The sequence below is a fragment of the Ricinus communis genome, chromosome 4, assembly GCF_019578655.1.
Source record: "Ricinus communis isolate WT05 ecotype wild-type chromosome 4, ASM1957865v1, whole genome shotgun sequence".
NCBI lineage: Eukaryota > Viridiplantae > Streptophyta > Magnoliopsida > Malpighiales > Euphorbiaceae > Ricinus > Ricinus communis.
This window is the reverse complement of record NC_063259.1, coordinates 14,085,489-14,156,864: the sequence shown is the minus strand read 5'-3', so window position 1 is coordinate 14,156,864 and position 71,376 is coordinate 14,085,489. Positions and strand designations below refer to the sequence as shown.

Sequence of the window (71,376 nt, the reverse complement as noted above, 5' to 3'; positions counted from 1 at the left end):
GTTGGCAAGGAAGGGTTTAAGAGGTAGGCCGATCCGATAAAAGACTTTATATTCGTACATTTTGGACTAATAAAATTTATAATTTAATAAAGATTTAATATTAATTTTTTAATTTAATTTTGTCAACAATCAGAAATAAACTATGTTAATATTTTATTATATTATACAAATAAGATTAAAGATATATTAATAATATAGTAAAACAAAACATAATATAATATATATTTTTAAAAAGTATATATACAAATATAACTATATAGAGAAATATTTTATTAAGATGAGATTTTAAAAAATTAATAATTATTATAATATATAGCTTATTCATATTTATAATTTACCTAAATTTGATTTTATTTTTTTTTATAATTATATAAAATTATTTTTATATAAAATATTGCTATAGAAGGTTTATTGTATTGATAACATAAAAACTTCGCCCACAAACAAAAAGTACAAATAACAGAAACCAAAGACGAGGATCCAACCAAGACGAACCAGAATCTGAAGTAGAAGAGCCATTGCTGCCTTTGGTGAGGAGTATGGTGGAGGTTAGGAAAGCTTGAATTTGCCCTTGACAGTAAGGGTGATCACGATTCGGTTAATCAAACCGTTAGCCATTTTTAAAAATCTAATCATATATATCGATTTTTAAATTTATTAATCCTAAACTTAAATAGTTAGTATTGGTTAACTGACATTTACAATATGATTCATCGAATTTTTTAATTTTTAACCATAATAAATTTTATAATTTTTTTTAATATATATATATATATTTTTCTTTTCAATTAGTGAATAAATTAATAGTAATAATGATAATATAATTAATATATATTTTTTAAATTAGACTTATTTCTCAATAATAATTTTTTAATTAATTAATATATTAAATATGTTTATATAAATTAATACTAAAGTAATTTATTAATTAATATATTAATTATATTTATATAAGTCAATACTAAATATATAATAAATGTAAACATTATATGTATATAACAATTATAGGAAATATAATAATTATATATATATATATATATTATATATATATTAAAATATTATAATATATGTATTCGAACGTTTAATTGAACCGTCAAGTTTTTTATATAGAAAACTGATATCAAAAATTGAAAATTTAAAAAAAAAATCAAAATTAAAACTATTGATTCGATTAATCTATTTTATCGGTTTGGTTTTTCATTTACAGTCCGATTTTTTAGTTTGATCGGTTTTTTTATCACACCTCCTTGATAGGAACTATAAACTAAGTGATTCATCACCTATTTACTCTTTCAAATTCTTATAATTTTTCTTGAATTCTCTCCCAGCTGCCATAGTTCAACCATGCCATCTATTTAGGTATTTCAATCATTCATATTAAGAGACTATCATGTGCATGTAAGGGTCCTCAAATATTTATTATCTTTTTTCTTTCACCTGTCAACTCTTTATATTTTGATTTATTTCTCAAAGTATTAAACCAACTAACAAACTAATTCTTACTCTACTCCCACTAAATATTACCTAATGTAACCCTTTACATATCTATATTTAGCAACTCTACTAACAAATGAATAATGGCAAAAAACAAAAAATCACTTAGCAACCTCAGACCTCACATCTTAAATTGGTGACTCTCTGAATATCCTAACCATCCCATATGCTTCCCCTATATGAGACCTCAAAAGGGTTAAATCCCTCTGCCATCTGTGCCATCCTTATTGCCAATAATGAGGCTCATGCTGAGATATAAAAAGACTCTTACAACCACTACAAAAATAATAATAATAAAAAGAAACAAAAATTGTTTTAACTTGCCATTGGACTAATGAGGAGGTTAGAAAATTTTAATATTTTATATAATTAATTTTTACTTCTATACAGTAGCATTTTAATCATACAAATTAGATTTTTAATTATATAACGATTTCTGAATTCTAAGAGAGAATATATATTAATCATATATCCTTATTATTAATTTCATATATATATATATATATAATTAAAAATTTAATCAATATAAATATGAAAAAAAATTAAAAACGACATTTATATCATTATTATTTTCTAAACATGACAAACTTTCTTTAAAATATTAGAAATTCTATTAAAGTTTTTTTATTAACTTATGTTGTTATATTATTATTTATAATCATAGTAATAATATACAATATATTGGTAGACAGTGATACAATTTAATAATTGAACTCTTTGTTACTTATATAGTAAAAGTGATACGAATATGAAATGTTTATCCAAAAACATAAAAAGAATAAAAAGATTATTAAATTACTATTGATTGATACAAATTATATATATATATCTAATAAAATGGATTAACCCTTATAGCATAGAATCAAATTCCTTTTCTAGTAGATAGCTTCTTAAGGGGCTTTTACTTAAAAAAAAATTAGGTGAGTTTTCTAAAAGAATTTTTTAAATAAAAATTGAAAATAGATTTTGTGTTTATTTATTTATTTATTGAATGAAAATAGAATATAACTTTTTTATATTTTCTAAATTATAACTAAATTTTGGAAAATAGTCTTTAACATATTCTTTTATGATTTTTTATATATAAAATATCACTTGTTTTTAAATAAAAACAAATTACATTCATTTTTTTATTTAAATTTAGCTTTTAGACTTAAAGTATCACCCAAATTAAAAATAAAAAGTTTTTTTATACAATAAAAAGTAAATATTGATTTATAAATTAGAAAATAAAAACAGAAGAAATTTTCTACAAATCTAAATCTTTCAGCCGCACATTTACTTAACTATTTGCACTGCAAATTTCTCTGTGTTCATATGTCTTTACCACTTTTGACAGTTCAATCTAGTATTTAAATTAACATTTTCCATTCATTTTATAAATAGTAAAAATTATAAATTATCTTAATATATTTCATATTAAACTTATACAGTGTCCGGGTTGAAATCTGTTAAAAAATTAATTTTATTTAAAAATAAATTAAAAATAATAAAATTGAAACAACTATTTCAATACTATAAAATATATTTAAAATTTTTATTTATTTTATATAATTTAATTTAAGTTATAATTTTATACAAATTTTATTATTATAGAATTATAAATTAATTTTTATTACAGTTAAAGCATATATAAAGTGATTTTGATATTTTTATTGGCATGAAGAAAATATAAGGTTAACTTATGGAGAAAAGAATTAAATCACACAATCTGCTATGAGCATTTAGATTGGGCTAATAGCCCACTACAGAGCTCAATACACAAAGAGAAGATGGGCCCGCCCACTGTTTTGGCGGGAAACTGTTGCTCGAGTTCCCGCCAAAAAGACTAAAGCCCGCATGGACCATCGTAGCCAATACCCAGACACCAAATTTTGGCGCGAAACTTTCTGCAGTTAGCAGCCTGTATTCGATCAGACCAGAGTTTTCAATTCCCCGCGAAACCAAACTGATTTTGAAAAGTACAGAAACGAAGAATCGGAAATGGATGCGTTTGGCGGATATTTCACGGACGTGAAAGCAGAGAGAGTAGAGAACATCTTCCTCGAGTTCCTCAAGAGGTTTTCTTTTTTTTTTTTTTCTAAAAAAAAAAAAATCTCTTAATTCCTTACAATTTGATGTTTTTTGGACTTGTAGAAATGAAATTAACTTTTTTTCGATTTATTTATTTTTTTGATGCGGAAACAGCTATAGATTTGATGTGAAAAATAGTATGGGAGAAGATTCATACGAGGCACAAATTGAGACAATGAAAGTGAATGAATCGACTACTATGTTCATCGATTTCTCTCACGTTATGCGTTTTAATGATCTTCTCCAGAAAGCAATTGCCGATGAGTATTTGAGGTATTGACTAATTTAATTTCCTCAATCATTTTTCAAAATTACTCTTAACCCTAATCTTAATTTAATAAAATGTCAGGTTTGAGCCGTACTTGAAGAACGCGTGCAAGAGGTTTGTGATGGAGATGAATCCTACATTCATATCTGATGATAACCCTAATAAGGACATAAATGTGGCTTTCTATAATATCCCTTTCTCTAAGAGGTATTACTCTACTGAAATCAAGGATATAAATTTGCTAATTTTCTGTGGGTATTGATTTCCATTTTTATGTTCTAAGTAATGACCTACAAGTCCAATTGGTAACATTGGTTGTCTGCAGGTTGAGAGAGCTGACTACAGCAGAAATTGGGAAACTAGTATCTGTAACAGGAGTTGTGACTCGCACCAGTGAAGTAAGGCCAGAGCTTCTACAAGGAACTTTCAGGTGCTTGGATTGTGGTGGTGTCATCAAGAATGTTGAACAGCAATTCAAATATACTGAGGTTGCTTTCTACTTAAACTTCACTCTGCATATGTTTCCTTTTTGGTGCTGAATTTTTATATGAGCATATGTAATGTGAGTTTTGCAGCCAACGATTTGTGTGAATGCCACGTGCAATAACAGAATGAAGTGGGCATTGCTTAGACAGGAGAGCAAATTTGCGGATTGGCAGAGGGTCAGGATGCAGGAAACTTCCAAAGAAATCCCTGCTGGCTCTCTTCCTAGATCTTTGGATGTTATACTTCGTCATGATATTGTGGAACAAGCTAGAGCTGGTGATACGTAAGACAATTACCTAATTTTTCTGTGATGTACAATAATTAGGCATATCATTTTGCTTTTCAGTTATGGTTTTCTTATATTTTGACTGGTCATTAGGTTTCACGTATGTTGTAGCTTAATTTGTTGTTGTGTACCTCCAGGGTCATTTTCACAGGTACTGTGGTTGTAATACCAGACATAATGGCTTTGGCATCACCAGGAGAGAGAGCAGAATGTCGTCGAGAGGCTCCTCAGCGCAATAATTCAACTGTTGGACAAGAAGGTGTGAGGGGTTTGCGAGCTTTGGGAGTGAGAGACCTCTCCTACCGCCTTGCATTTATTGCCAATTCAGTGCAGGTTGGTCTATGCCTACCTATTATATGAAATGTTGACACTACAGCCATGATGGTTTGCATCTTCCACAATTATTGTATTTCATAAACACTTTTTCTTTTACAAGATTTGTGATGGTAGAAGGGATGCGGACATCAGGAATAGAAAGAAGGATGTTGATGAAGATGACAATCAGCAGTTCACAGTAAGATCATTATGCCCTCAAATATTATTTTTCAGTAATTTTTGCTTCGTGCATCAGAAATGACTTGTATAGTAATTTACATCGTGCTAGTTTCACTTTGGAATATATATTCATTCCTGACTTCATAGACAAAGTTTTATTTAGTTGTGCTTTGAGCAATGTGTTTGAGTAGTTGGTCATCTGTTTAAATGTGGGGAAAATTCCAAAATCCCAATAGAAATGCTCACTTCGTTTAACTGGGCAGAAAGAGGAGGAAGATGAAATTCAAAGAATGAGAAACACTCCTGATTTCTTTAACAAGCTGGTTGATAGCATATCTCCAGCTGTTTTTGGTCATCAAGACATCAAGCGAGCAATCCTTCTTATGCTCTTGGGTGGTGTCCACAAGTTCACTCATGAGGGCATTAACCTTAGAGGTGACATCAATGTTTGTATAGTTGGAGATCCAAGCTGTGCAAAGTCTCAGTTTCTCAAGTATGTATCTCATTTATTTCTCTTAGTTTTTTTCTTTTTTCCATTTTTCTTTTTTTTTTTTTTTCTTAATGCACAAAGAATCACCATCCACAGGTACACTTCAGGCATAGTCCCCAGATCTGTCTATACATCTGGCAAGTCCTCATCTGCTGCTGGGTTAACTGCAACAGTTGCCAAAGAACCGGAAACTGGGGAATTTTGTATTGAGGTATCATTTAGTTCATGCCTCACTTTTGTTGTCTTAGAACCATTGAACTTTATCTATCACTTGTGAATCTCCATTAGAGTATCTTCTTGAAACATCATATCATTGGCGTCTTGTCTTTGAAGAAACATGTTTGTTGCCTATTGCATCCTGGACCCAATGACTAACTAAAACAGCTTGAGCAGATATGCAGAAATGTAAAACTATATCATCCTGAAGTAGTTTGATCGGCAATGGGGAGCCTCGCATAGGTTTCTAAGTATGCTGTCTGCAATAGATGACACGGCCATATTATTGACCTCGTATTTAATCTCAAACATGAAGTAAATAAGTTTTGAGCTTTATTATATCATAAAACATCAAAGTTAGTTCGGATCTGGTGTTCTTGAGGATTACTTTGGTGAACATGAAGCATACACCATCACAACCGCAAAATGAATTAGCCATTTAATGTATTAAATTTCCAATATCAAATTTGAAGTCAAAGAGATATTAATTTAGGCCTCTGCATAAAGTGCTTGTCATGAATATAAGGAATCTTGTAAACAAAGGACCAAGTCTGCCTTCCCATATATCTCTTTGGCTCCTTATTCATTATCCAACCTCATTTACATCATTACGTGCTTTCACTTTGTCTAGATTAATTAGTGCCTCTCAACTCTTTTTAGGCTGGTGCTCTGATGCTCGCTGACAATGGCGTTTGTTGCATCGATGAATTTGATAAGATGGACATCAAAGACCAGGTAATGTTCTCGTGTCATGGCGTCACTCTTTGGTATGTAGCATGGCTATTTCTGATATAAAATATTGATGGATGTAAAGGTTGCAATTCATGAAGCCATGGAACAGCAGACAATAAGCATCACAAAAGCAGGGATACAAGCAACACTAAATGCTCGAACATCAATATTAGCTGCAGCTAACCCTGCTGGAGGACGCTATGATAAGTCTAAACCACTTAAGGTGAGACTGCTATTGCACCTGATATTAAAGCCTTTTAACTGTATTCTGGGAACTGCTCTTGGTTGTCAATATGGCGGTTCTTATTTGATTGAGAACTTGGATTCTTTTCTTGTTTATTTTCTCCCCATTTTTTCCTTGGACTAACATCTTTGTTGCTTTTTCCTAGTACAATGTTGCTCTTCCTCCTGCAATTCTTTCAAGGTTTGATCTAGTATATGTGATGATTGATGACCCGGATGATCAAGTTGATTACCACATTGCTCATCACATTGTAAGAGTTCATCAGAAGCGTGAAGAAGCACTTGCTCCTGCATTCACAACTGCTCAACTCAAGCGTTATATTGCCTATGCAAAAACTTTGAAACCAAAGGTCTGATTTGTTTTCTCATGATCTAACTTTAACACTGTTGGAAGAAATTGTCTTTTACTGTATCTTGCTTCATTTTAACTGGAGCTATAATGCAGCTTAATTCTGAAGCGAGAAAACTGTTAGTGGACTCCTATGTGGCTCTACGGAAAGGTGATACAACTCCAGGTAGTAGAGTTGCTTATCGCATGACAGTTAGACAGCTAGAGGCATTGATCAGACTTTCTGAAGCCATTGCCAGAAGTCATTTGGAAAATCAGGTTTTTGATCTGTAAACTCTTTGTGCATGCATCCAAAGGTTGTCACACATTCAGCTAAGACTTGAGAAAACTTCTTCTACAGGTACAACCACGCCATGTTCGATTAGCTGTGAGATTACTGAAAACATCTATAATCAGGTAAGAGAATGATCCATTTATATACACACACATATACACTATAAATTTACAAGTTTATTTGTTACTTGGCTGAATTGTTTTAACTTGTTATAATATGATTTTGTTTCACCATGCAGTGTCGAGTCTAGTGAAATTGATCTATCGGAATTTCAAGATGGAAACCGTGATGATATTGATGGTAGTGATGGTGGTAATGATGGAAATGATGGTGCTGGTCAAGGTGATGCTCAACAAAACAACGCTGAATCTGGACCAACTTCTGGAAATACAGGTGGGATTCTTATGATCTATTTTATTTGTTCACTGCTTCTTGGAGCATTTCACTTCAACTGTGTGATTTTACACATTTTGCAGAAGGTGGAGTGGGTTCTGCAAGCCAACAGGGGAAGAAACTTGTGATAAGTGAGGAATACTTTCAGAGAGTTACACAAGCACTGGTCATGCGCCTTAGACAGCATGAAGAATCCGTAACGCGAGACGGTAAACAACAATCTTCTGTTACTTAGTAGTATTATAGATTACACTTATGGCTTTACTTTTATGGGCTCATGCTATTTCTAGTGATGCTCTATTCAACTTAATTATTTTGCAGTGACATTGTTACTATAATGATGATAACGCATATAGATGCTAGACCTTAGCTGCAGATTGTAAAGTTCCTTACAACATCAGACCACTTGGCCATTATAAGCTTGTCATATGTAACTTACAATTTATCCCACTAATTTTGTTATTTATAAATTTATCGTTCTCAGGGACTGGGTTGGCCGGAATGAAACAAGGAGAGTTGATCAGATGGTATATAGAACAGCAGAACCAGAAAAATAGCTACAGTTCTGTAGAGGAAGCAAAGAATGAAGCTACTAAGGTTAAAGCTATTATAGAGGTAAATTCTATAGTAATCTCAATTCATATCAAGAGTTTATAATACTATTTGTCAAGAAGTATGTCAGCCGGAACCACTGGACATAAAAGAAAAATGCTTGTAAATGCAGAGTTTGATTAGAAGGGAAGGCTACTTGATAGTGGTAGACGATGGCAGGCAGCCAGATGCAGAAGGGGAAGGTGCAAGGCAGTCAGTATCTAGAGATAACAGGATATTAGCAGTGGCTCCAAACTATGTTGTGGAATGATCTGATCTTGGAAATCACAGATCTTTTCTGAGCTTTGCACTGAACTGTATTTAATTTCTCCATGGTATCTGCTGCTGGTATGTTTGCAGGTAATGTTATCGGAGGAGTTGAAGGCTTGACATCATAGCAGTCTAATGTACACTATTAAATTTTCAATTGTAGAATCCAGAAAAGGTTTTCAGGATAGGTCATTACGGTAAAGAGTTAAAAAATTTCTCTCGATTGTAGTTTTCTTTTTTACTTTCCATTTTTCCCTTTTTGGATGTTCAAAATCTTTCAAAGGGCGAAAGCCCTCAAATATAGGCCTCAGCATTCTATATTCTACAGGAAGTAGTACTTAAAAATCTGGACCCCAAGTCCATAGCTGAAAGCTTTAGATGCCAGCCTGTTGCTTGTATGGTTCTGAACAGACACCTGGATCTTCAATTCTGTTAATAATCTTAATTAATCAAGCTTATAAACTTATAGCAGTACTAACATGTTTAAGAAAAAGATTAGAGCTGGTTACTAAGTTAGTGATAGCTAATGCTGTTTTTAGCAATCCCCACCAAGTTCACTGATTGATGCGCAAAGAAAATCAGATTCCCAAGTCATTTCCAGATCAGGAAAAAAGCCTGGAGGGTGTCTTGCATTTAAGAAAATCAAGCTACCTACCCCCAGAGTTTGGTGTATTGATCTGATCTGGCATTGCTTTCAAGTTTATCAATGGCATTTTGTATGTGGGGCTATTGTAATAAAAATCAGAAAAAGAAAATTCACAGGGATTTTTCAGCTGTATAGACAGAGAGGCCCACCAACCACAGGGAGTCGGTTGGAAGCAGCTAGGCTGTCAATGTACTTTGAAACACAAGTTCATCTGTTGTATGGTTGCAAAAATTTAATCCCATTCTGCTTCTGCTTCTGCTTCGAAAAGCATTTTTCATTTATGCATATTGCCTGGCAGGCCCGTCAAAAAAAAAAAAAGGATACACTTTTAATATTTAAATTTATAATAATATAAATTAAAATAAATAAACTTTCAGTGTTTTTTTAGTATTTCTTTTTAAAAAAATTCTAAAAGAATAAAAAGATATAAAATAAAAACTGAATTCACATACAAATTAAAAATAATATTCTTTTAATATTTTATAGATATTTTTTTCTTTCGGCACCTTTTAAGTATGTTTTTAGTATTTTTTTTTTTATGAAATTCTAAAAAAATAAAAATAAAGTCACAATAATATAAATCTTAAAAAAATATTTTTCGGATATCTTGTAGATATATTTTTTCAGAAAAAATTATGTTAAATATAGGTAGGGTATAAATACTATACTACCATGGCCATACTCTATCCATTCTGATCCTATTGGCATTACGTAATTACCATCCTAAGATTTCATATTTTGCTTAAGAGTCGAATTGGGTTGTTGTTTTTGTGAATATGAATTGAATGGAGGTCAGCTGCTTGTTCGATTCCATCCCATGTCATATTGGTGTCTGCTCATACTTTTGGTGGCGGCTGCCTGCCATGCCAATGCCATCCACTGGACACTGGACATTGCTCAGAGTGGCTCATGCTTTGCCAAAGTTTGGCCTTTCTCAACGTAGCTGGTGAACGAGAAATAATTTATAAAACAAAAATCAAACTAATGGAATTGTATGAATGCAAAATTAAGCAGGCAATCAGACAAATTTGGGTGACCAATTCCAACAATTTGAGAATAAGGAGCGTGAAATTGAGAATGTTATATGTAACTCGATAACTGACTTTATTTTATTATTGTATAAAACTTATATTGTTTTTAAATTTGTTATCTTATAATATCAACATTATTTTTTTGTCAAGAGAATAATTTTTTTTTAAAAAGAAATTATCATATTACAAATTGTCTCCGATCAAACAACTAAATCCATGTCATATTCGTTATATTTTATTTATTACTTATTTGATAAATACTTAAACCAATAATAATCACGCTTACTAATTATTTGATAAATACTTAAACTAATAATAATCACGCTTACTAATTATTTGATAAATACTTAAATCAACAATTATGCTTACCAGAAAAAGAAATTATCCAAATAATCTTTCTAATAAAATCTAGAAATCTATATATGGTGGGGTTGTTTACTCAAAACAATTCATTAAATGCTTCATTTAAAATTCATATTTTTTATAAGAGTCCTTTTAAAATTAAATTAAAAACTTTTAATTAAATTTATATATGTGTGAATACAAGAAAATATTATTAGTAAATAATTTTTAGTTTCTAAAGTTTTATCAAATTTTTTATATCTTTTAAGATGAAAAATATAGTAAAGAAAAATGAAAACGATAATACAGAAGAATTTAAAAAGAAAAAAAATTAATTTTCAAAAGAAAATCTATTGAAATCTTGAAGAAAAGTGAAAAAGAAATCTTGAGAATATTTTTAATAACAATGCATAAAAAGTCACAAAAAGTATATAAAAGTCTGTCTATATAAATCAATGACTTTCTGAATACTAGCTTACTTATAAAAACTGTAACTTGTAATTGAATACCCCTAATTTTTATAAATCTTTTAAAGTCTTTTAAAAGTCTATATTGAATACCCCGTATGACTTATATAAAATTTTTTAAAATTATTATTGAACACACCCGAACTTTTAAATTTCATCAAAATCTTTAAAGTTTTAATTGAATATACCCTTCTAAATAAAAAAAATAATAATAATAAAAAAATCACAATATTAATAAAATTAAATACAATTTTTAACCTTATGGTTTAATATTTTGATATAAAAGGATTCGTGTTTTTTTTATAGTTAACCATTAATAATTTACATCCAAATTTAATAATATCATTATTTTAATAGTTGTAGTTCATTCTTTCAGTGTCAATTACTTGTGATTCTATCGTCATTTTGTTCCTTATCAACTTAGTTTTCATTTAACACCACCTATAATAATTTTTATTCAAATCTAAATAAATCAAAAGGAGAAGTCTCACAATCCTTTTCTTTTAAATTTTAGGCAACTTTGATAAGTTTTGCATGATATCATAATATTTTGCAATCTGTAGAACATACCAATTTTAAAACCATTATACTTATTTGAAGTTTAACATACAAAATTATTAACGATGTTTAATTACAAATTATTAATAGTGTAATTTTTAAAATATTAAACTGTCATTAAAAAAAATTATAAGACCTCTTACATAAAAAAAAAAAAAAATTGCAATCCAAATTTTATACTGTTCCCATATTATTATTATTGGTCGCATAAAATCTTTTTTATTATAATATTTGTTACTGTGAAAACAGAGAATACTAGATTATTAATTATAGATTAATGCTAATAAACTTTGGATTAGTGATATATGAGTTGTTTCAGAGGCTATAAAAGTGTAATTTATTACAAGATTTTTAAAAAATTGTAGATTGATGATAGAAAGAAGGCTAGATATATATTTATGTTCTCAACTTTGGTTATTGAATCTATTTAACTAAATATTTGAATTTATTTTTTTATAATATTTTTAATATTATTTTATCCGTGTTTTCATTTAATACGCTCACATATATTGCACGAACGAATTTACATACTATTAAAAAGTAAAGATATTTGAATAAGAAAAATATTTAAAATTTAAGTATTTGTTGAATATAAAATTAAACCCGAAAATAATTAAAACATCTTATTTTTAACAACTACGTTCATTATTGGGTTAACTAACTCCACATCTTTTGGAGACTTGACTAGTGATTCATATTATGACCCACTCCCAAGTGTGTGTAATTAAAAAGAAAGAAAGAAAGACACATAATTAGTGTTAATGAATAAGCCTATCTAAAGGAAATATTTAAGCTTGGGATAAGATTAAAAATTTGACAAATTCATTGTAGAAAGATCATATATATATATATATATATATATATATATATATATATATATATATATATATATATATATAAAGGCCCAATTAATATGACTTTCATTTTCTAAATGACAAGCAATCCCACTAAACAAGTCCCTGTCAGAGGAGTTCCACACTCAAACGCCAAGTCATGTCATCCCTTCCTTCCCAAATGATGCCCAAAGCCAATTGAAAATCACTACTATTTTTCCATAATATCTCATTTCTATTGAGGTCTAATGGTTTTATTAGATGTATAAAAAAAAATTACATCTTAAATTATATAATTTAGCTAAAATCAATAAAAATCGAGACTGAATTCAATTAAGTAACAAGGTTAAACCAAATTAAATGGAAGAAAAAAGAAAAGGAAAAAGGTTTCTTAATTAACTCAGTGTTAATTAATTAAAGGATTGAAGACTTAGGAATCAAATATGAAAAATCTTATTTACTTAGAGCTCTGTTCTTTATTAATTGAGCACTTAAGGACAACCTTTTTCAGTCTCCGGTGAAGATCCTATGGCATCATTCCACAAAAGAGATAATCTTCTTTCGGATAAACAGTCAATTTGCCTTTTGAATTTATGTTTAAGGATTAAATTGACTCAATTTAAATTTTTTTAATAAATAGCCTCTGAACTTATGTCTAAAGGTCAAATAAATCTAATTTAAATTGTTTTCTCCAAATAGCCACCTGAATTTGTGTTCAAAGGTCAAATACACCCAATTTAATCTTTTATTTGATCCTTACACATAAATTCAGGAGACTATTTGTTAAAAGGTTTAAATAGAGTCTATTTGACTCTTGGACATAAGTTTAGAGAGCAAATCGACCATTTGTCCATCCATTCTTCCATTATTTGCTATTTAGTTATAATTTTAAATTATATCTTATTATAAATTTGAAAGCTTTTATTTTTAGGAAATAAAAATCTCAAGTTTAATATTTTTTTATCACAGAGTCTAGAATGAAATAATAGCCCATATACTGTATAGTCTATGATCCATTAAATTCTCATAAATAAAAAATAATTATTTCATTATTAATTTAATATTTTATAAAAATGTCCCAATTAAGAAAGTTTTAATTGTATGCATTCTCTTTAAATATTAAATAAATAAATATTCTTTTTCTAAGAAGAAAAAATAAAGGAAAACATCCACTTGCCAACTAGCATGACTCCAAACACAAAAATTCTTGTAAAGTGAAAAAAAGAAAAAAGAAAGATTTAGTAAATTGAAACTAATTACAGAGGCAGATTTAGTAATTATGCAAATTTTGACCAATGGAATTATCCCCCACCCCTGTCTCTTTGTGGGGCTTTTTCAATATTTCTTTTTAAATTAAAAGAATTTAAATTTAAAATTTTATTTAAATTAAAATATATATCGATCGCTAGAATAAATGTATGGCAATATTTATTTTCTTTACTATAAAATCCAAGCCAGGCCATTTACTAGCATGCGATGCTTAATATTGTTATAAATTGAAGTTAGAGCACTAAAATTGGATTATAGTTAAATAAAATCCGGCAAAGGACATTAGGGTCACATAATCCATTTCATTTTTAATCCATATTGAAAAAATAATAATCATATTAGGCAAATAATTCAATAAGAACATCCCAACAATACTTTCTAGATATTTTTCTATTAAATTATAAATAATTAATTTTAATTTAATTTGTTTTAAATGTATGTATTCTAATAATATATTTTTTTATTTTTCTCTCTAGTTAATTTCTTATTAATAAAATATATAAAAAAAGAAAAGAAAAATGAGTAATAAAAGAGAATGTGATTCTTCAAAAAACTTAAAATAGTAAGAGATAAATAATAAAATATACTTAAGAGTCGCTTTCTCCCTTCTTAAATTTAAAGAGAGAAAATATGGCTCTTAAGTTATTTTAGAGAATAATGATAAAATAAGAAATCTCTTGAAAGTCTAATTTTGTATAGGAAAATTCTTGTCTAGACTCGGTTTATATTTCCATATATATACCAAATCATATACATCAAACTGATAGATATTAATTGACACATATTCATTAGTTTTAAATAATGAAGTATGTGTCCATCATCTAATACAAGTGTAAAACATTCATATATATGTGTTACTCTCCTATTAGTGATTTAAGAGCTTGTTGGGAGACCATTTGGTGCTTTTTATTTTAAAAAATATTATTTCTATAATAAAGAGCATCTTAAGAAATATTTAAATAAAGAGTAAAACATTATATTTAAGTGCAATGGACTCTTTATATTTAGTTTTTTATTTTATTTTTATTTCTACAAATATTAATGGTTTTATTCCTCTTTCATTTTATTTATAATTTTTACTAATAGAAAAATAAAAATTATAAATATTAATTAATTAAATGAATAGAAATTTATAGTGTATTTATTAAATATAAAGTATAAAATAAAGTTTGACTCTCTCTATATATAAAAAGTCAAATCAATTCTCTACTTTATATTTAAAGAATAAAGAGTGCATTGGAATGATATTTTATAGCATGACTCTTTAAAATAAAAAATTTGACATATATAAAGAGTGCATTAGAGATACTTTTACAGCATAATTGAAATTGATTCTCAAATTAATTTTATTTTTTAATATATTGATTATATAATGTAATTTTTTTTAATTTATTAAAAAATAATAAATAATGAACTATATAAAATATTTTTTATATTTTTTTATTATAAAAGTGACGAATTCCATTATTAATGAATGTTGATTATTATTTGAGATTTTTTCACTTTTTACAAGTAAAAGTATTAATTAGATCGCTATCTAAATGGCATATATTAATTTATTTGATGGATTACAATTCTTCGAGAGAACTTCATCAATTATAATATTAGATATGCGTAATGAAGGAAAAGTTTTTTTAAAAAATAAATTAATTAATTTCACCTCATATTATGGAATTCAAACTTGGGAGCGTTTGATAAAAAATTTAAACCATTGAATTGTTAACTTATTATCTACCAATGTAATTACATCCATATATTTTCTGAGAAATAAAAAATTTGATATTTAATATATGTTTATTAAATAAAAAATGTTCTAATTAAATAATAATTATACCCTTAAAAAAGTATTTCAGTTATAATATTAATATTACATTAACTAATAAATTAATTATCTTATTTATTAATGATTATAATTCTAGATAGCAATACTTTAATATATTTAATATTATATTACTAATTAAATAGTTTTTTAATTACACAATAAATTTTAATTCTAAAAATAGTAATATCAATTACATTGGTAATATTAATTTAATTGCAATATAAATTTTAAAGTATTTTTGGTATTAATAAAACCTAAAATATAAAAACTTATTAAAAAAGATATCTAAAAATATTTTAAAATATGATAAATAAATATAAAATTTTATTTAAATTTTATTTATAAATTTATTAATAACAACAAAACGAGTAATTATTATTAAATCTAAAATTTATATATCAAGTTGTCTCCTTTCATAATCTACATCAGCTTGATAAAGCCTAGAAATAAAAATATTTTGTATATGAACCCAATTAGAAAAAAGGATCAAAGGACATTTAAGTGAGGTTGTATTCTCAAATTTAACTTGACAGTTAGTAAGAATATTAAATTAAAATATTTCTTCATATTTATAATATTTGTTATATATATATATATATATAATAAATATTAGTTGTCATATTCATGATACTAATAATAGTTGTTTAAATTTAAGAGTAGATAGCTGAGATAGTAATAATCTCTTTTAATTTAATTAATATTTCAAGCTTAAATTTTGGATATGCAGTTGCATTAAACTTTCAGAAAATATTTTGTCGGGAGTAAAAGTCTTATCACATATGCTCTAGATTAACTTTAGATATATATACACTAAAAACAATAATAGTTACTTAAACGATATAATTTTAACTGAAAAAATCTAAACAATATCCCAAATTATCTAATTAGGACCACCAATCGCCAGTCTTACAAATTGATTAATTGGGAGATTAAGAAAACAAAAACAAAGATTGTTTGGAAAAATCAATATATCTGACCTTGAGTGATCTGATAACATTTGAAGACAAAATGGATACATAATTGAATGGAAATGGTAAATAATTCTGGTAAAAAATTGCAGTCCATAATTTTTTTTTAAAAACTGGCATCATCTAATATCCCAATCTTAGGACTTCATTGTCATAGAAACTAATATACTATAGAAATAAAAATTAATTTTGGACCTGAAAAATAGAAAAACAAAAAATGTATAAAAGCAAAAGAAGAAAGCCACCAAAATTAGAGCTGTTGACAGGTATATGCAAGGTACAATGTTGTCTTTGGTGCCATTTTTTATATAAATATTTTCTTTTTCTGCAAACAGACATTCAATCTCCTGCTGCTGCTACAGCAGAAGATTTTGTCTAATTAATCAATCAATTAATTAAATAAATAAATAAAGTGACAAATCTCTAATTGATCAATTAATTAAAGTGATATTTATACAGGTACTATTCCTAATTAATAATTAAATGCTAAATCATCCAATAGTTAATTATATATTTTTAAGGTATATATTACCAAATAAGTAAAAATAATTAATGAAACATCAACCCCACCATTAACTATTACATGTCTCTTGTCTCCCATTTCTTGTTTTTTTTAGCTCAAACCAATTCCTTTTGTAATTAAGCAACCCATGTGCATTCAAGCTTGCTCCTATTATTATTATTATTATTATTATTTTATTTTATTTTATTTTATTTTATTTTTCCAATATGTATTTTCCCTTTCATAATATTTCTTTTTACATGGAATGAAATATTTCAATATCCTAGCAAATTTTCTTTTTTTTTTAGACACTCTAATCTCAATCATTAAATTTAAACTTAATAGTTGAGAATTTATTCAATAAATAATATTATTTACTATATGATATTTAAATTATTTTTTTAATAAAATTTCAATCATTTAATTAATCTAATGGCTAGGATTATAAAATTTAATAGATCATGTTCATAGAGGATCCTAAATCGTTTCATGCTCACTGATAAATTTAGAAATGCTGACACAATTATATCTAAATATAAAAATTAAGTCATTATAGATTTTTTTATAAAATATCTTTTAACCATTCTAAAATATTTTGTTATTTTATTATTTTTATAGAATATCATTTTAGCCCAATAAAATTTCCGTAATGGTTCATAATTTTTTAAAATATCTTTTTTGAACCTTCAATTTTTTTTTAAGTATAAAGTTCAGTTAAATATGGCTTTTTTAAAAAAATTGAGATATTCTATGTTATATAGCTAATTTTATGGTTTAATTTATCATTAATTTTTTGAAAACATTATATAATTCAGAACATATGATCTATAATATATGTTCTTATCTAAATAATAGACACATTATTTTATAGATTTAGTATGGCTCCTAAAAATAATTAACTTTATATCTGTAAAATAATTTATTATTTTTATTTATAAATAAGATACTAATAATAATAAGAAGAAGAAGAATGACAATAACAATACCAATAACATGCAGTTGTTGGATTAATTTGATTTATCTAATAAGGTTTTTGCAGTTTCATATTTATATATGTATTTGACAACATACTTTATTTATTTTCTTTGGTCTAAAAAAAACATAAAGTTGAATATGATAATAAATTTTCGTGCACAAATTAAAATGCCACGTAAGTATTGTGGGTGTTTATTTATTTATTTAATCATGAAAAGAAAGCAATGGAGGTTTGAATTTGATATTTCCATTCCAACTCTTGTATTAGGCCGGAAACAAAGTCATTTTTCTTTTTAATCTCTTAAATTGCCATCAAGTGGACCAAATATATCCTCAGAAATCACTCATTAATTTAATGTCTTTTTCTTGAATGATTATTGTGTAAGACTATTTAGCCTATGCATTGATCATCTTTTCAAGGGGGAATTCACTTATACATGTTATTCTAATTAACAAATTCTTATTTCTCTAGGGGTTAATCACAAGGTTTGGTAAGTATTATTATTACTATTTACTTAATAAATTCTTAATTGCAATTGAAATTCAAACTCGAGACATAGCACAAAATCAAGCACTCAATTGGTATTATTAAAAGTGTAATTAAAATTGGTGTTGATTGTAAGAAATTATATTTAAGGTATTTTTAATTTAATATATCAAATTTTTTAAATTCTTATAAACTGTTTTTCTACGCATGCTTGTTTGTGACATAAATTAGTTTGTTTTTTCAGAAATAGATTTTAAAATTTTAAAAATATAATATAATAAAATTAAGCTTAAAAATATATATTTAATTATTTCAAAATTGATGGAACAATATAAAATTTTATTAATATTTAAATATATAATAATTCTTAACTATAATGATCCTTTCAATATTAAATTCATAATTTAATAGCAAAACACGGATCCCCGAGTGGAGAACCAATTGGATATGTTCATATATAGTATATATGACGAATGAACAAAAATGGTATCTAAGGTAATTCAAAAGAGAAAAAGGCATCTGAGGCATTAGTCATTGACGGCGTGATTGAAGAACCAGCGAAGCCACGTGACCAGTTTTTAGAGAGAGAAACAGCCAAAAAAATATCATGTTGTTACAGATCAACATCACCCATAGTTTCCTTTTCTTTCTCCTCATTTTTCTGGACCCCACCTTTCTATATTTGCCACCTTTCATTTATCCTATTGCCAGCTGTCATCTCCCCACGCACATTTCCTCTTTTCCTATTTTACCCTCCCCACATTCCTCCTCCTATTTACCACTCTTTATTTCGGAGTTTGCACATAATATATTATGTTACATGCTCTCGGTGGACAAATAAGATGTGAAAATTGATTTTGTTTAATTAAAATTTAGATATATAATTATATTAAAATATATAATATAATATTTTATTTGTTAAAATTAATATTTAATACATTTTAAATTTAATTTAATTAACTTTCTATATAGACATATTAAGAAATATATCGTGCTCTGTATATAGTAGGGTGAGAAACAATCCACTAAACTGAATTGATTGTTAGTCTTTCTATTTACGAAATTGATGATTGATGAAATTCATAAATTTAATTTTTGTTTTATCTTTATAAATATTATTATTATATAAATATATAATTTTATTCTATTTTTACATAATATCTCTTGAAATTATATATGAAAATTTAAATTCTTATAAAATATATATACATTTGTTCCAAAATATATTTCTATATAATTACCGATCAACTAAAAAAGCCGATTAACTCAGATTTTTGTTATTTTGGTTAATTAAAAGACCAGTCACCAACCAAACAATTTTTTCAATTCATAGAACTATGATTTTAATTTTCCTAATTCAGTTTTTGGTTTATAAAATGAAAAATCAGAACCAGTCTAATAATAGGTGGTTTTATTTACCCTTTTTTTCTTTTCTTTTTCTTGTGTGGCTTTGGACAAATAAAGGGTATTGATGGTCATTTTGCATGAATAATTATACTGGCATTGTTTTGGTAATTAGGTGAGAAGACAAGGGGTTGTTTAGAGGAAGGCATGTCTATATGATGCCACTGTCTTAAGCTTTTATATGCATTTGATTAGGAGCTTGGGACAGTTGGCATTAACAGTTGCATTGAGGTAGACTTTGATTTGAGACTTGCACACTAGTTGTAGCTAAAGAAGAAGAAGAAGAAGAAGAAAGCTTGAAAGTAAGGATTTTTAGTTACCTGTACTTGTTTTTGATTATTACTAAATTTTGGTGCATATATATATTTATGTGGTTGATGTTTATTTCGTTTATTGCTTTGATTAAAAATTATTATTGATACCCTTTAGTTACATACACTTGAAGGATCTTGATATAAGTTTTTGTTTTCTTTTGGGTTTGCTAGATTTTTGTTTTCTTTCTTCCTTTTGGGATTCATTTTCTTGAGTTGAAGAGAAAAAATTATGGGGTATTGGAAATCAAAGGTTCTTCCAACAATCAACAAGGTTTTCAAGAAAGACACTGCCAAGAAAGCTGCTGCTGCTGAAGCTTGCAAGTCCTTTGATGACTCTAAGGTCCTAATCATACTTCTTTTTTTTATATAATTCATTAAGTTCTGTTTTCTTATATGAATAGGGACATGCATGTGTATATATATAGAAGACCTTCCAAGTCCTTATATGTATATATTTTCTTGGTTTTAGGAAGAAATCAAGAAGGAGTTTGAGGAGAAGAAGACTGATCTCCAACCTAAAGTTGTAGAAATCTATGAAGCTTCATCAGTTGAACTCAAGGTCAGTCAGTATATTTTACCTGTCAAGCATATATACATACCAACTTGTCTGAACCAGTAGAGAGAGAGAGAGAGAGAGAGAAGCTTACTGAAAAAAGAAAAGGAAAATTATATATGTAGCTAACTAACATAATAATTTTTCTTGTTATTTTGAACTTGAACCAGACCTTAGTTAAGGAGCCCAAAGATGCAGGATTGAAGAAGCACTCTGCTTTGGTTCAGAAGTTCCTTGAAGAGCTTGCTAAGATCGGTATGTTTATTAGTATTCTTATGTATTTTTCTTGGTTTTCTTTAAAACATACGAGCTGTCAGTCACTTAATTACTTACGAAGTGTTTGTTTAACTATATGATTTTGTAAAACATGAACAGAGTTTCCAGGATCAAAACCAGTATCAGAAGCATCTTCAAAGTTTGGACCGGCTTACGTATCAGGTCCAGTTTATTTTATATTTGAGAAGGTGTCAACCTTTATTGTCGTAGAAGAGAAGGCGAAGGAGGTGCCAGCGGCAGAGGAAACAAGCAGCAAAGAGAAGGAGATAGTAGTGGAGGAAGAGAAGAAAGAGGGTATTGCAGCCGAGGCTGAGAAGACTACAGAACTACCAGCTGCTGTGGAAGCAGCAGTAGCAGCTGAGCCACCTGCCAAGGTGGAGGAAGCTGCAGAACCGCCGGCTGCTGCAACCAAGGTCGAGGAAGGAGAACCACCAAAGCCTTGAGAAGAGGAGGAGGTCGGCTGTATCACAAAAGTTCATCATCATCATCTCAAGTAATGCGATCATCTTTTGTGAAAATTAATGTGTATACGTAAAAGTAACAAGAAAGATTTGTTATTCTTTATTTGTCTATCCTTTCTTGTGATCTTCTCTTTGGATTTGTTTCTTTCTATATGTATTTCTTCTTTCTCTTCTTTTATATTTTGTGAAGTATTTATTGTAATATTTATAGTCTAGTGGAGTGGTGGGAATACTCGGTTCTTTCTCTCTTCTTTCCATCTTCTTCCTCACAAAACTGAAAGAAAAAAGAAAATTATAATCTCATATTTCATATGGTATGGAGATACTGTAAAACAGTGAAATTTAATTCTCAAAACTGGAAAAAAGAAAAGAAGAATTTTACTATTTAACATAAACTTACTATGTATTATTGGATACAGCGAGATATTATGCTATTACTGGAAGTCATAGGTTTGTCGTTAGGGTAACTGGCATACAGAGAAATGCGGTGGTATTTTGTCCAGTATGAGAGGGGAAAAGTGGGCTACCTACGAACGTCTGCTCCTCCGCCGGGGGGAGATCAGAAGGTTTGGTTCAGGGCAAAAGCAAAGCGGCATATGCAATGACAGCTTGTTTTGATCAAGAAAAGAATTGAACATTTTTCTTTTTGTTTGTTGTTGTTTGGTCTGGGTAGAGATATGTGTTGTGTTGGAGATCTTACTTGTGGGGATAACGACATGTTTGTTTGAATTGACGAAGATGATGATGATGATGATGATGATGATGATGACGACGACGATGACGTGGCACCTCACCTGTAAAAATATAAAGAATAAGGAGATAGTACAAAAAGGAGACAGCAATAATCAATTATCATCTTTATCTTAAAATTATAGACATGGAGATTTAGTTTTAAATAGTGGGAATTTCACAGGTGAAGGTGAAATATTCTTTTTTTATAATTTGTTTTTGTATACATTATTGTGTGCTGTTGATTGTATATTGTTGACTCTGAATCATTATTGTTTTTTTTAATAGTCACGATGCTTGCCCCATAAAGGTACGCCATGCAATTAAACCTTTTTATTTATTCTAAATTTATGCCTTTCATTATAACCTAAATGGAATTTATTCTTATTTCCATTCCTATATATTATCATCTAGTTATTGTTTTATATACATTTAGATTATATTTAATCTAGATGGACCCATTAGTAACTTTTAAATTATTCAACTTCTTAATTTATGGGCTTAAATTAATTATTTTAGATAAAATTATAATTAAATATCATATATGGTGGTGGCGGTGGTGATAAAATTTGGATTAAAATATCCCTAAATATTAAACTCGAGGGAAAAAGTCAGTAACCAAATTGGACTTTATTTCTAATACTTAATTATAATTTTAGAAAATAATGATATTTAATTTATAATTATTATATACAATGAAAATACATAAATATGTTCATATAAATGATAAATTATTATTTCACTTATTTGACTATTTATAATTGATTTGACTTAATTTATATCGCGATCAACTTTTCATTCTTTTAAAAAATATATATATATAGCCGATTCTTATTGATGAGATAATCATATTCCGATTTTTCTAATTTTTTACGAACTAAACACCAACAATAATAATCACTCATTCTCATTACCATTCTCCCACTGTATTTTTTTCTTCACGAACCAAACCACTCCTAAATCTAAGATGGACAGCTAAAGGAATATACTATTCCTCAAAATGTGGATAATTAATCTTCAATTTATTATGTAACACTTATTCTGAAAAAAATAATTATTCAATATTTAAATTTTGAACAAATTTTGAAATCAATACTTCACATAGAATAGCAATTCATGAACAAAATATAGAAAGTTGATTAGCTAACCATCCATTCATATTCAGAGTCTAACATCTCGAATTCGAAATTTTCCGGCAGTGAAAATATAACAAATTAATATGTTAATTATCTCAACTGTTAAAAAAAAAAAAAGAAAAAAAAAAAGACACCTTTCGTTCTGTATTAGGGTTCTTTATCTTGTCACTAAGCTTTAAAATATGCTATTCTTTTACGACCAAGTGGATAATCGCCGCCTTAATACAATGTTTGATCAAAAATTATGAATTTTGGTAAGTTTTATAAACTTAATCAATCTAAGATGTATTTTATTTATTTATGGGACATATTCTTGTTTTGTTTTGAACTAATAAATATTAAATTGTTAATGATATTATCATAATATTTATTTATTGATATTGAAAATATAATTTAAAATATTAAAATATAATATTCAGAAATAACAAAAAAGGCTTAAACTACAATAGACCCTTTCATAACTAATATATTTAGTACATAACCAATTATTAGATATTAAAATTATTAATTTATTAAATTTATAAGGAATGAAAATTAAAATTAATGTGAGACTATCTTATTAAATTAATAATATTTGAAAACTTAAAATAGTTATTGACTAATATTCTCAAACCATATAGTGTTATATAGGTTTAAAATCAATAAGTTACTATATGAAAAAGAATATACATATTTAATTTATAATTTATAATTTAATAGGTGTAAAACTATTCAAAAAAAATTTATAGTGTAAAAGTGCTTTTTATATCTTTCTATATTAATAGAATATAACTATTTTTACTTGTTTATATTTTAGTTCTTCTTAAAAATTTCCTTTAATAGTAATAATATAAGAGATTTTTATTAAATTTTGTTAATTATTTAATAATAGAACCAAATATAAGAGAATCAATTATATTTTATTTAAATATAAATCTTATTATCAACCCTTACTCATTTCAAGTTTTGCCTCAATCTTTCTTTAGACTTGTATAGTTACAAATAGTTGTGCTTTAATCTCTCTTGATATATATTGAGATATAAAGTTTTTAATATATATATATATATATATATATATATATATATATATATATATTGACATATATACTATTTTTGACACATGATATATTTTTATAATTTTTTATTTATTTATTTGATTAAAAAATTATATTTTTAATTAAAAAATAACTTTAATTATAAAAAATAACATATTAAAGCTTTTTAATTAGATAATAATTTTTATTTTAGAAAATAGTATTTTAAATTTTATTTTTAAATATTATATTTAAAAATTAATCTTTAATTTATATAATATTTTTTAGAAACCGTTATATCAATTTTATTTATAATATTATAGAATACTGAAGATTAGTTGATAAATATTTTTAAAATAAATTTTATATTATTATATTTATAAAATTTTAAAACGTTTCATTAAATTTTGTTTATAAATTCAATTTTATGATTAAAATAATAACAATGTAAGTTATTAAAAATTTTAATTTTTTTTGTTCTAAGTGAATAATTATTTTATTCTATTAAGAAAAATGGGATGAGAAATAGAGAAGGAAGTCCAAGCCCAATGCAGTTGAGCAAGGGGACAATGAAAAGCTATAAAAGGCCCAAATCAGAAACTCCAGCTAATGGCATGGCAGCCACTCTTTGCATCCAATTCAACCACCACAGCACCACCGTTCTCTCTCAAATTTCAATTTCGACACTCTCTGTTCTTCCAGCTCTTGCCCAGTGGATGCTACTGATTCCGAGGTACTGCGTACATTACCAATTGATAACAATCGCTGCTTAATTCTATGATTTTTCTTTTTCTTTACTGTCATAGCCATTCTATGCATTTTGTTTATAATTTTTAGGTTAAAGAACGAATTGATAATTGATCTTTATTTTCGATCTTGGCGAAATCTCGTATTGGGGTTTTTTTGTTCTTTTTTTGGGTTAGTGTCATAACTTTACCCTGTTTTTATTATCAGATGGAACCAATAATCATATTCGATCCATATAATAAATATGTTAACCAAAGGAATGATGAAGCTAGCGATGTCTCAGAACTGGAACGTTTTAACCGTTCCATTGATGAGTTGTTCTCAAAAGTTCATGAGGTCAGTTCTTTTACTTGTCAGTTTTTATATTATAATCTCTTTTTATGGCTGCTTTCGGTCTATTACTAACATTTAATGTGAATTTGTTTGATGAATAAAATAATTCATGAACTTGCCAACAAGATTGTAATTTACTGTGTGATCATGATGGATCTGTATGCATGTATGTCTGGATGTTCACTTGTGTGTTTTGCTTGCAGCTTGAGCAAGGGGTGAATTTAGTTGAACAATTCTACATGACTGCAGAAAATAGCCAACCAGACAATCCTAAATCTAGCTCAATTATGAAGGATAAAGTTAAGAAAAAATATTTGACCAACATTGAGAAGGAACAGCAAAATGCATCACAAAGCGAAGCAGCTGCTGAGAAGAGAATGCAACAACTTATCCACCAGTTTGCAGGAATTTTTTATCAGGTAGTATCAGCATTTCTACTGCCTATTTGAATTTCTGTTTCGTATTAGGTTGCAGCTACTTATTTTGCAGTGGCATCCAATTATAAATGTTGCATCAAAATGACTTTAGATACGTTTCAATATCTTTTTTTCGCTTTTGATTTTTTCTTTATTATGAGCTTACATGTACTGTAATTTATTAGTCATTCATTTGAGTGTGTGGGTTCATTTAGAAGGAAGCTGATTTTTTTGGCTGAGATGAATACTTCATTCATGAAGTATTTGATAGTCATTTTTCACCCATGAAATAGGATTGGTAATATGTTTCTCTTGATTGCTTAGTTAATTTTAGTTTAGGAAAGGTGCATTTTTGCCCCTAATGTTTGGTGTGAGGAATGGACTAGCCCTTGAATCATTTTTAGGAGTGAATAAGCCCTTGAAGTGATAAAAACCTAAAATTTAAGCCCTCTCTTTGTGTGGACTTTAAATGGTGTTAACTTATGTTAACAGCTGCTGATGTGTATATAAATGGGTCTAACTAATTGAATAAATGAATTTTAATAATTTATTTTATTATTTAAAAAAAAATCTTATTTTTAAAGTATTAATTAAAATAATAACATTTCCTTTCTTCTTCCTTATAATTAGCACTCTTTCTATCTCCTCCCATTACCACCACTGACTCAAATTGCTCTGACAACTCCCTTTTTTTTTTCTCTCTGATTCAATAATTTATATTGCCTTCATCTACTTCACTTATTGAATTGCCACAACAACTAATCGCTAACAGTAAAGTCAATATGATCGAATTAAGTATGCAAGGGCTGATCAATTGAATCAACGGCTGAGGAGGATTCACGCCCTGGCCATTCTGAAATTAAATCAATGGCTGTGCGGTTTTACTATTGTGCATAAGATTCTGTCTACTATCACTGTTGATCTTTTTGAAATAAAGCTGTATTTGAGGATTTTAATTTGACAAAAAAAAAGAGAAGGGCATCGAAATTGAGTGGTTGGAGATGTTAGATTTTGGTGAGAATAGCTTAGGTGGTTTGTTGCTACGTTAAAAGCTGGTAAGAATAGCAAGAATTTGGAGGTGGGGGACCCGTATGGTGCATCTCTATGATTGCATTGGCTTTATGTATTCTTCTCTTGCCGTTGTAGCATTAGGTCTTTTTGATATGCAATAGCCAAGCATAGACTAGATAGTGGATGGACATGTAATGTATATGTGTAATCAAGGATTTCAACCCAAGTTGTGGTGGCTTTGGCTCAAGACTCTGTTGGTGCTTTGATGGATACAAATATTCTTCCTTGTCCATGTCTATATATGGAGTTTCCTTGAGCTCTAGTTTGGTAAGTGCAGAAGGTTAAAAATTTACAATAATTTGTTTTATCTAGCTTTTGCTCTCAAAGTCAAATGACTTTATTGAACTTCAGTTTAAGGAGTTTGTTTAGATCGTTGTATGATTTCAATCCATTTTAATATTGGATTTCATTTGAGACATTTGTTTAGATTGTTGTAGGTTTATTGAAATTAGACCTTTCTTGTTTTACAGAAAAATTTGTTATTGATGTTGGTGGTGGTAGTTGTGAATGGAGAGACGGTGGTTGTGGTGGTGGTATCGTAGTGGTAGTGGCGGCAATGATGATGGATGGTCAGGATTACTTGAAACAAAAGGAGAAAAGAAGTTATTGTAATTCTTCTTTGTTTTATTTTTAATGGAGATTATTTTTTTATCTTTTTTTAATATATTAAAGGACATTAGTAGTCAATGGTTTATTAGCACATCAGCTGTGGCGGTACCTGTCAATTGCCACATCATTTGGACTTAATGATAGTTTAACTTTCTGTTAAGATAGGGCTTAAGTTTCAGGTTTTTACCATTTTAAGGGCTTTTTTGCCTTAAAATAGTTTAAGGGTTAATCCATTCCTCGCACCAAATTTTAGGGGTGAATATGCACCTTTTCCCTTTTAGTTCTGTTAGGGTTGGTGTTCCTTAAATGTAACAGTCGTTCTTTTTGTGATTTTGTGACTTCTATCAGTTAATAAGATTAGTTTCTTCTAGCCTAGGTTATTTTGTATGGTATTCCTCTCCCTTTCTCATGAATTTTTTTTTTGTCTGATTCAGCTCTTTTATGCTAGTGTTGAATCTCTGTTAAATGCATTTATGATATATGAGGCCTTCATGCAAATTACAGTCCTTTTGCAATATTGAATGCATGATCACAAAATGGCATTACCAATTTGATAAGTTTCATCAATCTTTTGATCCCCTAACCCTGTTGAATGATTTAATTTTTACACTTATCTCTTGGTCAGATCACTCAGCACAAGTGGGCATGGCCTTTCATGGAACCAGTAGATGTAGTACGTCTTTGTTTGAATGACTATTATGAGGTAAAGCTTAATGCTATTAGTAAAAGCTACCAATTAGAACAACCCACCTTTACTGTCAGCTATCATTCCTCCCTTATTGTTATTTGTCATTTTTTCCCGTTAATAGTTGATATGGTTTCTATAGACTGAAATGTAGACATCTCCAGCTATGTGTTGTATATGAGTGAATGGTGAACCCCATAAATTTGTACTTGTTTGACACTATAACCAAGAGCTTTTCATCATAATGAATCCAGTTGTTATTATGTGCCTGCATTGTCACATATCAGTCATGCAATGCTTTAATAGAAACTAAAGATTTATAAATAAAACAGAGTTACAAGAAAGAAACACAATCAAGTTTGGGATTCAGAGGGAAAATGGCTACAGGACTCTCAGAACCCAACAGCCAAAGAAACTTACATCTTTCTCTATCAGAACAACATTGATTGCCTCAAAACTTTTGCAGCATCAATGGATATTAATCTCATCAGGCCTATGCATGCAGGATGTCATTAGGTTGCAAATCAATTTTTTTGATGTTTGTGCAGTTGATTAGGAAGTGTGGAAAAGAAAGAATTTGGGGCTATTTTGGCTGTTTGCTTTCAGAATTATGATTGGTTGAAGATTTTCTAAATCTTTTTGTGCATTTTATTTGGAAAATGTTTTAGGTTTTGGCTCCTATGGTCTTTTGGGTTTTAGATTGTCGGAGGTTTTTCTTTTCCTCATATTTTGTTTTAATGTTTTCTTCTATTGCAATCTTATATTTGTGAACTTTTAGTAAATTAGCTGCGCCTGGCATTGCTTTTTATAAATGTAAGTTGGACTTAGGATAGGAGCTCTTCAGCATGATGTAAGTGTTGACAAGAAGAAAATCTAATATTTTAGTTTATGGATCTTGTCATAATGGCTTATAGTTGGTGGCTCTCTATAAATCTTCTTTTTGTTCCCAGCACCATCCTTAGCTCTCTACCAGGGTGCATTCAGGTTCTTTCAAACCCTACAATAAGTGGGTTAAATTTTTGTCTATAACATCAGTTTTATACATTTTCTAAACGATAGTAATTCATTGCACATCGCCATTAGTCTTTTGTTTTCTTTTGGCATGTCACACAAATTGACACTTTTAAGGTTGTGATACCAGGTTATTGAAAAGCCAATGGATTTGGGCACGATTAAAAATAAAATGGAGGGTAAGGATGGCACTGGGTACAAGAATGTCCGGGAAATATATGCTGATGTTAGGCTGGTTTTTAAGAATGCAATGAAATACAATGATGAAAGAGATGATGTCCATGTAATGGCTAGAACTTTGTTGGAAAAGTTTGAAGAAAAATGGCTGCAGCTTTTGCCTAAAGTTGCTGAAGAGGTAAATCATTACCATTATTGCAGTACAGTTTCTTTCACTAGAAATCGCTTGATTTTTTGTATTTGATAATTTTCACTCTCGAATCTTAGCTCATGCAGATTCTTTGATAAATTCCAAATTTTTAAATGCCTGCAGGAAAAAAGACGAGAAAAGGTTAAAGTGGCAGCACAGTCTGCTATTGAATTGGCTCAAGAGGTGTCACATGCAAACATGGCTAGGAATTTAAACAATGAGGTACATCAAAGTTTAAAACTAAGAGCTTTTGACAAAGCAAACAGCAAATTGTACTAAAACAAAGCTTCATGAAATTATTATTTTTTTTGCAAGTATCTTATTTATGGAAAAAGCAACATTCCTAGCCTTCAAATACCAAACCATGTTTCCTTGCTTGCTCAAAAATCGAATCTTATATGAGAAATTTTAATATGTTTGATGTTCTGAACCATATGTCTCAAATCGTTTCAGCTTTCTGATGTTGATATGCAACTGGAAAAACTCAGAAATATAGTAGTTCAGAAATGCAGGTTTGTTCCAAAACCCATGTAATAATTTCGCTTTCCTACTGTATTACTTTGAAATTTAGTTTTGTTGATTCAAATGCAACTTCACTAGAACTTTTGGTTATATTCAATCTGCATTTTTATTGTTTCTTTCACCTTTTACAAAGCGGAACTAATTTTAGGTTCTACCTTAGAAGCTTGAATAATTTGATGTTTTAATATTAATGGGAGATAGTTCATGGAGATAGCGGTTAATGGAGGACAAATCTGAAGAAGCCACAGGGGAATAGCTTTTGAGTTTATGGAAGCGGAACAGATGAGAGATGGAGGAATAGAATAGAAGCTCAATAGCTTAATATATGGCCGAAGTTTCTTTAAATGTCAATTCATGCAAGTAGAATCATGTTTCATATATGTGTGCCATTACATATATTTTGGAACTTTGCCTAGTGGCTAAAATAAAAAGATGTATTAGCTGATTATGTATTGTGATATTTTCTGACTTACTGTAGTTGCATTAGGGGGGGAAAGGAACTGGAGTGGAGAAAATAGTAGGTGTGCACCTTTCGAATCAAATCAAAGTACTCATATTTCCTTTGATCAAAGCTTAGACAATAACTGGATCAAATAGAAGTTTATACAAAGGTTAAAACTCTGGTAAACACTTGATACCAGCGAATCCCAAACTAGGAAATTTCTTAACTAAGAGTAAATAAGCAAGTAACTTTGTGAATAAGAAAATTTCTGTATATGCATTTCTATGGTTGATGTGTTAATGTGCAACTACATTTCGTTATTCTGTTTTCTCTTCTTAACAACCAATTCTAATGTGGCAATTATTGATACAGGAGAACATCTGTTGAAGAGAAAAAGAAACTAGGCGCAGCTCTCACTCGGTTGTCTCCTGAAAATCTGACTAGGGCATTAGAGATAGTAGCCGATGACAATCCAAGCTTCCAAGCAACAGCTCAAGTAGTGGACCTTGACATGGATACTCAGGTTGAACTTATTTCTCACTCCCATGTTCGGGTCTTGATTATGTCATTTACTATATTTAGAATTTTAATTGTTATTGATTTGATATGGCTATACTGACTTATCAAGAAATGCATTATTTTAATTTTCTATTCGATCCAGAGTGAATCAACTTTATGGAGGTTAAGGGTTTTTGTGAAAGATGCACTAAAAGATATGGGCACAAATGCCATGGGCATGGGTGGTAGCAACAATGATGAAAACAAGGACAATATTAAGATCAATAACAAGAAGAGCAAGAATACTGCCGCAACTGCCACTAACAACAACAAAAGAAGAAGAGAGATTTGTGATGCTATTACCAAGACATCTGCGAAGAAGGCCAGGAAGACCTCTGTTATTTCATAACCTACAATTTCTGGACATTTGGCTTTCTGTTGTCTTACTTCATTTGAAGCTAACGAAACTGTGTGGGTCTGGGAAGTTCTTGAAAAGCTATATATCTTTCAGTAGCAAGAGCAGCTGACTGATACGTGAAGATATATCGTGCTGATCCTTTCTCCGTTCACGCAAATTATAGAGCAATATGCATTTGGGTGTTTAGATGCATTTGTATGCTCCCTTCAGTTCTTAGAGGTGGAAATATTTTGGCGGCAACCATGTATATAGTGCCTTTTGATAATCCTTTGATGGCATGGGAAAAATACCAGAAGATCCAGAAACTATTCAGCTAACAGCAATTGTAAAGGATATTTGAAAAGTATACAACTAATTAAATATCACTATCTGTAGAGATCTTCTAGTGATTTCTCATTTAGAAAAATATACAGCTTTTGCTTTGTACAGTTTCTTTTCTCGAATTATTATATAATTTCTCTTCATACATTTTATGAACAGTGGATAATGCAACACATTCTACTTCCAAAGGATATTAGAATAAGGAAACGAATAGCTTGTTAGCATTGATGCATTCTGATGGAGCTGATTTTCACCAATAATCCCCACAAGAGCAGGTTCCATTCCTGAAGTGATGGAACCTCCTTACATCTCTAAGGATGATCTCCCTATCCATTAACTTGGAGATGAATTTCGTAGCGGAGTGGCAGTCATTACACACTCGAAGATTCTTGGCAACTCTGATGGTAGTTCCAGGAGGAGTGTTTAGTATACCAAAAGCTATTGCCAACTTCTCACTGTGTCCACAGAGTAAAGTTTCCTTCTCCTTCTCATCAAGATTGTGTAGTACACAAGAAGTATCAGGTACGTATCCCTCCCTTTTCATCCTTTCTGACAGGGCCTCAAGAAAATCATGGAGTTTCTCACTCTGTGGATGTAATAAATCCCCAGCTAAAAACTTGTGTATCTCATCCCCATATTCGATCCAACTACAGCCGGGTTCTTTCTTTACTCCCATTTCCTTCATCTTCCTCCTAACATCCAGTGCCTTGTCCCACAGTCCAGCAGATGAATATATATTAGATAGTAGCACATAGTGGCTAGCCACATTTGGTTGCAACTGTAGGAGGTTTTGAGCAGTAATTTCCCCCATTTTTACATTTTGGTGGATCCGACATGCTCCTAGCAAACTACTCCATGCTCCTACCTTGTCAAAATCAGAAGGCATGGTATTAATGAAGTCATATGCTTGCTCCACTTTGCCTGCTCTGCCAAGTAAGTCCGCCACACAAGCATAGTGATCTGGACCAGGTTCAATCCCATGGTCATCTTTCATTCTATGAAACAATTTCAGGCCCTCATCTACCATTCCCGAGTGACTACAAGCAGCTAAGATTGCTATCATGGTAACTTCAGTAGGCTTTACTTCCCCAACATTATCTCCCTTGGCTACCATATCTTTAAACAGTTCTAAGGCCTCCTCTCCATTCCCATGCATCCCATAAGCCATGACAATTACATTCCAGGTAATGACATTTTTAATAGGCATTTGATCAAACACTCTCCTTGACAAATTTAAGCAGCCACATTTTGCATACATATCAACTAATGCACTTCCTACAGTGACTTCTGATGCTAATGCATTTCTAACGGCATAAGCATGGATCTCTTTCCCCTTTGCCAGTGCTGCCAGGGAAGCACAACCGGGAAGGACAGTCATTAGGGTTATTGAATTAGGTTTAAAACAAGCTTGTTTGTCACCATCATGCTTGTTAATACCTTCATTTGCATGTTGCATCTCATGAAGCATAAGAAGTGCATCATTGTAACATCCAGAAATAACATAACCAGTTATCATTGTGTTCCAAGAAACTATATCTCTAACCTCCATGCTATCAAATATAGTCTTTGAAATTTCCATCTTCCTCATCCTGGAGTACATATCCATAAGTGCATTTTGCACATATCTATCCCTTTCCAAGTCCCTCTTTATCACATACCCATGTATGCTTTCTTTACTAAAGAATGATTCACAGCGCGCACTAGCAGGCACAATACTTGCCATTGTGGTTGTATTGGGACAAAGTCCAGCAACAGCTACCATTTCAATGAAAAGCATCAATGCCTTCTCATCATGCTCATTTTGTGCATAGCCAGCAATCATAGCATTCCAAAGGCCAGTTTTCCTCTCCAAGATACCATCAAAAACTCTACGACCACTTCCAACCTGTCCACAATTGCAATACATGTCAACTAAAGCACTACCCACAAAAGAATTCTCAATCAAGTCACCACTTCTCAAGGCATATGCATGAATTTCCTTCCCAGTACCCAACATCTCCAAGTAGGAGCAAGCAGGAAGAACACTTGCAAGTGTGACCCCATCAGGTTTAACTCCTTCAAGAACCATATATCTTAAGGACATCAGTGCTTCCACAAAGCGTTCATTTTGGGAAAATGAACTTATCATGGTGTTCCAGGATATCAAATTACGATCCTCAAACAATTTAAATAAAAATTTTGCATCATCTAGCCTACCTAGATTAGCATACATAGTCATCAAAGCATTGTTGGTGAATGTACTCCAATGACCATTTCTAAAACAATACCCATGAATTTGCTTCCCAAGCCGCAACCCCTCATGCTTGCGTAAATTAGAGCAAGCTATTACCGGGCTCACCAAAGTAAATGAACTGGGCTCCAAATCCTCAGCCAACATGAATCTAAATGCCTCTAACGCAAGCTCCCACTCTTGAGCACGGCAAAATGCAGAAATTAATGAATTCCAAGAAACTAAGTCTCTCTCATTAATTCTATCGAACACCTTATACACATCATCTAACTCTGAACACTTGCCATAGAAATTTACAAGGGAATTAGCTATGGCCACGGAAGATGATTCGTACCCATATTTGACAACATGGGCATGGATCTGTTTTCCTAAATTTAAATCCTGAAGGCCAGTCACAGCCTTCAAAACAACCGGGAAGGCATAACTGTCAGGTGAAACACCAGAAAGAATCATATCAACGTAAGTGGAAATGGCTTCACGGAATAAATTGGAGCGAGTGTTAAACCGAAGAGATTCGATCCATGAGGCCTGAGAGCGGGACTGGGAAATGGGTTTTGGAGGAGAATGAGAGAGAAATTTCTTTGTGGGGAGTTCGTGGGTTTGAGCAGAAGAGGATAAGATTGGAGAGAAAGGTTGGAGAGCGTGGGAGGACATCTGGTAGTTAATTCAGTTGTGAAGATTCTGCGCTTTCTCAATATTACAGGCTGACCCGAATTTAGGGGCGGGAAAAAGATGTGTTAGGGTGGCCACAGCTGGTTCGGAGATGGAACTGAACCGGCTAAAACTCGGACCAAAACAGGAACTATACTGGTCCAGTCCTGGTTCGGACTGGAATCATTGGTTCAACTCCAATTCAAACTAGAAAAATCTAAACAAACTATCTTTTTAAATATTTTTTTTATATTTATTTTCCAGTTTAATAGGGGACTAGAACACTCCGGTTTCAAATTGGCCTTCCTATGGTACAATTCCAGTCCACCTGAAACCAGCGGTCTGGTTCCAATTTCGAACCGGACTGTGGCTACCGGCCAACCCATAAGTTGCATATATCTGTCTAATTTCTGTCTGATTGTTTGGCTCAGATTCTTTCAAGTAAGCATTCGACTCTGGACAAAATTTTGGAGATTTACTTCAGATGGGCTTAAAATGCCAATATGTCACTTCTATCAGCATATGCTACTTATGGAGATGGATAAGGAATTCCCCCTGTGCCTTCTCCATGTTTTAAAGGGAAGGAAAGGTATAAAACAAGCTTCCACAAGTGTTAAAACATAAGATTATAAACATCCTTCATGCATATGAACCATTGAGTTAAGATTAAGTTTAGCTCTAATAATTGGTAATTAGTTTGTGGATGTGTAGATCTCTGGACAGAGTTTAAATTGGTTAATTACTTTTAACATGATACCAGCAAACTTTTTATACAGAGTTACAGCAAGAACTCAGTGCTCTTGGATGACTCTCATGAAAGAAGTTGATTTACAGAAATCACCACTAACCAAAAGCAAATGTACTGACCCTTCAGACTAGCATGACATCAAGCTACCACATTTTACAGCACTTACTGATGTTGGAAGCTGGGATCTCACCAAATATACCAGACAGAAAAAGTAGTACTGGAAAAAAATAAGACATACAAGAGGCAGACATTAATTTGTTTCTGGTAAATCATTTAGTAGATCATTGTATTTATGCTATGCGAAAAATAAATACTTGGACAAAAATATTCGCCGTGTAGGGAGAAGTGCTACAACTCTGCCAAGTATAATGTTGTACAAGTATTTATGCTTCGAGAAGCACTGCGAAATAGTCTACCTTCAGTTTCATACAGTATGCAGGTGCTTGTAGAAGGTTTTCCCTTTCTCCATTTCCATCACCTATTGTAATCATAATCAGGACTTTATAATGCAAAAAGATAACGAATAGGGTGCTCCTAAATTTGATCACAGTGCACACTTCACCAACACCGACCAAAACTTCTCAAAAACCTTCGATTTCAAAGAGCAGTCTGTAGATGAAATTCACACCTCAGCTCGGCCACAACTTGTTTCACATGCAAAAATGGTTATCACAGCTTTATCTTTTCCTGATCAGTTTCAGACACTCTTAAGTAAACATGCAAGGAATCAGGAAATAACAATAAAAGGAAAACAGGTTGTGGAATTGAACACTGTATAGAAAATAGTTCAGTTTTTGTACTCGGAATTTAGTTCATCTTATGCAATACAGAGACAGGATAGACAGCAACAAAGGAAAAGAACACTAGGGTGTGAAAGCATAATCCTGAAGAACTGACCACTAATAAAGCTAAGCATAAGATGCCCTTTCTTACATAACAATGTGACAATTGCCTCAGTTGTAACTCAACATATTTGAGGTATAAGACTTTTTTCAAGGGCTGAAATAGCCATGTTTGCAATGCTTATGCCTGCAACAGAGATAGCATTAGTAAATACTACATCTCATTAGAGTGGGAATCAATCCTCTGGTTTAATGTAGGTTATCTTTTCAAAGAGTGGTTTTTGAAACCCTCTCGTCACTCTCTTGCTTGACAGTGAGGGAACCTTAGTACAGCAATTTACCAAGCAGTTCTTCCTGCAGCGAAAGAGATGAAGCATCCAATTTCATGCCTCCATCCCTATTAAATGGGGTTGTCCAATTATTATCATTTTCTAAAAGAAGCCCTTATCTAACAATCTACAAAGGAAACACGCATAAAAATCACTTGAAAACTCATTTGAAACCAATCTGATCCAAGCTCATAAGGATTTATTGCAGCCAGATTTTCTTTTGTGCGCTAACTAAACCATGTTTTAATGAAAACACAGACCACAGGCAAGAAAAAGTTCAGGCATCATAAGATAGTGAATGCATGATACTAAAGCGCTGACATCTGAACCTGGCCAGTGATTTTAAAACAATATTGTTCAATATGATCCATGATATCAATAATATTGAAAGTACGCTGTTATCAATCTGACTTCTGATATATGCAAAGAAGTCGTTTGGAACTTTGGTCAGAAATCAACCACCAGTACATGTGAGACGGATGCATGAGCTGAGCTTCCAATGTCATAGACAAGCAAGGAAACTATCCTCCTTTAAGTCATAGATGAAGAAACTCATTGAGACCTATATGCTCTAAAAATCCATGAAGGAAGGTTTGAAAGGGCCCTGGGATTTGATCTCGAACAAGCAGGCATGCAAAATGGTCCCATGAAAAGTAAAGTATTCATATGGCAAAATCAGTTCTCTCACCAACACTTTTTAAATAAAAAATCACTTTTCCCACTCAAAGCAAAACTAAACAATTAAGAGAAGTGAAAATATTAGCACTGAAGATAGGTAAATAAATGATAAATAGAACAGCTCAGATATTAAACAAGGTTCAGTCAGTAGTGCAGCTTAGAAGTAAATAATGTAAGCATCCACTATTTTCAACAAAATTATGAGCTTTTCCAGTAGCAGAACACTTTGGCAGCAAAATAGAAGTATACAGGAAGAGAAATTTCAGGAACAACATGAAAATAAACAAAGAAATAGAAAATAATGATAGGAGGCAAATGCATATATCTTACCTTTTCATTGATCAGCTGTTGCTGCTGCCATTTCTCCAGAATGATAACTGAGGAAGTTGTGAAACCAGTGATTCCATGACCCTTTCAGGAATAGTTTTGTTTGTTGTCAAGGTTTTCTTCGTATCGAATTGAGTGTCAGAATCCCGCCAAAACTTGATGATATGAAGACTCTCTTCTTCTGTTGACCTCTGGACAACAATTCTAGAAGCGTAACCCTTCTTTCTCATTTTAAGACATAGTTGTGAAGGATCATTGCATGTAATAGTGACCATGTACAACCAGCCTTTTTCAGACAAAAGACAGTCTGCAACATGCAATATCCTATCAATAACTTTCCGACCATTCTCGCCTCCAGCCCAGGCAGAGGCAATCCCTTCACAACCCACTTCATCTTCAGGAGTTGGCACATAAGGTGGGTTCACAACCATAACATCTACCATCCCTTGCAGCCGCTTTTCCAGCCCAGATGCAATGTCAGTGGAAATCAACTCAGCATGAACACCGTGTGCTTCCAGTGTCTCACGAGTTACTCTCACGGCATGAGGATTAAGGTCAGTGGCAATATAGTAAACCCCTGGAATCTGCTGCCTAAGCATAAGTGCCAGAGAAGTAATAACATAACCACTGCCGCAACCCACTTCAAAACATACTTTAGGATTATGGTCCAACAGGTTAATTCGATCAGCTAGAAGTGCATCAACTAGCGCAAACGAATCATCACATGGCTCATAAACCTCAGGATGTGAACTCACAAGACGAATTTGAGCTATTCTCGAGGACATTTTCATATACCTAACAGAAATCAACCAACTAATCCATTCAGAGAAAAATGAAGAACATAAAAAAAAATCATGAAACATATCCCGAGTTTGAAATTTCAAGTTTCATTTTTTATCCTTTTATTATTCTTTCTTTTCTTATGTTTGGTCTGGCTGCCAAAAATTACAATCTTAGTATGCATACATTCTACGAAAAAATTGAAGTGAATGAAAGGAAAAAAAAAAAAAAGAACCTCACTGTTCATAAACATTCAACAAGTAAAAATGCTATTTTAGCTAATAGCATTTGCTAGCAATCAACATATATTCAGTGCAGTTACAATCAGATTTATACATGATAACAGAGAAGAACACAACACAACACAAAATGTTAACAAATTTAAGACTTTTTCAATATATATTATAAATGCGTAGCAATAGAGAAAAGGATCGAGAATAAGGAACGAAACATTGAATCATCAAAGCTGTAACCCATAAAAATTAATCAGACTGGGTAAAGAAAAAGTTTATATCTTTGGGGATTGAGATAACAAATTTACCTGTATTGTGTCGTCTTCTATCTTGGCGCTAACTACTGCATATTATGGATTCAACTAGAAAGAAGGGATTAAAGAATTTTGTTACCTTGCAATTAAGTCCTAAAATATATTTTCTTCTTGCAATCAAATTCTCCAAGTAACGATATATTAAAAAGGACCCACTCTACAATTTTCATTTTACTATTCAATCCTTATATTTTTTTTAAAAGCAATTGTACTACTATTTGCTTTTTATTTTATTTACAAAATAGCTTATAATTCATCAAATTCACATAATAATTAAAAAACATATAATGAAAAGATAATTTAAATTCTTTCATAAAATATTTATCTTAACAAAATTTCCTTTCATCTAATTTCTAGCTTTTAACTATTTTGAAATAAGTTGAGCTACTAATTATGATACTACATCTTATTGTATATTTTAAAGTCATCACTTTGGAAATTAACTTAATAAACAACTATATAAGTTGAAGTAATGAGCAACTATTTATTTAATAATTGGTTAATGTGTTTAAATCAAATATGACTAATTATATATAATTATTTAAGATATTGTAATTTGTTGTTTAAAAGGGTCCATAGACTAGTTAATAATTATTATATATTAGTTTAGAATTTTGTGTATATTATTCATAAGTTGATGAGTTATTGAATTTTTTAGAAAAGCAAAAGATAAAAAAAGAAGGCATATATATATATATATATATATATATGAGTGTAAGTGGTTAAGTTCATTGGCTCAAGTACTTTGTGACATTATATTGTAGCTTGGCAAGGAAATTTTGAAGCATGGGTATAGGACCCTTTACACGGAAGACCTATTGCTTGTGCAATTTGAGATTCTCATTTTAGTCAATCAGCCATGAAAGCTTTTACTCGGAGGGGTGCACCTGGCCCAATGAATATCGCCTATTCTGGTGTTTATCAATGGTGGTATATAGTCGATTTACGTACTAATGAAGATCTTTATATCGAAGCTCTTTTTTTATTATTTCTTTTTGCTCTAACCTCATTAGTGGGTTGGTTACACCTATAACTAAAATGGAAATCAAGCGTTTCGTGGTTCAAAAATCCTGAATCTCGTCTGAATCATCATTTGTTAGGACTATTCGGAGTAATCTCTTTAGCTTGGACAGGACAAAGCCTTAGGAAGCAGAAACAACAATCCTTTTATTATAACTAACTTCAACCAAATTGTTTTTAAAGCATATCTTTATTTTTGTAAAAAATCTGTTTGACTCTTCAATTTCCTTTATTATTTTATAATTTAAAAAATATCTTAATATATATTATACATTTAACACTTATATTAAAATGAAGATTTAATAATTAATTATTAGGTCATGAACAATATCAAGTAATATCATTAATATTGTGGAATGTTGTACTTAATTTATAAAATAATGTATCCATTAGATCAATAAATTAATTAAATATGATGAAAATTTCAATTTAATTCTAAACACGTATTATTCAACTTTATAAATCCAAAAAAAAGTATTTCAAGAAAAATCTTAAGAGGGTTCAAAGAGATAGTTTTGAAAGAAAATTATATAATATCAAAAAAGAAAACAGAGGGATTAAAGAAAATATTTAATAAAAATATAAAAAGTAAATTATAAATTCAAAATAAAATGGCATATGTGTGTGCCGAAACATTAATTTTACTATATAGTTATCCAATTTTATCAATAATCTTAGAGACATATTCTTTTCTTTATTAAAAAATAAAGATCCCTAATCTCTTTTTTCTTTCTTTCTAGGTTTGCTTCTTAATAAAATGATAAAAGTAGCTTAGTTGCATTTTTATTTTAATTGTCCAGAAAGAAAATTACAAAATAAAAAAAAAATTCTGAATTTGGATTTTTTTTATTTTTAATTTCTATTTTTCAATTGGAGATTATAACAGAAAGAAAAATTAATTTTATATAATTTTAGATACTGTTATCTCAACACCATGCCGATCTTAAGAATTATGCAATAGCCACATGTGCATGCTAATTTGTTTGTATATATATTTATTTGAGATAAATAAAAATAAAATAAAATCTCGAGGCTTAATAGGTAAACTAATATTTAAATATGGATCTATGACATAATTATTAATTTATAACTATAAAAAGTAAGAACACAAATTAAAAGGTGGATTCAATAATTCCTTTTTAGAAAATTTCAAAACTTAAATATATATATATATATATATATATATATAATAAAATAAAATTAATACTTCAAATCATTTTGTCATTATGTCATACCATCTCAATGGTGACACAATAATGAACCCAATAATTATCATGCTTTCTCTTTCATAACATACACATTATTTTTTTTCCCTCTACTCTTGTTTCCATTGCTAGATAGAATGACCAAAACACCCCCTATAAATGTTTTTTCTCACTACAAGCAGCACGAATTATTATGTGCCTTTCAAGCGTAACTATAACACAAAAATTGGGTAATAAAAATACAAGGCAAAAATCAGAAAATTTAAAAGGCATCAAACATAATATATATATACTATGATTTATATTAATGTAGCTACTGCAAGAGCAGAGAATCACCCAATCTCAACCACTGGATCTGTCAAACAAACCAGCTGCTTGTATGGTACTGCTGTTGCTGGCATTAGTTATGATGAAGTCACTGCATGTGAAATGTATTGGGTAGTTTAGCTTGTGCAAGCATTTGAACCACTTCTCTCATGGTTGGTCTTTCCACACTGTGTTCTTGAACACATAGCATTGCTACAAAGAAGACCTGGGTTGCCTCATTTAGTGGAATGTCACTTAGCCTTTGATCCAGGATCTTAATCACCTTTTCTTTGCTCGAGTTTGTCTGTATTTTAGTCCACTGAACAATGTCTAATCCTTCTTCCTCGAAAGCACCCACCGGTCTCCGACCTGTGATTAGCTCTAGTAATACCACTCCGAAACTGTATACATCACTCTTTTCGTCTACTTTCAAAGTATATGCATATTCTGTAATAAGAAATTTCAAAATTTTATTAAAAAAATTGTAAGATTTTTTCTCTCTTAAACATTGCGGATAAAATATTTTATATTAATGAAACTTAAATTCAGAGAATTGATTATAGAATTATGATGTCTGTTTAAAGGAAATGATATTGTGAAAGTGTTTTTAAACCCATGATACATCACTATATGTATGTACTTTAAAAGAGGTTCCAAACATGCACTATTGTTTTCACACAGAAAAAGAGGGATTGAACTCATCTCCCAAGATAAAGCAGCAACAAACAATTACAAGTAGGTGTAAAAAAGGAAAAGGTGACTGTTGCTTTATGTCTGTGATGCATACCCATATATTTAGTGTCCTAGTCCTAGGGCTTAGGGAAAGTAAAGATTAGATCCCCAAATAGGATTCTCAAGGCAGTGTTGCTTGGATTTTTGTGGATTTTGTTATTTATTTCCCTGTTCATGGGCTTGGGTCAAAAAGGTTGCTTGTGATTGGGTGTGGAATCAGTCTGGCTTTATGGTTTTCCAAGACATGCATAAAAAGCTCACACCCCACCTCTACCTTAAGCTTGTGTGATAAAGCTAAGTGGAAAAACATAAAAATAAAAAATAAAAATAAAAAAAGCAAAAGATAGAAGAATTTTCCCCTTTTCTATTTTCTTTTGTTACAAAGAGAATTTTTCCTTTGTGTTAGTGGAGAGAGCCTTTACCCTTCTTGGACTCCACATCTCTCTTTGATTGCTACTTTTGTCCAAGAAAAATGTATAAACAATTGGGACTAGTCTATAATTAATTAAGAAAATTACAGGGAAAAACTTTGAAATCCTTTTGTACAATCAAAACCCAGAAGAAGTCTTGAAGAGGAACAAACAAATAAAATGATTTGAATCAAATGATTAAACCAGCATCTTTTGGGGACTTAATCATTACCCCAAGTCAAAGGCAAATGCTTTTCTTTTCTAGTGGCACAAATCAAGTATCTATGTCTCCACATCCAGAAGGGTCCAAGGTTAGAAGTCAATTCAATGGGACAATGCTAATTAAAATTGACACAAAAATCAGTCATGTAAACTAAAGGAGCTAGTGAGTTAAAGAAAGTTTCTTTTTCTTCTTACCTGGAGCAATGTAGCCATAGGAACCAGCAATTGCAGACATGCATTCTGATGTTCCAGTGTCTTGCAAGAACTTGGCAAGTCCAAAATCAGCTACATGAGCTTCAAATTCTGAGTTGAGCAAAATGTTGTTGGACTTAACATCCCTGTGGATAATTAGAGGTGAACAGTCATGATGCAAGTAACATAACCCTTTTGCAGCTTCAATGGCGATTTTCAATCTTGTATCCCACTTGAGAAAACCACCTCTTTTCCCATGCAGAACTTCACCTAAGCTTCCATGTGGCATGTACTCATAGACTAGTAGATTCATCTCTTTATTTGAACAAAATCCCAGCAACCGTACAATGTTCCTATGCCTGATTCTGCCTAATGTTTGTATTTCTGCTGATAGACCATTATCATGAGATGATCCTTTGCTGATTCCTAACAGTTTCTTGACTGCTACTTGTTCTCCGTTAGGCATTATCCCTTTATACACAATCCCAGCTCCTCCTCTTCCTATAATGTTGTTTTCTTTTACACATTCCAGGATGTCTCCACAACCGAATTCAAGTTTCTGAAATGCTGTCAGCTTCCAACTTCTCGAGTTCTTTCGTCTCTTTCGAGTCTTGATGATCGCCAAAACAGCAAAAACCAATGAACATAGTAATAGTCCCAAAGCAACTAGGAGCTTGAATTTTCCTGGAACCTGGGACTTAGAGTTATTTTCATCATGGAATTGTAATGAAGAGAAAGAAGAATTGTTGCATTGGTTCAAGTCATAACCGCAAAGAAGAGGATTACCAGCAAAAGATGAAGAGTTAAAGAATGTATACTGTCCAAATTCAGGTATAGAACCAGAGAAGTTATTGTGGGAGAAATCAGCAGAAGTCAAGCTTTTCATGGACCCAATTTCTTTAGGAAGGCTTTGGTTTAGGTGGTTCCAAGAGATGTTGAAGTAATTTAATATGTGAATTTGGCTGATCTGAACTGGAATTGGTCCTGAGAGTTGATTTTGGCTCAAATCTAAAAATGTCAGCATTGGACAATTACCAATCTCAGAAGGAATATTGCTAGAGAAATTGTTTCTACTCATATCCAAAGTGAGGACATTTTTTAACTGACCTATTTCAGGTGGAATTTTCCCTATGAATTGGTTTCCACTCAATAGAAGAATCTGCAAGCTAGAGAAATTTCCTATAGATGCAGGAAGAGGCCCGGACAACCGATTATCTGAAAGATTCAGCTGCTCTAGCTTTGAGGATAGCTTACTTGTTTGCAGGGGAACTCGGCCAGTCAGATAATTGTTCTGCAACTCCATCAGAGACAACTCTGGCAAGTAAAGAAAACCGCTGGGAATAGATCCTGTCAGGTAATTCTGGCCCAGTCTAACTCTTGATAGTGTATCACAGTGACCAAGATCATCAGGTAAAGGACCGAAGAGAAAGTTGATTCGCAGAATTAGAATCTGCAGTTTCCTTCCTAAGCAGAGTGATCTAGGAACTAATCCAGTAAGCTTGTTGCTGGACAGATCAAGCTCAACTAATCTGCCATTTTCTCCAAGCTTTTCAGGAATGGACCCTGTGAAATTATTCTTCCACAGCTTCAGGACTTCCAACTTTGGTAGCTCCGCAATGAAATGAGGGATCTCTCCATGTAGCTTATTAAGGAATAGGTTCAGAAGAGTGAGTTCTTGAAGACCAGAAAATTCAAGTGGGACATCTCCTGTTAGTCCATTGTTTGAAAGATCAAGTGATTGGATGCTGCTCAAATTGCCCAACTCAGGAGGAATTGTACCAGTGAGCTCATTTGTCTGCAAGAAAAGGGTATCTAACTTGTTAAGATTGCCCAGCTCTGGAGGTATTGGACCCTCCAAGCTACAATTTGCAAGGTCAAGATGAACAAGATTGATCAGCTTGCCAAACTCTGGCGGGATTCCTCCATCGAAGTCGTTGTAATAACCCAAATAAAGCTTCTCAAGATTAGTCAGATTACCAAGCTCACAAGGTATAAAACCGCGCAAATCATTTCCTTTTACTGACAGAAAATTCAACTGCTTCATAGTCCCATAACTTGCAGGGATAGTGCCTGTAAAGTAATTCCCGCCAAAATCCAAGTGCTTGAGTTTATCAAGTTGAGTAACACCCAATGGAAGTGAACCATTGAAGCTGTTGTCATAAACATCAAGAACCTGAAGCTCTTTCAACCGAGAGAAATCCCAATGCTCCACCTCCCCACTGAATTGATTATCAGAAACATTGAGGAATTGAAGCCTTGAAAGCCTGTGAATTTCAGTTGGGAATTCGCCAACGAAACTGTTACCGGGGAGAGAAAGATGGACAAGAGTTCGAAGTTCGGTGATGACAGGTGAGAGGATACCAGAGATGTTGAAACTGGAAATATCTAAAGAAACTACTGATCTATTCATTTGGTCACAACTGATACCAGCCCAAGAACATAGATACAAGTAGTTAGACATGTTCCAGGTATTGAGAGAAGGATCATAGGATTGGAAAGATTGTTTAACAGAAACAAGAACTGAAGCTTGTTTCTTGAGGTAGAGATTATGTAAGGAAAGTGAATCACAAGAATTCATGAGAAAAACAAGCAGCAGCAGAGAAGAAAGGAAGGCCAACCTCACATCAGAAGCAGCAGCCATCGCTAACTAACAAGATTTGAAATGGATTAAATCACAAAATGGGTTCTTGAGAACCCAATTCTTTTTATCAAGATTCAAGAAAATCAATGACCATTTCATAGAGTACATAAAGAAAGAGAGAGAAGGGTGTAATGAATCTTTAAAAGGCAAAGTGGTTGCACATCAACAGCATCCAAGAGGTCCTGTAATTCTTTTCTTTTATTTATTATTATTATTCTTTGGGTTACTATCTTTTGCCTTTAAAAAAGAAAAGCTAAAAAAGCAAATGCTAATGCATAAAGATGTGTAGCAAAAAAAATAGACCGTTTCCTCAACCATTATTTGAATCTTCTGTTACTTTTCAAACCTAAGTTACAGATATACCCTTTACTTTTCTTTCTTAAAAGAGTATGCATCAATTTCTTGGCAGCAGAAACCAAAAGAAAAAAATCCCAGTTAGCAGTTGCAATCTGATATATATTCTTCCATATCTAAGCAACAAAATCTTGCATTTACATAAACCTGCATGCATGTTGACTAAAACCTGAATTAATTAATAAAAACCCTAATTAAAGCAGGAAACAGGTCTTTCTTTCTTGCTTCCTGTATTTTTTATCAATAAATTTTCCCAGTGATCTCATCCAACTTTACGTTTTCAATTTTATTATAAGCTCTGGGTTTCCCCACCCAAATCACACTCCACTTAGGTCATAACCTATTGGTAAGAATTGATATGGGTATATCATCAATCTAATCTAGAATGTTTTTTCTTTTCCTACTGTTTACCAGCTCTAAACCCACAAAAGATTTGATTATATTGTGCCAAGCAAGCACATCTTTGAGCCAACTCCGATTGCTTCTTGATTAGGACTAGCTAGGACATGACCCAAATCCAAAAGCTCTAAAATTATTTAAAAAATAAAATGAATGGAAGTACCAATATGAATAAATCTAGGCCATTATTTCCTACTTGTGCACTACAATTCAATGATTAATTATTAGAGCTCAATTAAGACCTTATTGATCCTAATAATTATAGCTTTGTCAAGGAAAGTTAGCATTCAGTGAAGATTAATTAAGGGTGGGTTACAATGAGCGAAAGAAATGATGGGTTATATGCACAATGGTTTGGTTACTAATACAATCAATTATACATGCCTCAAGTTTTTTGTCTTTTTGACTCCATGAATCATTAGCTAACAGCATTGCTTTTTCATTACTTAAGTTTTCCTTGATACCCGGGGGCGGGACACAACACAACCTTTTGTTTTTTCTTTTTTTTTTCCTTCTTTGTTTTTAATCCTTATCGTCAAAATATAACGTACATAACTATGTATATATTAAATCGATATATGATTTATATATCATATAATATCAAAATATAAAACACTCATTTATATATATTTTTTTTAAAAAAATTATTAAATAAATAAATCCGTAAGCTAAACTAATTCTATAATGATATTATGTGTGCTACATACACCGAATTTAAATAATAATTTTCTATTAATTTTGTTAGTTATTTGTATACAAGCTAGCTAAGTACACCGACATGCTAATGATTACTACCTAAAGACAACCTTAATTTGTAGCAAGCTAGCACTCTAGGCATTCTTTTTAACAGTGTCGCGCGTGGTTAGCTTGGCTTTTACCAAAAACCGCAACTATTAACTTTTCTTTGATCCGCGTCGCGTGTGGTTAGCTTGCTTTCACCATAAACGCAACTGTTAATTTCTTTTAGCTTGCGTTTATAAGAGTCGCGGCGGTTAATTATTAGTATAAAAAGAAATGAGAGTGTGATTTTGGAAATGTTTCGCCGCTATTCCTACGCCTAGTTCTCTATTCATACTTTATATTTATATATATAAATTTCTAAAATTTAAATTTTTTAGATATTAACACATAATTTTTTTATTTTGATACATAAAATTTAAATTTATATGTAGTTTTATAATTTTTTTAATCAATTTATTGATTTACATAAATTACATTCCTAATTAAATACTCACCTTAATCCTAACAAATAGGATATTAATTATATTTTAGTATTATAGTAACTAATAAATAATTTTCTAATTATATATTAATACTAATTATATCCTAAAAAATAATATATTAATTATATTAATTAATATATTAGTTTTGTAGTTAGATAATAATTCTAATTCTTAAAAAATAACATTTTAAATAATATTTTTAATATTTTATTCAATGATAAATTAATTTTTTTAATTATATAATAAATTTTTAATTTTAAAAAATAGTAATATTAATTATATTGATATATTATTTTATATAATATTAAAATTAAATAATAATAAAATTTTAAATTTTTTAAAAAGTTAAGGACATTTAAAAACAGTTAGTTTACTATTATTTTCTAAAATTTTATAAATTAATATTAATATTAAAATTTTATTAAATTATATCTATAAGTTTAATTTTATAAATTAAAATAATATAACCGAATAGATTTAGATTAGCTTAGTAACAAAGTATGTCCAATTCTTCAACTTAAAAGAATTTATAATGTCTTTTAACATACTGATTACAGTTAAAAGATTAAATTATTAGTGAAATTTTTTTAAAAAAATCATTTTTTTTTTCTAAATAATTCATGAATTTGTAAAAAGTATAACTCAAAATTGAATTTTTACTCAAATAAAAATACCATTTGTTAGTGATAAATTAAGATGAAAATGTGGAATTCTACTTTTGCTTTAAGGTGGATACAGATAAATATGTTGGTCCTTTAAAGGGACCATCATCTTTATTCTTTGTCACTTGGCATAGTAATAAGCACCAGCACTCTTACCACTTTAGACCCAATATATATATAATAAATAATAAAGCAAAGTGATGGGTTTGATTTTGGAGAATGTCTGGAATCATCACTTTAGAATCTGTTTTCTTTTTTTCTTTTGTTTTTTTCTCTCTCCCTTCATATAGTTATAGTGGACATGCTTCAATCTATTTCCCTTTATCAATTAACTTTTTACTATTTTGACAGGAAATTAATTCAGTTACAAGCAACACTTTAATTTTTATGATAATCTGAATGAAAAAGAGATTACAACAAGATAATTGTTAAAATCAAAAATGGCAAGAAAAATTAAATAAAGAGTCTAGTGTATTTTTACATATATAAGTATAATTCTGCTATAGTAGATGAACAAAATGTAATCTTTAATGTGCAAAAATAAATTATCAAGTATTAATATGTCCCTCCTCACTTCCTCTCTTTTCTTGACCCTGAACATTTGAAAATAAGGAGTCAAGGATAAGCATTTAATGTTTGAAGGCAGGACATGTGACCCCAGCTAGCTAATTCAATTGGCAGTGAACTTCTAGTGGGGAAGTTTCTCTATAAAAGATAAGATAATTATAAGGCATCAGGCAGCTGCTAGGAAGCCATTGAAGGACATAGAAAAAAGAGGTGATGAAATGATATAAAAAAAAAATAAAAAGAATTGAATGGTGATTGAATGCTTTCTTTGCACTATTCATTGATTTTGCAAGGAAAAAAGATATACAATCATTTCTATCTTCCCTTGATTTGCATATGTTAGATTAGATTAGCCCTTTCTTTTTTTCTTTTTCATCTTTTGGAACCCAGGTAGGCCTGCTTGCTTTGTTCCCATGCCTCAGTACATAGTGATGGTGCTTGCTTGTAGGATGATCATCCATCATTATTCATGGAATCTTCCCACTCTCATTAGGCCCCTTTTGCAGCCATGCATGTATTTATATATATCACCTGATTTAAGGAGGTCACTCTTCTCCTGAGAAAAGTTTTATTTTTGTCAAGAGTTCATTTAGTGATAGGTGACTTCAAAAATGTTTCAAGTCATAATAAGAATTGGCCAAATACTTACGTTTATCCCATGAAATTTTCATATGAAGTGACTTCATCGTTGAATTTTAAATTCAATCTTACGACTTCGGTAATTTTAAATATTTTAAATTTGAATTTAACAGTTGAGAAATATGTCTGTTGTAATTATTTGGTGATATTTAATTATATCAACATAATATTACATCGAATAAATTTATTTAAAATTATGTATTGAAAACAATTAAAAATAAAAAAAAACTCGTTATTTTTATAATATAAAAATAGAAACATAAAAAGAAAAGAAAAATTACATCGTATACGATTTTTTTTATAAAACACAATTTAAGTTTTTTTTAGTAAATAACTCCCGACGTGCCAATGAGTCAAATACACTCAATTTAAAGTTTTTAAAAAAGTAAAATAATATTAGATTTTTAGATTTTAATTGAATTATAAAATTAAAAATAATATATATTTTATTAATTTATTGATATAATATTTAGTGATGCGCTGTACAATAGCGTATTTGACGAAATTTAAAATTTAGTTAAATTTTTTAAATTTTTTCAAACACGCTCTTATATACCGCATCACTAGATACTATATCAATGAATTAATAAAATAAATATTATTTTTATTTTTTACAATTCAATTAAAACCTGAAAATTTAATATTATTTTCACTTTAAAAAAAATTAAACCGGGTGTATTTGATTCTTAAACACAAATTCAAAAAATTATTTGCTGGAAAAATTTAAATATATATACCAAACAACTCAATATTATAAAATTTATAAAATTATATATTAAATTGTTAATAACATTATACTATTTTATATATATAAAAAAAGTATACCTAACATATATAATATATTTTTGAAATAAGATTTTAAAAGAAAAAGCTTTTCACAATAAAAATGCATTTTTAGTAATTTTTAGAGTATTTATGTAAAATCCCAAAAGAAAAGGAGAAAGAAAAATAAGAATGTGTTGAAGCTTATTAAGAGTGGCTATAGGATTGCTGTTAGGGGTTAAAGCATATCTTTTTCAATTTTTCATACTGTTTTTCTTAAATCTTTTCTTTTTCTTTGGGTGATAATTAATAGATTTTATATCTCACTTCAATGAATTAAGGGTATGCAAACCGTCATTTTAACAGAAATTAAGAAAAATTATAATCAAGTATAAAGTGATAACTATTTTCGTTCTATAGATAAAAAGAAATTATAATCGAATAAAAATAATAACTTGAACTAAACCAAATTTATAGAATTGACCAAATTGAAATTTTATTTTTTTGATTAATTTATGTTTATTATAAGAAAATACTCATATTACAAATAAAAATAATTAATGAAATAATATAAAATATCTTTTAATCTTTTATAATACATAGTAAAACATCAATCAGGTCTATTTTTTCTAACTTTTTGACAAAAATTAAATTGAACCAAAATTTATTTAGTTTCATGATTCCAAACCTAACAGAAATCAAATTAATAAAATTAGAACTAAATTTAATGAATTCGATTTGATTTTCGGTACGGCTTTATTCACCCCTAAAACAGACCATGAAAAAACTAGGTAACATCATAAAGGGGGGAAAATAGGCACTTAAATATGTAGTGGTAATGTTTATAAAGATTAAAGAGGTCTAATGACTATTAACAAACTTAAACAAATTGCAAAATTAAAGCTCAAAAACCCAAATTATGGACTTAAGACTATAAACCATTTATAAATTTATACAAAAAAAATTACACGTGTACATAAACAATATGTGGACATTTGTTTTATTCTTTTTGAATTGTTGTTTTTTTTTTCTTTTCTATTTTTAGTTTTTATTTTATTTTATTTTATTTCTATTTCATTGAGGTTGTATATCAGCAGAACTGCCTTGCATGTACTATTCCATCCCATGCTGAAAAGTAATTGTGAATCTTTTAAGAGTAAATAAATTACATCTCAGTATCTTGTAAACAGATTCAATTCTGCCTACAGTTATTGGGTCAGTAATTCATGGAAGCTTGAGTTTTACAAATAGTACTAGTTGTTATGTGGAGCTAAGTGTTACATCGCGAGATAACGTCAGAGCTTTATGTATAGTTGTTTGTAACAACCCATTCCATGTTGAAAAGTAATTGTAGAATCACCTTGCACTTATTAAGTTCTCTTACTCTTATTTCTTGTATCTCTGTTTTGGTTGTTGAATTAGTTTCATATTTTATAACTCGTTTCATAGTGACATGATTCCGAAAGGTGGCTGTTCTAATATCTGGAGAGGTATTTGCTTGATTTGGCCTTATATGATAAGAGGGATCTCTTGGAATGTGGGTGATGGTAAGAGCATAAAGTTTTGAAAGGACAATTGGTTCGAAGGTGTTGGTCCCTTATCTTCTATTGCGGTTAAAGAAATTCTTATTTTTGATAGAGACAGAACCTTGCCTTCTTATATTTCGTCATCTGGAGGTTGGAATTGGGTTGCTTTCCAAGCATTTCTCCCATCTTTTGCATGCTTGAAAATTGTTGTTGTTCTCCCGCCTTGTATGAATTCTTCTGCAGATTGTCTCAACTGGAATTTTTCCAGCACAGGTAAGTTCTCTATCTCGTCTGCTTATGATCTTATTACTGACAGAAATTGTAGAAACCAAATCCCTTGTTGAAAACTATTTGGAAGTGGAGCGGGCCTTATCGTATCCACGCTTTTCTATGGCTTGTAGCTCAGAATCGCCTTCCCATTAAGTCTCTATGCATGCGTCGGCATATTATCTCTTCTAATGTGTCCTCGATGTAATGAAGAGGAGGAATCTGTCCTTCATGTCTTGAGGGGCTGCCTCTTTGCTTGTGCGTTGTGGTTTCGCCTTATTCCTCATCAAGATTGGCAACGCTATTTTTCCATGTCCCTGCATGATTGGCTTCTCTTTAATCTTTGTCAAAATCATCCTATTGGCTCTAACGAGATTAATTGGAAGCTTCTATTTTGGTTTTCATGAGTTTCTCAGTCCTCCGCAAGCCTTGTCGAGCAACTTTATTGCTTGCAGCCCAGGTGTTTCTAGATTCAGAGTTGTTCTTTTTCTTGTTTGGGGTTTATCCCCTTTTTGTTTACCAAAAAAAAAACAAAGTAACTTCAGCTCTTTATAAGAATGTCCATGTGTCTGAACTGGAATTAATATTAGAAGCAATTCATTGATAACATCAATTGTCTTCCTTAATTTCAAATTGAATTGTTATGCTGAAAGCATAATCTTTTGGGCTCACATTATAAAAGAGTATGAGGAGCAGATACAGGCAATTAGTAGATGAAGGATAGCTTTGTGTGGACACTTGGAACTGTGCTACTGAATATGGTAGGCAGGACTGCCCAGTATGAGGTCCTAAAATAGAGCAAGAAACTTCAATCTTCTCAATTACAAAATAAAACATAGTGTGTGTGGACTGTGGAATGGAAGCCGCTTGCTGCTTTCTTTTATGTTCTCTTAACTTTTAAAAAGCCTCTTTCCCAGTATGAGGTCCTAACACAAGGCAAAAGAATTTGTGGTTTCCACTTTCCAGATAAAAAAAGATAATTTCTTTCTGTTATCATGCAGTCAAAGGATAGAATATTTTGGATTATGTATTTCAAGGTATTGAAAATTCATCAAATAGGGCGGTACAGTGGGATATACCATTAAGGCAATCCTCAATTATAAATATTGTAACTATAAAAGCTCCATCTACATTGTAGTTTAAAAAATAAAATAAAAGTTTATAAGACTAAAATTGAGAAAAAAAAAAAAAGACAAACTTTTGAAAATATAACTTAATGAAATGATTACCAAATAGAAATATTGTAATATTAGTTTATAAAATTAAAAATATTAGCTTACTAGAAATCTGGACTAGTGATAATAATATTCTAATCAATCTATATATATATTAATTTCTGATACCTAAAACATTTTTGATATGTAAATAAGATTTTTATTTTGACATGTGTACTTATTTTTTATAATAAGATTCAAACTTATGTGTAATTTTATAATTTTTTCTATTAATTTATTAATTCATAAGTTACATTCCTAATTAAATATTGACTTCAATTCTAAGAAATAGTATATTAATTATATTTTAATATTATATTAACTAATAAATAGTTTCATAGTAGATTACGATACTAATTCTATTCTAAAAATAGTATATTAATTATATTTTAATATTATTTTAACTAATAAATTAATTTTGTAATTAAATAATAATTCTAATTCTAAAAAATAAAATCTTATATATTTCTAATATTATATTTGATAATAAGTTAATTTTTAATTATATAATAAATTTATATATTTTAAAAATAGTAATATTAATTATATTGATATATTAATTTATATAATATTAAAATTAATTAATAAATAATTCTAAAAATAAAAATATTTAAAAATAATTAGTTTTGTTATTATTTTTAAAATTTTATAAATTATTATTAAATATTAAAATATTTATTAAATTATATCTATCAATTTGATATTATAATTAAAATAATGATAATTGTCGTACAATGTTGTATTAGTTTTACATATCCTTTCCTAGATAGTAGAATTTTTGCACAACTGTTTGTTATTCTTTCTTGCACAACTGTTTGTTATTCTTTCTTAAAAATTAAAAAAAAGTTATTGCTAATTAATTTAGAGATTTCTGAAAAAGAAATTCTCAAATTTCAAAAAGTTCTTATAATATATATTTTCTCTTTTTACTAAAGATCAATAGTAGAGCAACACAATTTTATTTTTTTATTTCTCACAAATCAATCTATCTTTTTAGCAAATCTATTGTTGAAGGTATTAACTTCTTTTATTTCAAAAGTTGGAAGGCCTAATCTTTATAACTTGCCTAAGTCCTTCACAGATGTTAAGCCACTCCTCCAGATAGATAGATAGACAGATAAAAACCAGTAGCTGATGCTCAAAATATGTTGCAAACACAAGTGTTTTCCAGGAGATGAACAGATAATTATAAATCTATCTCTGGTTTGTGCTAGCATTGCCATGATTGAAACAGACTTAGGTAGCATTGGTTGTGTTTACTCTTATTAACATGAATGAGGAGAGTGGACTCACTGCAACTGATGCTTGGAGATTTACTGAAAAAGAAGCCTGAATTGCTATGTCTGCAGCAGATGAAATGAAATTTTGTAGTGTTATATATAATCCAGTAAGGGCATGCTTGAACATATTATTAGTTTTCTAACTGCACTAACATGATTGTCTCACTGTATGCATATGTTCCCTTCTGCTTAATTTACAAAACCTAAAACTATTTCCATCAGTATTTGAGTCTACTTTGAGCTACATATATATATATATATAATCTATTAATATTGTAGTATACTATTAGTGTTTTGTTATATATATATTTTTTTTAATTTATCATCAAAAGTTAATTTAACTAATTTAGATCGTGTCGGACAAAACTCTTGCTAATAATAAAATACTATCTTAAGAGTTTTAACACAGTTACATATTCAAAACTCGGAGTCGAAACATTGATTCAGATATAGAAGGCTCTTCCATAATCACTTAAAAAATAAAACTTCAAATTTAGGTGGCTAACCACACTTGCAGTCATTTATATGGTTATCTAGACTGTAGCACGGAAAAAAAGGACAAAGCTGAAAGTGGGTGAAGGAAGATGAGCACAGAAGAGGAGAAATAAGTCGATTACAATTTAATTTAAGCAAAATTTAAATATTTTAAAATTATTTATATTTACAAAGATCATATTATATAATTTAATGTCAGTTATTAATATAAAATAAATATTTCTAATTAAAATATTATCTTATTATTATTTTTATGTATTAAAGTTAAATAATATTAAAAATAAAAATTAAATTAAACAATTATGTTTTAGTTTAGCCAAATAATCTATAGACCAATTAATTTTATAAAAAAGTATTTAAGTTGCCGAGTACATTATCAATGAAGAAAATTATGATAATCTTGTAAGTTAAAAGTTGAGTTTTCTATCAATTACTCAAATGAGATTAATACGAATAGAATTTTTATTTTTATTTTTAGTATAGTTTAATATTAGTATCTAATAAAAATAATAATTTTAAAATATTTATTTTATTTATTATTTAAATTAAATTATATAATAATTTAATATAAGTATTCTTAATAGTTTAGATTTTTCTAGGACTAAATTATGCTAAAAAAGTAAAAGTAAGAAAATATTAAATTTATTATTTTAATTAAACATTAAAACTAACTTATGCTAAAAATAAAATTTTATTCCAATTTGATAATAAAATTAATTTTGGATTATTTTATATTTGATAATAAATTTAATTATCAAATTATAATATTAAATTACCAGTTTAATTTTTCGACTAACACAAAAGAAGGTAGTAATTAATTTTATTAAATTTAATGAGATTTTAATATAATAAAAGATACAGAGATAAATTTATGTATGTATATATATATATCTTTGAGACTTAAATTTTTTTAGTATGTGTCCTTTTTTTGACACATAGAATTTTTATTTTTATAATATGTACTTACGTATGATTTTACGATTTTTTCTATTAATTTATTGAATAATAAATTACATTCCTAATTAAATAATAATTCTAATTCTAAGAAATAATATATTAATAATAAATTATTTTTCTAACTAGATAATGATTATCCTAAAAATAGCATATTAATTATATTAACTAATACATTAGTTTTCTAATTATATAACTATTCTAATTCTAAAAAATAAAAATTTAAATATCATATTCGCTAATAAATTAATTTTTTGTTATATAAATAATATCTAATTCTAATAAAGTAATAAAATCGATTATTGATAGTATTAATTTATATAATATTAAAATTTAATTATTTAATATTTTATAATAATTTTTATATTAGTACACTAATAAAACTTTAAAATATTAAAAAAGTTAAGGACAATTAAAAATATTTAAATTTTGTATTATAATCTTTTAAATACATTTAATTTTTATTTAATTTAATAGACGTTTATATTCTCTGATAATATTTACATACTTATGTAAAATATACATACACGAATTAAATAAAGTTACATATCAAAAAGTATTTAAAAATTATCAAAAAATTAAAATATCTATTGGATAACATGGAAAGGCAAGATGTTAAAATAAATAAATTATTAAAATTTATATGTCTAATGCCACATAGTTTTTTCATTTGTCTTTTAAACGAAAACTAACGGAAATGAATTTAATGATATCTAATTAAAATTTAAAAAATTTAGTGATATAAATTAAAATTTAACAATTTTTGTAATAGTAGGGTCGAAAAGTGAAGACACCATCCGTACAAATTTTGGCCAAATAGACATTTAGCCTTCATATTTGATATATACAAATTCACATGTAGCCATGGAAGCATGATTTGTGATCATTGAAACATTAGGAACTTGGACATTTTCTCTTTTGGAATGTTTCCTGGTTATCTTCACTTTCATTGAGGTTATGAAGTTTCATAAGGAAGGAAAGAAAACCTTGCCAACTTCTAATATTATTATTTTGTATAGAAGAAAACCTCGGCCATGCATCCTTAATTTAACATGTCTTCTAGGAAATTTAGATAAATAAAAAAACACATTAAATGAACAAACTATATACAATTTTAATTAAAACACACAAAATTATAAATTATAAAATTACAATTTACTTTATAAACTATAATTTACTTCATAATTATGTAAGATATACTTTTTTATTATCATAATGATTAAGTATTAATAAGCAAAATAATAAAAACAATCTATATCACAGAGGTGTACAATTAATTTTAATCTAATTGTGATGTATTATCATTTATCAAAAAATTAATTACTATTTGCCTTTTAATTTTTGCTATAATATATGAGTTGTTTCTGGATCGATTTTATTATCTTAAATCCCTCTTGTATTTTTATAAAACTAACTACTAACTCACTGTATTCAAAATTAATATTAAATAATTCAACTAAAAAATAAAATTATAACTTAGTCTTTAAATTTATATCAAATATAAAGTTCGTTCAAAATTAATTTCTTTTATTATGTTAGAATGAAATTATAAATCTTAATGGAAATAATAGTTAGTTTTATGATAAGTTAATTTTACTATTAAATAAAACTAATTAATTATTTTTTATTTACTCTAATTTTTAGCACAATTTAGTCCTAAAAAATTAAATAATTTAATAATATCTATATTTAGAGCAACATTATCAAATTAGTATATAGCTTAATTTAAATTATTAAGAATAATAAATATTTATAGTAAAAATATTTATTTTTATTATTATTTTGATAGTTATTAGAATTGAAACATGTTTAAAATAAAATTCTATTTAAATTTAATAAAAATTAGAAAATTTTAATATTTATTAGTAAATTTAAAAATAAAGTTGTAATTTTATTTACCAATTTAATCTTTAGCTGCATTGTTTTTGGATAAAAGAGAATAACTAGTTTTATAAAAATATAATTAAAATTTAATATAATAAAATTGACGCAAAAAAACAATTCGTATATTATAATAAAAGTCATGGTGCAAAGTAATTACTTCTTATTAGAATTATTAAATTAAGATCCATTGTTTAGATTTAAAAGAAAAATCACTATAAATAAACTTTATTAACTTTCTCTCGGAAAAAAGAAAAAGAAGAACTTTAAATAACAGCCAAATACTATATGTATTGAGGAATAAAAGCAAGATGGGCACGAAAACCCTATTTTAAAAAAATTAGGTTATAGAAAAATATCAAATTAAAAATTAGGTTATCAAAATTAATCCTTCTCCCTGGAATTATCTTGTTTTTCTCTGTTAATGCATACAGCCTTATTGTCCAGAATCGCATTAAACAATATCGGAGAGTAGCATATCGGCCTTCTGCGCATGTGTACTTTTCTTTGTCTTTTTTCTTTTTTGCGCTTAACTTGTTTGTGAAAATGCTCGTGTGTCTTTTTATTATAATAACAACAACCTCTTATCTGATAATGACTGTGTTCATCAAAAGCAGGGCAATGAAGCAATCAAAGGATCCATTCGAGGCAGCATATGAGGAACAAGAAGAAACGCCACCGGAGTCTCCGCTTGGGGCTGATGAGTTATTAGATTCTCAAACAGCAGCAACTACTGCTCAGGACCCAGATGCTGCTGTTCTGCAAGAAGATGATGACATTGGAAGCAGTGGTGGCGGCGTCAATTCTACTGATCCCGTTTCTACTGCTACTAGTACCACTACTACACCTATGTTGATGGGTTCTGCTGCTGCTAATGCTACCAATAAGGCTAAGAGCAGAGAAGAGTTTGATGAGGAGGAGGAGGAAAATGTGGATGTTGAACTCGCTAAGTTCCCTTCTACTGCCGACCCTGATAAAATGGCCAAGATGCAGTTAGTACAACTTCATTATTATTATCATTAGCTTTTGTTAATTCTTATTATATTTCATAATGATGCAACCAGCTAATTAGTTTGTGAAGGTATAGCAACTTAAAATGGTAGGTTTTTTGTTAATGGGTTTTCAAGTTGAGCAATATTTGAATCCTTTGTTGAGTCTTTGTATGCTGTTTCTGATAATGGTGTTAATCAATTTTAAGGTTTAGGCATAACAGAGATGAAGGGATTAGATATTTGGTAGGCTAGATGTGTGTTCTTGTTTTGTTTGTTGCTTTTTACTTTTTTGGCTAAGCTTTGTTTTTAAGTCAATTTGGTGTTTTGAGCTGGCTCCATATTGGCTGATGGATGTTGTTTGTAGTGATGTTGGTTATAATGAGGTTGCAGTAGTGCTGCTAATTGAAACCAAATTATGCTTCTTTACTAGGAGTGGCTTCATGAGGCATTTCAGGATGAACTTCAACTTTTTTTAAGTGCTCTTTGCAACTGATTCTGCTTGACACATACTGCCTTCAGTTTTGGGATTTTTGGATATTTTAGCTCTTTCTTAACCCCTGTACATCCTTTATTCAAGTTATTTAATTATTTATGTAATCTTAGATACCCGCCCTTAATTTAGGCATTTTGTAACTGGGGGGGTAGAGTTTCAGGTTTATGGTTAGAAAAGGTTCATCATGACATTGTTTGACTTAAGAACCTGTTGGGACATTTACGGCATTCAAGTTTCTTTTGGTTTTTCCCAACCCAATTAGTAACCATCTTCTGGAGAGTAGTTTTTCTCAAAAAAAAAAAAAAATTCTTGAGAGTAGTTTGTTCTGTGTGGCGAGTCTGTTTTGTGAGAGGAAAAAGGCAGAAATATCAGGTTGAGGGGCTTCTGCTGTAAAGCTGCAGACTTCATTTTTTTTAATTTTTTATTTTAAAATCTTAATTATCTCCTTTGAAATGCGGCAAAGTTTCCGGCTCTCTTCTGCTGAAAAAAAGTTCCTTTTTGAAGTGATGCATGCCCAGTTGCTTCTAACAGGATTAGGGTAGGTAAATGAGAAACTTTGGGTTAATTTATTCTCTAGAATGAGTAACCTGATGGCCTTGAAATAAATAGCCCCAGTATTGTTAAAAACTTAAAATTTATGCCTCATTTTATCGGATGGATGGATTGCGATCTTAGAGAAAATCATTTGTTGGAGATGTAAAATAGATTGCTTTGCTTGTGAACACATTAATGATGCTTCAGGGATTACAAGATGTCGCTCTTTTATTTCTTATTCAGGGCTATTTTATCACAGTTCACTGAAAATCAGATGACCAGGTATGAATCATTTCGACGATCTGCTCTCCAGAAGGCTAACATGAGAAGGGTATGCTTTCCTATTACTGCATTCTTCTCTTTCTCATCTTCTCTTTTAATTTATGACTTTTATACTTAGCACCTTCTTTTCTAAGAAATTTATTGACCTGAATATGGTTTCTTTTTGCAAGAGTTGTCCTCATTTATATGATTTAAGAGTTATCCCCCTCATTTATATGATTTAAGAGTTATCCTCCTCATTTATATGATTTAAGAGTACGGCTATTTTAGGGGTTTTCCATACTGTTTTACCATGATGCTATGCTAGCCCAATGGACATATTCTTTTTCAAGTATATACAAATTTCACGAGAGAAGAGAAAAGGAAAAGAAAAAGAAACAAGGGGGAAATGAGCATAAGTTGAACTGATACATGAAAGGTGAAAGTTGTCCCTGCATGTAGCAAATAAGTTGACAGATTCCTTTCAGCTGGTACATCAGTTACTATTTTTGCAAATTACATGTCTTTCAGCAGCATTCTTAAAATGCACCATGAGTTCCTGTACAAGTTGGTTTCTATATGCAATTGCTCGAGTTTATCTTATGTTGTGAATGCAGTTGTTAGTGAGCATCACTGGATCCCAGAAAATTTCTTTGCCAATGACAATCGTAGTTTGTGGAATAGCAAAAATGTTTGTAGGTGAACTTGTTGAAACAGGTTTGTGCATATTTCACACTTCTCAATTTCTTTATTTTCCTAAAATGAAATTTTCAGAAATAGAAAGGCTTGCTGTTATTAAATTAAAATATCATGTAAATGAGAAAGGTGGAAAGCTTTGTAACAATTGAACTGTGGCAGCCGTTCTAGTCGACTTCTTGAGAACTGTGCAAGTTAACAAAAAGTCAATATTGTTGACATAGGCTACATTAAAATTCATATCTGGCCAGTTATATAGCTTGATATTCTTTTTGATAATCTTTTTTACTATGGTTTCTAGCTAGAATAGTAATGACAGAAAGGAAGGAATCTGGGCCAATCAGACCTTGCCACATAAGAGAAGCTTATAGAAGACTAAAGCTTGAGGGCAAAGTACCAAAGAGATCAGTGCCAAGGCTCTTCCGATAGATATACCTATATTGACACTTCTTGGTTGGTTGCTCATGTTTGTCTTTCATATATGAAATTCTCAGCACATGATTTAATATATTAATCTTGTTTCTTTTTTTTTTTTTTTTTTGCTTTCTTCTATCATTTTATATGTTGTAGTTGTCGGATTACAAGCTCTTGTGATGCATAGTTTTCCCGTGAGACAGTGCTATTGGCACACCCTATAACTAATACATGAACACTTCGACAGATAAACAGAGAGGTGGATTACTTGGTTCCCATGTACCATTTTGATGAATATCATTGGACATTGTACCATATTATAAGAGTATAACTGCTCTTTATGTACTCGTCGAGATTTGAACTTCAAGAAATGAAATGTTGGATCCTCTCTGCACCAAAGAGATTTAGCTGGAATTTATTATGTCAAAGCGCACTGCTCGCGGCTTAATGAGTAGCAAGAAATGTTCCTACAGCCTAAAGAGGTGCTTAGCTTCCCCCTAGCTTTTCAAATTCAAAATAGAAGATCTACTTGATTGAGGATAGTTCCCAATTTGTTAACATAACAAAACATGCTTTTTTTTTTTAGTTTTTTTCTTATGATGTTTGAAGAAAGTATTAAGGATTGAATTCATGATCTCTTACACTATGAGGCAAGTATTTGATCATATAGCAATTAGTATAATGACAATAAAAATGGAGTGTCTGTATACCCTCCCATCATGAAGAGGTTTTGTTTGCTTTTTTATCTTGAATAAGACATGGCAGCCATAACTAAACAGGAGAATAGCATCCTTTGGTAGAAACCACCACCAGGAAAGTGAGCTAAATAGCTCCTTGCATTACTCAACCTCAGAGTGGAAAAGGAACAGGGTTGTGTTGTGCTGTATTCGCTCCTTTGAACTTTTCTTTTTAAAATATATTTGTCTTTATGTGATGTTTTTCTTTAAGTACAAAAAGAGATTGCAGTGGACTGCCTCTTGGTCAAAACAGTACACTAGAACAAACAAAAGATTTTAGACATTTACCATTTACAAACCAACAAATTTCAAAAGCAAAGAGAAGAGAAGATGTGGAACAGAAAACATCAACAAAGCAAAACTAAAAAGTAAAACCCACAAACACGTTGTATTGTTAACTGGTCTAAAACTTTCTTTAAGTTGCATATATATATATATATATATATATATATCAAAGATCAAGTTTTATCCGCGTGATAAACTTTTATAAAGCTATTGCTGTTTTCTAATAGTGACATGTGCGATATTCATAAAAATATTAATTATAAATATTTATAAAAGAATAAAATATTATATTAAATATTAATAATGAATATAGTAAAATTTTAAGACTTATTTAAACATTTATATTATTAAAAAAAATATAATGTGTGTGTATGTGTAACATCAAAAAGTAATAATAATAATAATAATAATAATAATAATAATAATAATAAATAGTAAGAATTCTAACAATTTGATCTATTAAAAATAATTATTACATATAAGAACTTATTAGTGCAAGAAATAGATTAAAAGATTAAAATTAAAAAATATATATACTTCTCATATATATTTATCTTAATATATAATAAATACATAAATTTTACAAAAAATGTACTATAAAATATTAATATAGATGTAAATAAAAATATTATAAAAATAAAACTTATTCTTTTATATTAATATAATTACAAGTTAAATTATATACAATATATAAAATAATTTTTTTAAATATAAAATAAAAATAATAATCATATAATAGGATAAACAAATTGCTAATACTATTTATATTTTAATTTATATTTTACATACTTTTTAAAAACTTATAACTCGTTCTCTTAAAATTTTAGTCATCCGTCCGTCGCTATTTAGTAATATGCTAACTAAATTTCAATCCTCCATCCGTCACTATTTAGTAGTATGCTACCTAAATTTCAAGACGTTCTCTTATTAAAGATCATAAGTTAAAATCCTTGAAGCCATATTTATTGGGAGGGTGTTTATCGATTCTTGCATCCATACTAGAATAGAAACACACTAAAACAAAAAGGATAATTCTAAGACTCTTCATGGCTATCTAAAATCTAAAGAATAGTATTTAAGTAAATGGAGATAATATTAGCAACATCTTCCATGAGAGGATACAAGAGGATCAATTGTTTAGTAGAATGCTATATTTTGTATCTTCATAAATAGGATCTGTTTGATTCAGCCAATCAATATAGTCAATAGCCGGTAGCTAATAGCTAATAACTAGTTCATATAAGTGTTTGATAAATATTTTTGAGTTGTTAATGTATGTAAAATAATAAATATGAATATAACTTATATCTAACTATAATATATAAATAAAAAGTATAAAAGATATTTATAACAATAATGCGAATTGAATATACCACCATAAGTAAATATTATAATATAAAATATGTTTCCTTTTTACTTGTCTAGTAGTTTTTTTTCTTTATTTATATGTACATATATAAATTAATTATAGATATGAATTAAACTTGACAAGCCAAGATAAATATAAATATTAGTATGAAAGAAACGTAGATAAGATTATCAATATGTTATGAATAAAAGTAAAAACTATGTAGTGTAAATAAGAAAATAAAATTAAAAAATAATAATTTAAATAATTAAGAAGGAGATAATTTTTTTCCGTGTATAAAATTAAAAAATATTTAATTTGGAAGTTCTTGTGTAGCTGATAACTGTTTTTTATTGAATAACTATGTTAAACTGTTAAGAATCAGTAACTTATAATTAATTTATTCCAATTAACTGTTGAATGTATTAACTTATTTTAAAATTTTTTCTTATCAGTTGACAACTTATTTAATTTTTATTTATTTATTTAAATAACATTATCCTTATTAAAATTTATTAATCTCAATAGTTAGTCTTTTATAATTCATAACAAATAATTATAGTTTTAAAATTATATTTAATAGTTAAATAATTATGATATTTAACTCTTACTTCTAAAATAACTTTTATAAATAATATTTAATAATAAATATAATTGAGCTAAATAAGATTAATTTATAATATTTTTAAATATTATAAATTATTTTATTAATTATATCATTAAAAATATTTTTATAAAATAAAATATGTTTAAAAATAAATTATACTCTCAGTGATCATCTATTATAGTTCAGCAACCGCTAATAAAATTTTATCAAACAGTTAAACTTATTAGCTACCAGCTATTAGCTATCAACAACCACCAACCATCAGCCATTAGTTACATTTATTAACTGAACCAAACGTGCTTTTAATATCACTAGTTAGCTAATCGTTTTAAAAAGGAGTTCATCCAATCACTCGTTATTTTAGTTTAAATCAGCTGAAACATCCTAATAAGGCAGGAGGATGAATTAGGTCTAAGAACTTACTTTTCCATAACATCACTAGCTATCAAAAGGAAAGGAGCATCATCAAATTTGCCTCCTACATTAGCCAATCCACACTTGCTTTACTCACTCCATCCCCTACAGTAGGTTGACCCAATCCAATCCAGTCCCATGTGGGTCAGCATCTCACCCAATAAAAAGGACAGAGGTCTCAATTCAAATTTCTTTCCACCTATAACCATATCTTTATGGCTCCCATGCTCTTTCAAAATTTTTCAATTGGTTTCCAGACCACCTTTTTGTTCCAAAGAGTTGTTATGCAATACCCACTATTTCAAAGTTCAAACCATAAATTTCCAAGAATGATTTGGGAGAGAAAGACATACTTGAGGTAATAATTAAAACTTAGTCAACCCATTGCCAAAACTGAAAAAAAGTAATAATTATATATTGTTTGAGTTAATTTATTATATTCGTACTTTTCCTAAAAAATTCATTTAGATCGAGAGATTTTATAATCTATAAATTTAATTGAAATTCAATCTATAAATTCTAAAAATTAAAGAATATTGTTTAAGGATAATTTTTTTAGAAAAAAGATAAATATACTAGGGATAATATTAAAATAAAAAATATATTATAACAATTCATTATTCTTTTATAATGTTAAATTTTAAAATTTTTCACCTCCTAATTAGAAAATTAAAACACAGAAGAATGAGAATTTTTGTAAATTTAAGTAAGTTTATAAAATCATTCAATCCATACATTGAGCATTAGATTAATATGGCAGCTAAAATCAGAGTCTTTAAAAAGAAACTTTTTCTTAATAGGAATAAAGAAAATGAAATCTATGATATCTGAATCATTTAAGATAAACATATTATTAGAAATAAATAACTTATATACAGGGGAAACGACTGACGTTTGATTAAAAAAAAGAAAGAGACAAAGGATTAATGTTAGGGTTAGGAGGTTGGGCCAAAATTGAGAAACCCTAGGATGGGACTGACCACTGAGAGATCCAAAGTGGCAAATGAGATAAAAAGAATAAGATGAAAGGTTATAATAGAGAAAGTAAATAAAATAAACCTCCCACCCCACAACAACAACAAATCAAAGATTATACACACACTCCCACTGTATACAATAGTAAATTTCTTCATTCCTTGTTTTATTTATTCATAAATCATAGTACTTATATGTAAATCCCATTTCTTCTTCTTCTTCTTCTTTTGTTCTTCTTCTTCTCTCAGCCTCCTCCAGTGTTTGTCTCTCTCTATTACATGCCTTCTTTCCAAGAATGAGAAGGCATTGTTACTTATTGTTGAATGTTTGATGATGATGATGATGATGATGAACCCACTATTTTAGAACAACACCCAGAAAAGTAATTCCAGTCTTTGTTACCATTAACATCATCTTCTAGTTCTTCCAGTATTATAATCTTTTTGCTGGTTATGATGACAAGGTCTGTTCTGTTCTGTTTTCTTCTTCTTCTTCTTGTCATGTTTTTCTCCTATATTCTTGTTATTCTCTCTTGAATATATTGATGGATTGATTCTGCTGGAATTGTTTGTTTGTTTATTGTTGATGATTAGAAGATGTTAAGATGGTTTGGTTTAGTGTCCTGTGATCTTGCAGATAGCAGATTTCTCTACCAATCCAACATTTTTTAGGATGTGGTTACCAGTCAATTTCTGGTTTCAATTGCTAATTGTTATTTTTAATTCTCAGAAAGGTCTTCCAATGCTTCTTTTTTTTTTTTTCTTTCTTTGATCCTCACCAAACTGTCACTCCACTTTCTTTCATTCTTTCCATCTCACAGACTGTTATCAATTTCCCAGTTTCAGTTTTATTCTTGTAGAAAGGAAGAAAGCAAATGTGGTATTATATTATTTCTCACTTATCTATCCATGACTGCATTCACACCATAATTGATTTGATATATATTTATATGTGGTACATAAAAATTTCAACTTTGGACACGAACAGGTAAAACGGAAAGAATTATCCCAAGTTATGCAGACAGATCTTACCAAAAAAAATCCCATTCTTGGTTGATTTATATGACAATGCTTTCTGCAAGTATAATCTGATTGTTCCATAGCTGTATATGAATTGTATATGCTTCCTTTGGTTTCTACAGATATGAAAGAGTACGCACAGATTGCCTTCCACTAAGCAATGGCAAAAAATCCAACAATGAAAATGGAAGATCGATAATCTCAAATGGATTGATGAATACCACAACAACTAGTAGTACAACTACTAGTACCAGTACTAGTTTTGAGAGCAAAGGTTTCACTTTCAAATCCTCATCGTCCAGATCCCAAGATCATCACCACCACCACCACCAAAATGCTTCCAGTCCTTCACACTCTGATGCTAGTCCTAATCCTAGTCCCAGTCCCAATAAAGATTTGTTCTTGCAATGGGGACAAAAGAAGAGGGCAAGGGTCTCAAGATCAGAGATTCGTGCTCTTGCTGATGAGTCATCCTCCTCTGCTCAAGCCAAGCAACCCATCAACAAGCTCCCCAGAAGAGCAGATAGTAAGTTCTCCACGCCTTCAATGCCGCCGCCGCCGCCTCCACCACCACCCTCACAACAGCATAGTGCTAATAATAACAATTCTAGTAGTATTAGTAAAGGTCGAAACTTTAGAAGTTCGCTTCCTCATAGGTAAACTTAGTTTAAAGATTTATCCTTTCTGTTTTCCTCTTTAAGATAATTATCTGTAGATCTTGTTTGATATCTGATATAAGCCTGAAGTTTCAAAAATTTCTGGGTATTTACTCTTTTTCCTTTTTTATTTGTATTCTTGTTTCTTATGGTTTTATGTTTTTCTTTAGAGAATTGCTGTGTTGCTTCTGTGTGGAAACTTCTTCTGAAGATGTAATTTTCAAGTTTTGATTTTGGGATCTAAACTCATGATATTGTTTGAGCTGTGTGCTATATTATTCATTGCATTTCTTTCCAAATTGTTGAAGGGCACACACACTTCTTTTTTTTGAGTGATTTACCTTTCTACCCTTGGAAGATGAGGGAATATATCAATCTCACTTTCTTCTTTCACCTATTGGTATTTTGTTGGTATCCAAGAATGAAGCCCCATTCATATACCCCAGTCTGCCTTTCTAGAGTTTTTGCTGTTTTCCTTTGTTTCCCTTCTTCCCAGTATGTTTTTGCTTGGCATGTTTGATTTGAAGGAATAATCAGAGACTTATCAGAAAAATTAATTATACCCTTTTCTTTTTTCCTGCTTCTTGTGCATGTGATGGCCCTTTCTATCCTCATTTTGAGACCTTAACCATATTTCTTTGAGATTCTTACTTTTATATTAGGTTATTTATTTTGGACTCAAGTTCTTGTGTTGTATTTCGTGATATCTATGAAATATGTGTTTTTTTCTCTTTGCTCTTTCCCTTCCATTCTCCTCTTAGAACATGTTATGATGATAGGTAGAGTGGACTACTCTAATTATGATTTGTGATGCTTTTCTTGTTTTCGTATAGTGGTGGGTATTGAATTCCTTCTCCTTTTCTGTTCTCTATTACCCCTGGATTCTTCTGTTTTCCTTTTTTTTTTTTGTTATGTAGGACTTTGCTAACTCTAAAGTAAGCACCCACCACCTTTTCTATTTTTTACCTCAAAGCAAATTTAAGCATTTTCTTCATCATTTGCATCTCCTTTTTTCTTTTCTTCTTGTGGCCATGACCAGGATTTTAGAAAAGCGATCTGGTGCTGGAAATGTGTCCCCATCAAGAAATAGTGGTGGTAGTAGCAGGGTTGTATCTAGATCTACTGCAGGAAAGAGATCTCCTCCTACACCAGAAAAAATTGACAAGAAGATACCTAACTGTAGACCAGCAAAATATGAGAAGCCAAATGGATCCATGCCACAAGCTGACCACATGAACCATACTGATACTACACCAGCGCAATCAGAACAAGAAGCTAGCTTTAATAATATTACTCCCTCAATACCTGCTGCTGGAGGAGAAAAGTTGATTGCTGAAGTGATTGAGTGGCCAAGAATTCTTATTGCTTTGTCAAGAAAGGAGAAAGAAGATGATTTCTTTGCAATGAAAGGCACAAAACTGCCTCAAAGACCCAAGAAAAGGGCCAAGAACATTGACAAAACACTTCAGGTAATAACATAAAACTATTTCTCTTTCATCCTTTGGTGGTTTTCTTTTTCTTTTTTCTTCTTTCCTGCTTATCTTTTTCTTTCCTTTGGCATGTATTCTCTTGATGTTGTTGTAACTTGTAAGTATAGGGATAACGAAGATTCTTGTGGGTTATGTGTCTTTGGCAGTATTGTTTTCCAGGGATGTGGCTATCTGACTTGACAAAGAGTAGGTATGAGGTTAGAGAGAAGAAAAGTGTGAAGAAGGTAAATGCTTCTATCTTTTTTATTTCTTTTTCATACCTTGTAAAAAGCATTCTGATTTTGATTCAAGAAAACAGGCAGTTGAAGCTCCTTGTCCTTAATGAAAACAAAAATAAAGAAAGAAAACCTATGAGACATAATCTAGTACTAGACATGCTTCCATGTAAGGAAGGCAGCTAAGGTGCCACTAAAACACAAAGACCATTATTAGCAAATAGAAGACACTCTTGCAAATGGGGTGTGGCCATTTTTAGTTGTGTTAGGCGTGGTAGACACGAATCCCCTACTTTTATGTTATGGCTGTTTGTGATTTATGGATTTGGGTCCTACTTACTTACTCTCAACCTAATGAAAGCTTTCCATGACAGACAGTTGGAAATTTTTTAAGTTAGTTTCTTGCTTGCTTGCTTAATAAATTTAACTTTTCTTAATCTATGTATTAAGGAATCAATAAATCAACTGACCTGAAGTGTATAGTATAACATGATGAGTTTTCTGTGACATTATTATATGTTATTATAAATCAATTGGGGCGGTGGGGATTATAAAATAACTCATCAAAAGGAGATGGTGCTATTTATATATGAAGGGAGGGGCATGCCAAGAATAAAGAATACATTGGGAAAGGGTTAGACTGACAGTTAAGGCTTGTCTGAGATTAGTGGTGTTGTTGACAAAAAGCAGGTTTTTCAAACATTTTTTTATTTAAAAAAATTATCAGAATTTTGAAAAAAATATCAAATTATCTTCTTTTTTTTTTGGTCTAAAAATAGTTTTGAAAATTTTAAAAAATAAAAAATAAAGTCTGAAAAGTAATTTCCCTACAGCAACCCTAAAAGGGTTTTAATTCATGTGTTATTTTTTTTTCCTTATCAATAAATATTTTTATTAATATACTTTGAAATTATAGTTTTTATTAAAAATATAATAAGGGTATTTTAGAGAAATAGTAATAAATTTTAATGACCTTAAAAAAATGTACATTTATTAATCGACCTGTAAATTCAAAGTTGCATTTTGATGTAAACATTTATATTATAGCTACTAATTTGATTACCTTTAAGTCTCTCTTTGGAAAAGGGGAGGAAAAAGCAGCAGGGGAAGGAGAAAAGAAAATATATAAATATGTTTCTTTGTCATGTGATATGTGAATCCCACATCCCAAGTTTCCACCCTCTTCCTAGAATATTAATTTATGGATATGAAGTGGTTAGTTATGCATGTCTGTATATCACCACCATCAAATGATGAAGACTGAAATTGGTTTGTGTCTGTGCATTGGCATTATACAGCAGCAAAAGAGAAGGGGATTGAAGGGAATGGAAAGCATAGAGAGTGATTCAGAGTAGTGGTGGAAAGATAGCAAATGGCAATGTCAACTTTTTGGTTTCTAAAATTTTTGACAAAGAAAAACAGAAAGCCCTCTCCTGATGAATCATCCTACCTCCTGTTGCTGCTGCTGCTGCTGCTAGTAAAATGCATATGATGATGGGCTAGGGGTCTCCATCATGAAACTTTCTTTTTCTGGCCTGCTACTGTTGGATGGGATCAAGAGTACTATCAAGTTTTGGAATGGTTCAAAGGTGTCATGGTCCAGTAGAGACATGGACACACAGGCAAGCCCTGGCATGGCAACAGATGATGTTTCCACTGAGTGTCAAAATATTGGCTGGCCCAGGTCAGCCAGCCAACTCTTTTTTCTTTTTCTTTTTTTTCTAAAGGGGCAGGCCACTTTTCTTTTGTTTTTGGTGTTCAATATTTTTTTGTTTCCCCAATATGATAGATAGGCCCTTCTCATGTATAAAGCTGCTATTGCAGTTTCCTTTGCCTTCATAGCCAATTGCCAAAGCTTATTATTATTATTATTTTTCCTTCTCATCTTACCTAAAATTGAAGAAATAAAAATTTGGGAAAAAAAAAAATTAATGAATAACATTTTATCTCCAAATTCAAGAGAAAATAAGAAATTGATAAATATTACAATTTTACCCATGTATCTTCTTTTCCTAATTTACAAAGTATATAATTATATTTTAAAAGGTTGAATTGAGGGATTTTAGATAAGAAATTTTGTAAAATCATGGATTTAATTTAAATTCATCACTTATTAAAAATGAAATCTAAATTTATGGATTTTAAACAATTTCTCATCTTCTAAAATTTTTCATTTTTTAAAGTTTTAATTTTCCATCTATAAGGTGAGAAAGTCTAAAATTTACTATTTTAAAATAATGATAGATTGTTATATTATTTTTTTATTTTCAT

At 29.8% G+C, this 71,376-nt stretch overlaps 8 protein-coding genes across 17 annotated transcripts; 5 read left to right on the top strand and 3 right to left on the bottom strand.

The window, feature by feature from the left end:
* The first annotated feature begins 3,344 nt into the window (after positions 1–3,344).
* LOC8273210 (DNA replication licensing factor MCM6) lies at positions 3,345–8,985 on the top strand. The gene is made up of 18 exons (XM_048373475.1): positions 3,345–3,554; positions 3,682–3,840; positions 3,917–4,042; positions 4,161–4,323; positions 4,411–4,604; positions 4,745–4,940; positions 5,044–5,121; positions 5,366–5,595; positions 5,689–5,803; positions 6,469–6,543; positions 6,623–6,763; positions 6,930–7,133; positions 7,229–7,390; positions 7,473–7,528; positions 7,645–7,799; positions 7,883–8,008; positions 8,284–8,414; positions 8,524–8,985. Exons 1-18 carry the CDS (start codon positions 3,478–3,480, stop codon positions 8,659–8,661), a joined length of 2,526 nt encoding a protein of 841 aa, XP_048229432.1. The 5' UTR covers positions 3,345–3,477; the 3' UTR covers positions 8,662–8,985.
* An 11,113-nt stretch (positions 8,986–20,098) lies between these two features.
* On the top strand, positions 20,099–21,814 carry LOC8279016 (plasma membrane-associated cation-binding protein 1). The gene is made up of 5 exons (XM_015727558.3): positions 20,099–20,266; positions 20,450–20,618; positions 20,748–20,837; positions 21,002–21,086; positions 21,207–21,814. Exons 2-5 carry the CDS (start codon positions 20,508–20,510, stop codon positions 21,548–21,550), a joined length of 630 nt encoding a protein of 209 aa, XP_015583044.2. The 5' UTR covers positions 20,099–20,266; positions 20,450–20,507; the 3' UTR covers positions 21,551–21,814.
* A 3,208-nt stretch (positions 21,815–25,022) lies between these two features.
* On the top strand, positions 25,023–31,993 carry LOC8279015 (transcription factor GTE1). 2 transcript variants are annotated; one of them, XM_048372743.1, is made up of 9 exons: positions 25,023–25,179; positions 25,401–25,529; positions 25,730–25,945; positions 28,248–28,325; positions 29,449–29,673; positions 29,809–29,907; positions 30,139–30,197; positions 31,022–31,172; positions 31,311–31,993. In XM_048372743.1, exons 2-9 carry the CDS (start codon positions 25,401–25,403, stop codon positions 31,554–31,556), a joined length of 1,203 nt encoding a protein of 400 aa, XP_048228700.1. In that variant the 5' UTR covers positions 25,023–25,179; the 3' UTR covers positions 31,557–31,993. The 2 variants fall into 2 exon arrangements, with proteins under 2 accessions (XP_048228700.1, XP_048228701.1); XM_048372744.1 differs by lacking the exon at positions 28,248–28,325.
* LOC8279013 (methyltransferase N6AMT1) lies at positions 29,781–39,135 on the bottom strand. Of its 7 annotated transcripts, none has more exons than XM_048372745.1 (3): positions 39,013–39,135; positions 37,695–38,486; positions 29,781–29,802 (listed from the first exon to the last, which is right to left on the bottom strand). In XM_048372745.1, exon 2 carries the CDS (start codon positions 38,480–38,482, stop codon positions 37,706–37,708), a length of 777 nt encoding a protein of 258 aa, XP_048228702.1. In that variant the 5' UTR covers positions 38,483–38,486; positions 39,013–39,135; the 3' UTR covers positions 29,781–29,802; positions 37,695–37,705. The 7 variants fall into 7 exon arrangements, with proteins under 7 accessions (XP_048228702.1, XP_002532710.2, XP_015583036.1 ...); XM_002532664.4 differs by lacking the exon at positions 29,781–29,802 and adding an exon at positions 35,762–36,202; XM_015727550.3 differs by lacking the exon at positions 29,781–29,802 and adding an exon at positions 35,762–36,159.
* Positions 31,936–35,445, bottom strand: LOC8279014 (pentatricopeptide repeat-containing protein At3g57430, chloroplastic). The gene has a single exon (XM_015727559.3). The coding sequence runs from the start codon at positions 34,768–34,770 to the stop codon at positions 32,137–32,139; it is 2,634 nt and encodes an 877-aa protein (XP_015583045.1). The 5' UTR covers positions 34,771–35,445; the 3' UTR covers positions 31,936–32,136.
* Positions 39,136–41,295: 2,160 nt separating the features above from the next.
* Positions 41,296–45,904, bottom strand: LOC8279012 (leucine-rich repeat receptor-like serine/threonine-protein kinase BAM3). The gene is made up of 2 exons (XM_002532663.4): positions 43,109–45,904; positions 41,296–41,996 (listed from the first exon to the last, which is right to left on the bottom strand). The coding sequence occupies exons 1-2, from the start codon at positions 45,744–45,746 to the stop codon at positions 41,659–41,661; spliced, it is 2,976 nt and encodes a 991-aa protein (XP_002532709.2). The 5' UTR covers positions 45,747–45,904; the 3' UTR covers positions 41,296–41,658.
* Positions 45,905–58,153: 12,249 nt separating this feature from the next.
* On the top strand, positions 58,154–62,024 carry LOC8273753 (transcription initiation factor TFIID subunit 11). 3 transcript variants are annotated; one of them, XM_015727557.3, is made up of 6 exons: positions 58,154–58,466; positions 58,584–58,961; positions 60,232–60,319; positions 60,867–60,966; positions 61,247–61,398; positions 61,516–62,024. In XM_015727557.3, exons 2-5 carry the CDS (start codon positions 58,591–58,593, stop codon positions 61,372–61,374), a joined length of 687 nt encoding a protein of 228 aa, XP_015583043.1. In that variant the 5' UTR covers positions 58,154–58,466; positions 58,584–58,590; the 3' UTR covers positions 61,375–61,398; positions 61,516–62,024. The 3 variants fall into 3 exon arrangements, with proteins under 3 accessions (XP_015583043.1, XP_015583042.1, XP_015583041.1); XM_015727556.3 differs by having other exon boundaries at positions 58,162–58,466; positions 58,587–58,961; positions 61,607–62,024; XM_015727555.3 differs by having other exon boundaries at positions 58,166–58,466; positions 58,587–58,961.
* Positions 62,025–65,835: 3,811 nt separating this feature from the next.
* On the top strand, positions 65,836–70,976 carry LOC8279009 (putative protein TPRXL). Its single transcript, XM_015727560.3, has 5 exons — positions 65,836–66,188; positions 66,867–67,400; positions 68,440–68,869; positions 69,037–69,114; positions 70,404–70,976. The coding sequence occupies exons 1-5, from the start codon at positions 66,178–66,180 to the stop codon at positions 70,458–70,460; spliced, it is 1,110 nt and encodes a 369-aa protein (XP_015583046.1). The 5' UTR covers positions 65,836–66,177; the 3' UTR covers positions 70,461–70,976.
* The last annotated feature ends 400 nt before the right edge of the window (positions 70,977–71,376 follow it).

Coding starts and splice junctions, on each gene's coding strand:
- LOC8279015 (XM_048372743.1), top strand. CDS start 25,401: ATGGAACCAATAATCATATTCGATCCATATAATAAATATGTTAACCAA. Junction 25,530..25,729: donor TGTTCTCAAAAGTTCATGAG/GTCAGTTCTTTT, acceptor TTTTGCTTGCAG/CTTGAGCAAGGGGTGAATTT. Junction 25,946..28,247: donor TTGCAGGAATTTTTTATCAG/GTAGTATCAGCA, acceptor TCTCTTGGTCAG/ATCACTCAGCACAAGTGGGC.
- LOC8279009 (XM_015727560.3), top strand. Junction 67,401..68,439: donor AGAAGTTCGCTTCCTCATAG/GTAAACTTAGTT, acceptor GGCCATGACCAG/GATTTTAGAAAAGCGATCTG. Junction 69,115..70,403: donor AGAAGAAAAGTGTGAAGAAG/GTAAATGCTTCT, acceptor GGCATTATACAG/CAGCAAAAGAGAAGGGGATT.
- LOC8279013 (XM_048372745.1), bottom strand. CDS start 38,482: ATGAAAATGTCCTCGAGAATAGCTCAAATTCGTCTTGTGAGTTCACAT.
- LOC8273210 (XM_048373475.1), top strand. CDS start 3,478: ATGGATGCGTTTGGCGGATATTTCACGGACGTGAAAGCAGAGAGAGTA. Junction 4,941..5,043: donor TTATTGCCAATTCAGTGCAG/GTTGGTCTATGC, acceptor TTCTTTTACAAG/ATTTGTGATGGTAGAAGGGA. Junction 5,596..5,688: donor GCAAAGTCTCAGTTTCTCAA/GTATGTATCTCA, acceptor CACCATCCACAG/GTACACTTCAGGCATAGTCC.
- LOC8279014 (XM_015727559.3), bottom strand. CDS start 34,770: ATGTCCTCCCACGCTCTCCAACCTTTCTCTCCAATCTTATCCTCTTCT.
- LOC8273753 (XM_015727557.3), top strand. CDS start 58,591: ATGAAGCAATCAAAGGATCCATTCGAGGCAGCATATGAGGAACAAGAA. Junction 58,962..60,231: donor GATAAAATGGCCAAGATGCA/GTTAGTACAACT, acceptor TTTCTTATTCAG/GGCTATTTTATCACAGTTCA. Junction 60,967..61,246: donor AGGTGAACTTGTTGAAACAG/GTTTGTGCATAT, acceptor TATGGTTTCTAG/CTAGAATAGTAATGACAGAA.
- LOC8279016 (XM_015727558.3), top strand. CDS start 20,508: ATGGGGTATTGGAAATCAAAGGTTCTTCCAACAATCAACAAGGTTTTC. Junction 20,838..21,001: donor CTTCATCAGTTGAACTCAAG/GTCAGTCAGTAT, acceptor AACTTGAACCAG/ACCTTAGTTAAGGAGCCCAA. Junction 21,087..21,206: donor TGAAGAGCTTGCTAAGATCG/GTATGTTTATTA, acceptor AAACATGAACAG/AGTTTCCAGGATCAAAACCA.
- LOC8279012 (XM_002532663.4), bottom strand. CDS start 45,746: ATGGCTGCTGCTTCTGATGTGAGGTTGGCCTTCCTTTCTTCTCTGCTG. Junction 41,997..43,108: donor CTATGGCTACATTGCTCCAG/GTAAGAAGAAAA, acceptor TTCTTATTACAG/AATATGCATATACTTTGAAA.